Consider the following 72,089-nt stretch of genomic DNA (forward strand, 5'->3'; position numbering starts at 1 on the left):
AGATTTATGCTTACATTGCCTTGTCCCTTGATTGGGATTAGAGGTCTCAAACCTTCCAAGTGCATTTTGACGCATCAAATGACATTTTTAGGGATAAATATTTTTGGCTTTAGAGAATAACATTTTTTTTATGTCCTCCATATAGAGACCTTTCCAACGACATAAGTATTTCCTCAATCAGAGTCTGTATGAAAAAATTTAGCCACTTGGAAGTGAACCTTCCTATTTTCACCACCATAATTCAAGAGGATGTCACGCCAACCCCCATAACTCATGGAAAAGAGGATAACCATGTGATTATGATGAATAAGACTTTAGAATATTCCATATTGTAACTTTGTTTAAGAATTGAGGTAGTCAAACCTAACCATTAGTAGGCTATTAGGTTGTGGTATAGCCTAGGCATTAGAAGGAAAAGGGGTTCCATTATTTTCGAGTGCACTTGTTCCATAGATGAGAAGAGTAGTCAAGATGGATAGAGAGAGAGAACAGAAAGAGGATTTTTGCATTGTGGTAGCTTATGGGTCATAGGCCACACTTCTTTGTACTTGCACCATTTCTATTCAAAGAAACAGAGCGGAGCAACCTCACCTTCTAGTCAGGTTTTCTTCTGAAAGGGTTTCCCACATTATATCTTGTGTCAAATCATGTTTTGTGAGTTTTATTTTGATGTCCTCTAGTTTTTGCACGAATTTTAATTTGCATGCATACACAATAAATATAAACCTACATATCAAGAAACCTAAAGAGAAATAAACCCTAATATTGTATATTTCATATTTTTAAATATAGTTTTCTCTTGTTTATTGTAACTAAATATCCATAGGAATATCCACAGAAATATATCGATCATTCCTTCATCCCCACACAAGATTGTGCTACCTTATGTCATTAAAGGGATGGGCATTGTGTGGTTCTAAAGCCATTGTAGCATTTTAAAAGTCATTTGATAGGTCCTCTATCCATTGCCACCATGTCGAACATTAAAATAAAATATCCAAGTGGGTTCCTTCCTTGGCTTTGATATTAGAATGGGTTAATCTTGTTTTCTTTGAAAATATTCCACTCAAGTTATATTCTTGAAATTTCATGATGAGATGAATTCCATGGAAAAATAGTTAAGTACTACTTTAAAGCAATGGAAGAGTGGTGATCTTTGGCTATTGTAGTAGAACTTCTTAAGTCAAATTCTTGACTTCCTAACATAAAAACGTTTGATGCTAATGTGGACCATGTTATCGAGTATTTGAGTTTTAGGTAGTGAAGGTTTTCCTTTATAGACTTGGTGGGTTTAGATTACATTTTCAATTCAAGAGGATGAATGGGAAAATATGGAATACATAGTCATATTTTACTAGTGGGTATTCTAACAGTAGTCTCCCCTCGAATATATATATATATCTATATTAGCTTCCAAAATTAAGAATATTGGTAACTTGAAAATAGTTTTTTTGTAAGTTTACTAGTTGAATTGCATTATAAATGGGTGCATTTTAGTAGGAACCAATAACCCTGTTCAGTTTGGAAAATTGAGTATTATAGTTTTCTATCGTCATCCTTGTGAGCATTATGGACATATTTTTGTCCTCACTTTATATTTGATGGGGGGGGATAGTACCAATAATTGGCCATTAGGATTCTAGTCCTAAATCCCTATCAATCAATCATGTACAAGTGAGCTTGAGCCACAGCGATAATTAGAGCCCCAAGCTTGAGGCTTCCAAAATTAAGAATATTGGTAACTTGCAGATAGTTTATTTGTAAGTTTACTAGTTGAATTGCATTATAAATGGGTGCATTTTTAGTAGAAACCAATAACCCTTTTCAGTTTGGAAAATTGAGTATTATAGTTTTCTATCGTCATCCTTGTGAGCATTATGGAAATATTTTTGTCCTCGCTTTATATTTGATGGCGGGGGGGGGGGGAGGGGGATAGTACCAATAATTGGCCATTAGGATTCTAGTCCTAAATACCTATCAATCAATCATGTACAAGTGAGCCTGAGCCACAGTGAGGATTAGAGCCCCAAGCTTGAGGCTTGAGCCAAACTCAAAATTGTAGCCATGAGCATGATTCAGTTTGTGATTATATTCAAACCAAAAATAGTTTGCATTCATCTTCCAATCACCATTTGTGAGCACTTCCAATTATAAAAAGACTAACTTCCAACTAAAATCAGGAAATGTTTCGGGACATGTTGAGCCTTAGAGCCAAGTTCCAACAATTTGTGGTCATCTTCAAATCGACGTTTATGAGAACTTCCAATTAGCAAAAGACATCAACTTCTAGCCAAATTTGGAAATGCTATAGGAACTAGTGAGCCTTAAAGACAAGTTCCAACGGTTTGCAATCATCTTCAAATAGCCATTTGAAAGCACTTCCAATTAGCAAAAGGCATCAACTTCTAGCTAAATCAAGAAATGTTCTAGGATTTTTTGAACCTTAGAGTTGAATTACAAAGTTGGTGATCAACCTTAAACCACAACTTAGTAGAAGACTTCGGCTTCTCCTCACCATTGGATTTGTGGTCATCCCAAAATCACCAAATTTAGAGAGCACAATTAGCCATTAGAAATTGTCCTAATCTCTCTACTTGGACTCACATACACCCCTTCAGATTAAGGCAGGGGTAGGGGGATGTTGGATGCCTAATTTGTGATGGTTATGGTGTGGAATGTGAACCATTATAGGGAGTCCAAGATACCTTGGAATACGAAGCCAATGATAATAAAAATGTATTTTATGTGTATTATATGAAAAAAAACCATATTCACCTTTATTCTTTCAATCTTTGGTCTACAACCCAACACTTATAAACATATTTAAATTTCTAGGTTAGAATTGCCATCTAATATATGTCAACAAAGAAAAGTGCTTGATTTTTTAACTAATTTAATGATGTCAATCTAACAAAAAATTCACAAATAGTTTGGGCATACATTATTTGGAGAATCAGCGTAAAGCTCTCAAGTTTTTCTTTCTAAAAATTCAATTCCAATCCTCTTATGGAGTCATATGGGATGTGATGGAGGTGATGCGTGGAGGTGGCATGTTGATCGTCCCTCCTATCACTCATTCGATAGGACTTGTCAGGAAACCCCTCACATGGTGAATCAATGCCACTAAGTGGCGACAAGCTCTTCCTAAGCAACCATTATTATTGTATACCACGTTCCGTCCTGTTTTGTTTTCACAGGGACATGGGTTTACTTGGTGCCTTGGATCCACTCAATCTCATGATATACCTTGGTCCATTTGAATTGCACTCGCTCCTTCTAAGATGTTCTCATGATCATTATAGGTGATCTCCAAGACACACTGATAGTGTAGCCACTTTGTCTTGATGTTTCCTTCCTCTCCCCATCTTGGTATATAGAGTTTTGGTTCTCTCTCTCAATGTGTAAATTTGATATAAATTGCAACTGCTCAAGAATTCTAACTTAAAAACATGAAACACAATTCTACTCTACTGATTTGTGGAATGGAAATCACAATTCAGAACAACATGCATAGACATGCAACAAAAAAAACCACAAGTACACAGTGATTTCTAGGGGAATCCAACTAGGAAAAACCCCTCAAGCCTCTTTGCCTTAATCAGTTGAATAGAGAAACTATTACAATTTCCATCTCCAGCGTTGAGCACAACCTGCAAAAGAATAATTGTTCTCTCTGCTGAATGAGAAACTATGGCCAACACTTAACCAATTATTTGTTCATCTAGCCTCCTATTTCCTTTTGCAATCCTTAGGAAATTAGCTCCTAAAATATAGGAATTTCCTCCTATTTGCTTCTACAATTCCCGAGGATTGATCTCCTGACTTCATGCAACAACTATACACTCAAACTAATATACAACTCATGTTACACTGCCTTGTCATCTCCACTTTAGCTGAGCAATTTGAATTCCATGCATGCATTATATATGTTGGGTTGATTGATCAATTCACTGATAGATCTATGAGTTAGGCTATTGTCCCACTGCACAAATGACCTTCAACTGACTCTATCAAAAATTAGAGGTCAGTTAACGGAATACAACTGAAAATAACTAAACTAGATTGCTAAAATTCGGCAATCACACATGCAAAACCGAACTCCAAGCCCACTAACTCGAATTTACTAAGCTAACTAAGTGACAAGATCCATGTCACCCTAGTTAACTATCTCCAAGTTGTCCCGCTGATGTGGAGATTTGATTTACTCAATTTGACTAAGGCTAAAGTCAAATTGAACCTTTCTTGCTACATTTTTTAACACTCCCTCTTAGCAAGAAAGGGATTTTTCACCACCCTTATCCTACACCTGTGGAATTCGAAGTTACCTCTTGACAATGTCTTTGTCAAGATGTCAACATTTTGCTTCTAAGTTAGAATGTATTATAGCGAGATAACTATCCTTTGCACACAACCCCACAAATGATGGTATTAGATATCAATGTGCTTGGACCTGTCATGAAATACCAGATTCTCAGAGAGCTTAATGCAACTGTGATTATCACAATATATCAATGTTGGATCCATCTCCTGACTGAAAAGACCCACAAGTGTTTTCCTCATCCATATGGCCTCGCATGTTGCTTGACTTGTAGCCATTTATTCACCCTTTGTTGAGTTAAGTGCCACAAACCTCTGTGTCGTGTTGTACCAAGAAATAGGTGCGGACCCAACACTAAAGATAACACATGAAGTACTTTTCATGTCTGATAGACTCCCTGTCCAATCTACATCGGTGAAGCCTTGGAGCTTCAGTCCCTCTGTCCTCTTGTACCATAATATACTCAGCAATGCCTCTAAGGTATCATAACACATGCTATGTTTCCTTCCAATACAGCTTGGTAGGCCTCACCATAGCTTGACTTAGATGGTTTACTGCATAGCACATATCGGGTCTTGTGTTCACAAGATACATCAAGGATCCCACAAACTACCTGTAAATGGTAGCATCAACCTCTTCACCTGAAGTGACATACTCCTTCCTCCGGTTTGTAGCTAGAGGTGTGTCCATGGGCTTACAATTCTCCATGTGAAATCTCTAAAGTATTCCGAAGACACAAACAATTCACCATCTCCTTGCCATACTTCCATCCTGAGGAAGTAATGCATTAAACACATGTCTTTCATATCAAATTACCTTGCAAGATCCTCCTTGCAAGATCCTCTTTGCAAGAGCGGATCAGTGTCTCATCACCCGCCAAAATTAAATCATCAACATACAAAACAAGAATAAGCAACTTACCATCTACCACAATGTGATAGAGGTTCGCATCTACTTCACTTTCGGTGAAGCCCAATCCACTGAGATAACTATAGATTTGAGTGTACCATGCTTGGGGCGCTTGTTTGAAACCATACAATGCTCTCCTGAGTCTGCACACATGTGACACCCGATCATATGTGTCTAATCCTTCTAGTTTTTTTATGTAAATTTCCTCCTCAACACCACCATTGATAAAGGTGGTCTTCATATCCATCTAGTGGATTTTCCACCCCATCTGTGCAACTAATGCAAGAATTGATTTGATGGAGGAATACCTTGCCAAAGGGGAAAACGTTTCCTGATAGATCTCCCTCTATCTGAGAAAATCATTTGGCCACAAATCTGGCCTTGTACTTCTCGATGCTCCCATCCGCTGCATGCTTCACTTTGTAGATCCATATGGAACCAACCATTGATCTATGTTCTGGTCTCAGCACCATCTCTCATACACTGTTCTTCATGATGGATTTGTATTCTCCCACCATGGCATTAACCCAAATAGATTGAGAGACTTTTCTTTAAATGAAGAAGGCTTTGTCTCAATGAAGTCTGTCGTGAGAGCCATGTAACCAATGTACCTCTCAGGTGACCTCCACTACCTGTGTACTAATGTGGGGGCTCCCACATTCTCCCTAGCATCTTGCAACAGTGAATCAACTTCTTGGGTTCTCTTTCTCCCCTCTCTAGAAGATTTTGGTTGAGTGGGTACCTCCACTCTACCTCATGTTTGCTCTGTTGCATGTGGCTTCTCCACAACTTCCTGAGGTTCCTCCTTTGGAGCTAGAAGCTCTAGCTCTAGTGGGATACTCAATTCTCATTCCAGAGAGCATCTCATAGCCTTCTCCTCATCAAACTTGACATCTCTCCTCGTAATTGACATCCTCAGTGAAGTTAAATAAACCGAGTAATTGTGTGGAGTTTCGGTGTATCCTGCAAAAACTCCCAACTATGTTGTAGGCTCAATTTTATTCCTTGAATCCTTGTAGACATGACAATAAATTGAGGCTCTAAAAATTCTGAAATGAGACATATCAGGGTTTCTCCTAGAGAAAGCTTCCTCCGGTGTGATCATGCCAAGTATTCTACGAGAACTTTGATTTTGTAAGTAGACTATTGTGATGCATGATTTTTCCCATAGATGCAATCGCATCCCCTGATCATGCACCATGGCTCGTGTTGCTCCCACTATGCTATGGTTTTTTCTCTCATCTACCCCATTTTGTTGTGGGTTATAGGGTGCGATTAGTTCTCTTCGAATACCTTCTTTGGCACATAAATCCTTGAGGGAATGCGAAACAAATTCACCTCCATTATTGCTCCTAAGAGCCTTCACCTTCTTCCATGTCTCCTCCATAACCAACACTTTGAATTCAATAAATTTTGAGAAAAATTCATCACTTTCGCATGAAGAAGATCCAATATTTTCTAGAGAAATCATCAATAAAAATAGCATAATACTTATGTTTTGTTATGGAGGCTATAAAAAAGGGTCCACAAACATCAGAGTGGAATCGCTTCAATATTGCATCTACTCTACTATTTCAGCCATGGAAAGTGATTTTGACATATTTCCCCAATGTGTAACCCTTGCAGACATCATGTTAGTCAAGGGAGCCTTTAGTGAGATCGATGATCATTTTTTTCATGATTTTTAAGGCACCATGGTGTAGATGACCCAATATCCTATGCCAAAGTTCTCCAACCTCAATTTTATTCCTTGAATCCTTGTAGACATGACAATAAATTGAGGCTCTAAAAATTCTGAAATGAGACACATCAGGGTTTCTCCTAGAGAAAGCTTCCTCCGGTGTGATCATGCCAAGTATTCTACGAGAACTTTGATTTTGTAAGTAGACTATTGTGATGCATGATTTTTCCCATAGATGCAATCGCATCCCCTGATCATGCACCATGGCTCGTGTTGCTCCCACTATGCTATGGTTTTTTCTCTCATCTACCCCATTTTGTTGTGGGTTATAGGGTGCGATTAGTTCTCTTCGAATACCTTCTTTGGCACATAAATCCTTGAGGGAATGCGAAACAAATTCACCTCCATTATTGCTCCTAAGAGCCTTCACCTTCTTCCATGTCTCCTCCATAACCAACACTTTGAATTCAATAAATTTTGAGAAAACTTCATCACTTTCGCATGAAGAAGATCCAATATTTTCTAGAGAAATCATCAATAAAAATAGTATAATACTTATGTTTTGTTATGGAGGCTATAGAAAAGGGTCCACAAACATCAGAGTGGAATCGCTTCAATATTGCATCTACTCTACTATTTCGGCCATGGAAAGTGATTTTGACATATTTCCCCAATGTGTAACCCTTGCAGACATCATGTTAGTCAAGGGAGCCTTTAGTGAGATCGATGATCATTTTTTTCATGATTTTTAAGGCACCATGGTGTAGATGACCCAATATCCTATGCCAAAGTTCTCCAACCTCTCGACTATTCACCTTTTTAGCCTTCTTTCTCAATGTAGCGCAATCTCCCACCTCATGTTATATAGGTTCATGACTCAAACTCTAATATACTTCACTTTCCTCGTAGTTATGTGTCTCAGAAAGTATTTCCCTTTACTGAAAATAACATCATAGCCACGATCCTCCAAAACTGCTATAGTGATCAGGTTCTTCTTTAGCCCATGTACAAACATAACATCTTTGAGGCAAAGAGGAGAGGCTTTCTCCCTCTCAAAAGTGACGGTACCAATATATGTATCATTATACCTCCCATCATCACCCAATTTGATATGCATCTGGAGGTCCTTCTCCTCCGAGATACTGAAATAAGAAGAAAAAAAAAAAAATCCTTGCACCTTTTCATATGGAACGAGGCACCATAATCAAGGTACCACACACTCCCCATAATAGTGTTGGTCATGCATGCTATTAGGGTGAAGTCTAATTCGAATTATGAAGCCAATGCTTCACCTCTTGCTCCTCCTAAGGCTTCTTGGTAGACTTCTTGTGTGAACATTTTGTTGCATAGTGCCCAAATTCGTGGCAGTGGAAACATTTTATCTTGCTCAATTTTTTCTTCTTTCCATTATTTTGACTGAATTCAGGGATTCTCTGGGTCTTCTTTCCTTTTCCCTTGTTCCCCTTTCCAACCAAGGGCAAAATTCTCTTCATCCTCAACGTTGGATGATGTTCCATCTTCAGTATTTTTCCTGAACTCTTCTTGAACCAAGTCCTGGCAGTTGTGTCAGGATTTTGGAAGTCCTAGAAGAGCTAGGCTCACCAGGTCATCTTCTACAACATTCACCACAACCCATCCAACCTCATCTCGAACTCGTGTAAATCTAGAGAGATATTGTTGAATAGTGTCATTTTTTTGCATCCTTATGTTTTGAAGTTTGTCTTTCATGGCTAATTTTCTATGGGCACTACTATTTTTTAATAGCTCAATCAATGTTTTCTACATAGAAAATGGTGTCTCTTTTCCATGGAGATTTGAGACCACGCCATCTCTCACACCTTCCAGAAGAAGTCTCCTGTCCTTTGCAACATCCTTCTTCCATTAGGCTAATTGTTGTGTATCCAACTGTGGAAGTTTTGCAATACGAGTTTTAATATATTCTAACACGTCATTTTCATCAAGCACTGCTTCCATTCAATCCTTCCAGGTTATTAAATTCAAGCTACCCTCGAGGGCATACTCCAATCTCAGTCCGTTGAATGACATTCTCCCAAGTCTGAAGAAAAATTGTTGCATTGAGGCTGTAAATACGAAATTCCTGAGAGACAAGTTCGAAATATTGGTTCTAATGTGATTTCAAAGCTCTGATACCATGTAGAAATTTGATAGAAATTGCAACTTCTCGAGAATTCTAACTTAAAAACACGAGACACAATTCTACTCCATTGATCTGTGGAATGGAAATCACAGTTTATAAAAACTTGCATAGGCATGTAACAAACAAAACCACAAGTACATAGTGATATATAGGGGAACCCAACTAGGAAAAACCCCTCAAGCCTCTTTGCATTAATAAGTTGAATAGAGAACCTATTACATTTCTTGCTCCATCCCTAAGCACAACCTACAAAAGAATAATTGTTCTCTCTGCTGAATAAGAAACTATGGCCAACACTTAACCAATTATTTGTTCATCTAGCCTACTATTTCCTTGCACAATCCTTGAGGAAATTAGCTCCTAAAATATAGGAATTCCCCCCTATTTGCTTGCACAATTCCCAAGGATTGATCTTCTGACTTCACGCAACAACCGTACACTCAAACTAGTATACAACTCATATTACATTGCCTTGTCATCTCCACTTCAGTTGAGCAATTCGAATTCCATGCACGCATTAGCTATTTTGGGTTGATTGATCAGTTAACTGACAGATCTCTGAATTAGATTGTTGTCCCACTGCAAAACTGACCTTCAACTGACTCTATCAAAAGTTAAGAGATAGTTAACTAAATACAATTGAAAATAACTAAACTGGATTGCTAAAATTTAGCAATCACACATGCATAACTAAACTCCAAGCTCACTAACTCAAAGTTACTAAGCTAACTAAGTGACAAGAGCCATGTCACACTAGTTAACTGCCTCCAAGTTGTCATGGTGATATGGAAATTCGATTTACTCAATTTAACTAAAGCTAAATTCAAATTGAGCCTTTCTTGCTAAATTTTTTAACACTCGCACCATAAGCATCCACCCTCTCTCTTGCTTCCTTGTCGTTGTCGTCTTCTCCCCTAATATGTTGTCACTTTCTTATTTTGGCACGTCAACCATGTTTAAAAAAAAACAATGTTAAACTATAACTCTTAAAAACAAATTATAACATAAAAAATAATAGCAATAAATCAAAGAAGCTGCTACTGACCAAATTTTGCTAATGCAAATGCAATTGGATTTCAAGGGTTTCATTTTGTAAGAAAACCAAATTTTGAAACCCTTAGTAATCGAGAGAAGACAAAAATATCCAATCATGTTAATGATTGGTGTAGACCAAGCCACCTACAACTCCAAGTAATTTTAACAGCTTAGGTAGCCTTAAGTCATACTTTCTTAAACCACAAGCTAGTCACACAAGTAACATACACGCTAACAAACCAAAAAAAAATTGAACTGCTATCGCTATAAACACTACTACTAACATAACCCTTCCAAGCCCATGATTACAAAGTTGAATAAACATAAATATAATGAAACTATATTTTAATTAGAACTCTGGAAAATAATTTATAACACACATCACTATCATGCACACTATATTGATACAACAAAAATTATAGTTTCTTAAACCTTGTTTTCCCTTCTTCCAAATTTTAATTTTCCATTTTCATTATTTTCATCATGTTTTACACAATTTACTCTCTTTCCACAAAACGTTCAATCTCCATGCTCCTGATCTTCCTTTACAATTTATTTACACACTTTATTTTCTCTATAATTGTCTTTCCAATTTACTTCTACACTCTTTTCTTTAGAAATTTTTTTACTTGTTCTGTCTTTTAAGAAAATGATAGTAATTTTGCATAACATACCTAATATTAAATACATTTAATTCAATAAAATCTATTTATGATTTTTTTGGCAACTAAACCTCATTTAAAATTTGATTTGCCATGATTACATTTCAATTATGCGTATCATATTTTGGAAGAATAGTTAATTTCATTTTATCTTGTCTTTAAATAATTAGTGCAACCTTGTAAATATGGTTTTTTCACACTCATTTAGAAAATGCGTGTATAAAAACGTTATTTCATGCTTTAATAATTAGCCCAACCTTAAATATTGATTTTCCATGTTCATTTAGTAAACATCCAAAGAAAAATGTTATTCTCTTCATCCACGACTTAATTTACTAATCCACAAGTTATTTCACTATATAAAACATGTCGTTTTGAGGTCTTGACAATTCATTGTGAATGCGTGGAATGAGAAAAAAATGAAAATTAGAGAAATTGATTCTTCCAACCTCAACCTCCTGAAATGTAGATATTTAAAACCAAATTTACAATTTCATGCCCGGATCACTGTTCTTTATTTGACAATATCTGTAGAAGATTCCATATTAAAATGTTGAAATTTGGTTACAACATTGAAGTGGCATAAAATATGGCTGCAACTTGCACTTTACTGACAGCTGCATTAACACTGACAAAGAATGCTCTATACAATCACAAGTATCCATGTGCACTGAAACCAAAAACGGGCAGGATGTTTACACCAGGGATGGAATTTGACGGGCATTTTGCCCGTCATAAGGCTTTTTGAACGTATTTGACGGCTGGAATTTGTCCATACCCGTTTTGAGTGACGTGCCCTGGAGAATAAAAAACGTTTTTTTGACGTTTGGAACTTTTTCCAAAACGTTCTTACGCCCGGCCCAGGGTTAGAATTTTTCGCTATTATTGGCTATTCGAATGATGTCGGCGGGTAATTGCACATGCAGAGCGTCAGAAACTTTTAAAAATAAAATAAAATAACGTTTATAATGATTTAAATTTTTACGACTTAATATTTAAGTCAGAAAGGTTATCGACATATGTAAATATGACGCAACTTCAGAAACTTTTAAAAATAAAATAACGTTTATAATGATTTAAATTTTTACGACTTAATATTTAAGTCAGAAAAGTTATCGACATATCAATATGTAAATAAGTTATGTTGAAATAGACAGCTAGGCATTATAAATCACAGTGACAACCAATGGCATCGTAACAACCAATCTGAAAAGATCAGAGGAAAATTGCCTTTTCCTATGTACTCGCTGCTGCATGAGGCAAGTAGCTCATTGAATTGTGAATCTTGCCCAAATGTTGGAATCTTTCCCTGGACGATTTCGGGGATCTTGCATGCAATTTCCAAGTTCCAACAGTAGCAAACCCAACGCATTGCGCATTGCCCATTCCTGTTTTCTTTGTACAATCCAGACTTCGAGTTCATGATTCACACTCTCTCTCGAGTCTCAACGCATTGCCCATTCAAACTTACGCCTGTCCCCCGGCTCCAGCTCAAGATTGGCTCCAAGGCCCATTCAAACTTACGCCCGTCACCCAGCTCAAGATTGGCTCCAAGGAAACTGGGAGGAAATTACAAATTGGTGCTTCAGGTTAGTGATTGATTTTTTATTCTTCAAACACTGTGGGTTTACCCTCTGATTGTTGCTAGCTTTTAATTTTTTATTTCATAAATTTCATAATAGATTTGGATATGTGTAATTACTCACCGCTCTTTAAACATGGGTTTATCATTATGGAGAATATGGTTTCTTAGAGATTTAAATTCTTTTATGAAATGATTGTCGATTGTTTCACTGTCTACAAGTCTCTCCCAAAATTTACTTAATACACATTATTAATTTACTTTTTTTTCCGAAGAAAAAGAATTACTTTGCATATGCTTCAGCATCTCTGTTTGGACTGTAAGACTGCTTTTGCTATCCAACAAAAACTTCCTACCTTCAACAAAAAACCAGTTGTTCTTTGAATGAACTGTTGTAGACTGTTTTTTCCTTCTAATCTGTTCAGCTATAAACCGTGACATCCCTTTCAAAAAAGGGCAACAGAACCATCATAAAAGACGGGTCCATCAAAGACATAAGCTTGGATCTGTGCTGCCATAATTGGTTTACATGGCAATTTTTTTCCCTTACGAAAGCTGTATTTTGTTATAAGGCTTGATCGCCTCATTAGGAAGTGCAAACAAAAAGACAGCTCGGGTACATATAGCTTGACTGTCTCATTAGAAAGTATGCGAGATACTTTCCCGCGTCATTCTTGCTCTGAGATAAAAATCTATCGTGAATTTACGCATGCGAGATGGCAATACACATAAAAATTTATGTCTGCTATAAATGCCTGCGTCTTTGGATTTAAATGGTTTGAAATGGACCCCCTAGGGAAAAAATAATAAAATTTTAAACCGCTATGCAAAACATATTTCTGCGAATACAAGAAACTCATCGCCAAAACTTTCGAGGACTGGATCTTGCAAAACAGAACTCCCGTGACCTGCCGGCTACGGGCACTCCATGATCTGCTCCCTTGTATTGCTAAGCTTGTAAAAATAATCCATTGCTTTCTGTAAAATGGCATGGTATTGCACAAATGCAATTACAGTCACAAATACATCATCCTAAGACAGTAAAAGTTATTGATACAAAGATCATTTTAAATAAAAATAAAAGAAAGATATTAGTTTCACTCTAGACACTGAAAATGTCTTCTGTGCCTAGTACCTACGAATCACGATCTTTGCATTTTAAGGTATAGTAGTTGTTCACATCATGCAGGTAAGTTAACAATGTGATGCAGCTCCGCCTCCAAGTATTTAGTATCTTGCATGCAAGTTAAGAATGTGATACAGCTCCAAGCATTTACTATTTTAGCTGTATAATAAGCGTAATGTAAACGGGAAAAGAAAATTAACTATCACGGAGATATAAATGATTTCAGGCATGGATTGAAGAAATGGCCGCTTATGTGAAATCTATTGATTCCAAGCATGTGTTGGAGATAGAAATGGCCACTTATTGCTAAGCTTGTATAAATATCGATTTTGCCTCCATACATATTTATACTGTTGGCTGGTACGTAATTAATAACTTCTTCAATCACCAGTTTGGAAATCAAAATTGATGCCCAGGTTGCAATTGAAAATAATTCCTTCATAAGTGCAGCCTTTTCAAAATTTCGATTTTTTCCATGAAAATCATATATTCCATGAAAATCATATAAAGCATAAGATAAAGAATAGAATCATGACAATAAATTAAATAAAGATGTAAATTATTCTAACAGCTATATTGAAACAATTACATTTGTCTAAATTTAAAATCGAATAAAAAAATATTTATATGGTAATACAATTAATCAAATAACATATATTTAATATATTATTTTAATAAATAATTATATTTGACTTAGAGTAAAAGATAGGAAAAAACTAATAATAAAGAATAATAATAAGATATAACAAAAATAAATATATTTAAGATATTATTCTAATATATCAATTATGTTTGACTTAGATTAAAGGATAGGAAAAAACTAATAACCAAATAAATAGAATATAAAAAGACTAAGAACTAAAGATGAGATTTTATCTAATCCTCAAAATAATGCATGGGATAACCTATAAAAGATTAATAAAACAAACTCAAAAAATATATACAATCATAATTCCATCCAAAGGTGAAAGGTTGAAAATAAAAATAAATTAAATTAAAAGAAAAACAATTTAAAAGAAAAAAATTATAATAAAGGAAAAGGATCAAATTCCATCTAAAGGTGAAAGGTTGAAAATAAAAATAAATTAAATTAAAAGAAAAACAATTTAAAAGAAAAAAATTATAATAAAGGAAAAGGATCAAAGATGAGACACTAAATCCTAGCTAGAAATCTAAAAATAGTATTAAAACTCCTCTAACCATTGGTATAGATATGATTAAATGGTAGGTTTCACCATTCAATTATCACACTTGCCAATTATTTTGTTCAATAAGCTTTCTAATAATAAAATTTTAATTGTGTTTCTCATAGGACATCTTTATGTCAATTTTTTATTTCAAAAATATTTGGATAAATATTATCTAAGTTAATTTTTAAGATTGGACTTTACTCATCTCCATGAGATTTCATGCCTATCCGATTTCAAAATACTCCAAAAATTCCCAATCAATATTTTGAATAAATTAACTTCTAAATATATGAAGTAATTTCGTGCCCATTAGATTTCAAAATATTCCCAAAATTAGCAATCAATATTTTGAATAGGTTAACCTCTGAATATATGAATTAAAGTGCTTTGCTTTGGGTATTTGTGGGTACAGGATCAGCCAAAACATCGTACCAAGCAGGGTTGGAATTTCGATTTGAACTTTATATATATTAGTGTTTTATATATTTTTTATATTGACTTTATTGTTTTAATTATTTTTTTAATTTAATAAAAATTGTAATAATTGATTTTTTCTAACTTTAAAAAAATATTAATAATAATAATTATTAAACATATATATATATATTTTGTTTATAAATAGTATATAGAAAATAATATAATCAACCTAAATTATATTTTGCTTTAGAGAAAATAGGGGGGTGGTTAAAAAAATATGGAATTGTTATATATTATGTTTTTTTTTTTTATATATGAGGATCTAATAAAATGTTGATAATTCTATAAAAAAAAAAAAATTCAAATTTAAGGTTACAATTATATGTAAGATTTAACAATATTATTATTAAGATATTATTTATTAGTGAAGGGTTAATTTATTATGAGAACATCATTCTTGAAGGGCAAAATTTTTAATATAACGTTTCTTGACGGGAAGCATAAAGACCCAAAACGTCAAAAAAAAATTGTACGACGGGTAAAGAAAAATCCAAATTCCACCTGGTTTACACGCCCACTGATATGGTGTTCTCACTTAGAAATTATTTTTACAATAAATTTTGGGAAAAAACACTGTTTTCCAAGAGTATTTTATGGTAATAAAACTTATCCAATTCCAGCATTCATCATCTTCCAACCAATGTCAGAAAAGTAAAGACCGTTTACGGTAATAAAACTTATCCAATTCCAGCATTCATCATCTTCCAACCAATGTCAGAAAAGTAAAGACCGTTTACGAAACAAATATCCAAACTAACAATTACAAAAACCACTGCCAAACAATCCAATAAAAACAACGACCACTTTCCAACCATGGCTGAAAAGGGAAAATCCGACACAAACTTTTGTGTTACAGGAAAATGGTATCCACTGACGCTATCACTATCACATGGTTTAAATCCTTTTGACTCAGCTAGACGACAATGGTACAACGTTAGGCATTATAAGCCTCAACAGTACTGAGAATACAAGATCGTCTTATCATTTAAATGATAATGCGCAAATAATTAAAAATAACACAAAGAGAAAAATGAATCACATCCCACTTGCATATTAAAACAAATCAGGACTCAACACACTTTGCAGTAGTATAACACCATCTATGACTAATAACTATCGCACAGATCAGATTTCCACCCAGAGGATCAGTTTGCTTGTGGAACCAATGCCACGCTACCAAAAGCAAAATTACATTGCCTGAAAGCTATCATCGACAACTTTGTAACACTTAATTGCCTCCAAGATATGCTGACCCCTGGTAGAAATCTTCAAGAATTGAATTGTACATATTTCACATTCAACATACTTTCTCCAGTTCATAATGTTCACTACTTCATCCATGTAAAACAGGTGCAAAACCACTTCCAATATAGATTTGCGGTTGTCCACATGATTCCTAAGTTCCTTGATTCTTTGTCCAATGACTATTCCGGGAGATTCTTGTTGTGTAAATATGAATGACAAATACCAGACAACGTTACAAATCCTTCGAAATCATGTCTCCTCTTTCTGTATGTTAGATCTTCATTATAATTTTCTGACAGATTTTCATCATAGCTATGCCATCTTCGTATCTTACATCCAACTTTTCTTCCAACTTTTATGCTTGACTGTGCAGTTACTGGAAAGCTCTGCCATCCATGGTAATCAATTTGAACCCACAATAACATAAAATCATGACTTGTCCAATCACATATGAACATAAAAAAAAAAAAAAAAAAAATACACACCTTTCTAACTAGACGTCATTGAAGCCAGTGTACACGATATATCACTTAAAGCTCAAATGAAATCATTAAGAAACAGAGATTTGGAAATCTGTTCGCAAATACTTTACATCAAGGAATTTTGTGCGCTGCATAATAACAAATGTGAACGCAGACAGCACACACTGCAAGCTAGAATCATGCTAGCGAATCATAGTAGAAAATGAAAGAAGTTTTCCTGATAAAAGTCAAGGAATGAGCGTTGTACATCCATGAATCTTAAACGCATTTCAAAAATCGAATTGCAAATTTGTGTGTAATATTTACAACAAAGAATAAAATCAGTAAACATTTATATCTATAGATTCTGAAAGGCTTGTTTACAATTTGGCACGCTGCCAAACCAGGAAAGACTCTGACGTTGAAGCATCTTATTTTTTGTTGGGGATTGCAAGGTACTCCCTCAAATATTCCATTCTCTCATTCTTCAGTCTTATTAAGCTTTATCTCCATGAGTCGCTCTACTGGTCGGCGACAAATAGGGCAACGATTTGTCTGCAACCGGAGAAGTTTTGCACATTCACTGCACATACACTGAAAGAAAGGACGGTAGGTTAACACTTGCATAACAGTAGAAAGTCAACGGAAACCAAGAAATGACCAAACAAAGGTGACATGGTAAGCACAGCAATCATACCATATGCCGACATGGCAACACTGTGGTGTCTCTTGGTTCTGACATGCAGATAACACACTCTTTTCCTGGATCATTTGCATCAAAGTCGGTCCCTGCAGAACTTCCAATGCCATAAATTTCCTGCAACTCATATCGAACGCCATCAATCCACAGTATCTGTTTAACAACTTTGACCCGATATTCTCCATTATCCTTCTTTTCAAGTACAGCCTGTGTGATTTGAGCATTTACTGATTTAGGTAATGGATTACCAATCTGTTCATCATACGAAGCATCAGTTGTTTCGCCTGTCATACATGCTTCTGCCCTAATCACAAGAGGAAACATTTCATCTGGTCCCTCTTTACTTAGCTCAGCTTCCTCCAAGAAAGACAGATCAATACCTGTTCCTGGAGGCTGACAAAACGGCTGACCAAGCCCTTTTTCAAATGGTACCTTAATCGGTGTAAACATATCTTGCTTTAATGCCGTCAAGCTGCAGTTAGTACCTTCTTTTGCAAAGAAGAAAATGCTTATACTGCAAAAATATCAAACAATCAAGAGTCATAAAGAAATATACCACCATTCCAATAACCATATTGTCAGTACAAAAATGTAAGTTCAACCAGCCATTCCTAATTAAGATTCATGTGTTTATCCCTTTACCATATATGTTGCTACACAGAATATTAGTATGGAACCTAAGGAATAATTTACATGGATGTTTTCCCATGCACGCGCTTTCTTTATTTTGAGGTGAAAATATCATGTACTAATGGTTTAATCTACTCCAACCTTGAATAAATGAGTAGTGCTTTTGCACAACGTATCTAACTATTCTCCAGATAACAATAACTCAAAAGTCTTGCTCCTCTTATAGGCTTGATGTAATTAAATTTTCATTTCTATTGGAAAAAGGTACTAAAACACCAATACAACGTATAAAGATAAGGTCCTCGCAGAGTAGAGCTTCCCCTTACCACCCAATCTAGGAGTGCAAGCATCACCATTTGGGCTCCTTCCTTTCCAAGACAAAATGTGCTTCTTAAGTAACAACTATTAGGCACAAATTTGAATAAATAAGCTATCCAAAAAGACATTAAAAAGTATTCTACTAAATCCTTTTTAGAACACTCAAAGACAGTTTACAGCTCACTTTCTGATATCCACAAATAAGACACAGTAGTGAACTTAAGGGCATTACAAAGCCACAATGCTGGTTTCAGACCTGCCAGGCAACATCAGCATTGATGGCCCTAACAATCCATTTAGTTGCCAATACTAAGACTTGTATATAATATCTACCAGCTCTAGACCACCTATTTTTCTCTCCATAGTACACAACCCCCATGGAAAACTCTCTTACCACCCAGTTTGCCCCATACATAACAATAGAGAATATTTTCCAAGTTGTAATAAGTTGAACCATTGAAGAACCAACATGATGAATAATATATGTGACCCGTTGCCAAAATCCCAGAGAGGACAGTAAGCTGACCAGCTAAAGAGATGTTCCTCTTATCCCAATTCCAATATTCCCTTTAATTTAACCAGTACCACCTATTCCCACATGTCCTTTGTGAATATATTATCTCCAAAAGGAATCCCAAGATAAAACTGTTACCTTCTGGGATACATTTCCAGAATCCAGAATCACATCTGATCAAATAATCCAAAAGCTAAAACTTATGTCTCATGATTACTTACTCACACCAGAGGCTATACAAAGTGTCTGACACAGAATGATGTGACAAATCAATGGATAAGGAAGAATCATCAGGAAAATGTGCACTAAATTTCTCATGACCACCCAAGGAACCAAATGCCATTAATTTGACCCTCGACTCTGGCAACCTATAATTGCCAAAGGCATCTATTGCAATCAAATTAATTACCAACCTACCAGGCCTAGAGAACAACCCCGACAATTCAGTTTCTAAATCTAAATTGAAGATAAAGGTTGGCCACTGAGTCAAACTTAACTGAATCCTTGGAAAAGATAAATTTGACAGCAGATGTCATTAAGTGCAGAATCACCAGCACACATTAAGCATCTCAATGTCTGTTGCCACTCAGGAGACAAGTGATCTTTAATCTGACCCTGAATTATGGCAACCCACAACAAATGACCAAATTGGTCAGATGCTCCAATCTTATAAAGCAGCAGACCTACACAACAACCTTGGCATTTGAAGCCTTGAACTTTAGCTGAAGCTCTGGAAAATAGTATCTTGACAGCAGATCTAAATCTCAGACCAAAACCTAGCCAATCCAACACTTCAAGAATAAAATTCTGCTGGCTTTGTCAAAATCACTCTTCAACAGAAGGCTTTCTTCCCTAATTCCTTGGTCCATTCAATTGCCTCCCAGGAAGCCAGGATGAATCTCTCACTGACAAATTCAATCTGTTCTGCTCTAGAACCTTGCTGGCAGGATCCTCTTCCAGCCTTCATCTGAGGACCTTGCTTATCACATTTTAGACAACAATCAATAGAGTGATAGGATGTCAACCTCCTATTGGATCCCTATCATAACTTTTGAGAATGAGTTTGAGTACTGATTGCTTTGGATGGTATATTCTTTTGTCACTAGGGGCATGAATTCATAGCTGAGATTTAAGGCAAATCATGTTCCTTTCAATTAAAATCCAGGTGTTAATCATTTATGACTTGATTACTTCAGTCAATCAATGCCTTAATCAAACATTTTCATCTCTGGCCGCAGTTTATCTGGTAGGTCTCCATAAGTGCCGAGATTTAATGGAATTCATGCTCCCTTACTTTAAACTTCAGGGCTCAATCATCAATGCCCTAATCATTGGAGTTAATCAGTGCCTTAATTGAATGTTTCTCTCTCTGGTTGTGGTTCATCTGGTGGGCTCTTCATAGGGTCCTTCCACCACTATTGTTTCCCTGCCACTCCACCTAACCAATTTTTTCCATGGGGGGGGGGGGGGGGGGGGGGAGGGGGGGATCTTAAATTTTTTGCTTTCCAAGTAGATTTTGTTAGGAGGCCAAAGGCACCAAACATTCACATCCAACCAGTTAAAATAGCGAACAAAGACCCCAATCAAGAAGCTCGCAATATGATAGTGATAAATTCTACAGACATAGGTAAGATGTGAAACACACATTTTGCAATGGCTCTCAACGTGCATGTTTTTAAAAGTTTATTACTGTAATGGAAGGCCACTCTTCTCTAGCAATAAGGCTTGATTTCTATTGAATGCAGGTGAGGAAGGCTTTATGTGCTTTAAAAAAAGCTTGTGTGACTATGGGTGTTAATACAATGACATAACATAAGAATAGAAAGCAGCAAATATTCCTTTCAGAAGAATGCAAGCACTTGTTCTTGACAGTCAAATTATGCTCATCAATCTGAAGATATTTGAAGCAATGTTGCAAATAACATTTCAGGTATTGGATTCCCGAGGGACCAAAAATAAACTTATTAGAAATGTTGGGGAAAATATTGGAAATTAAAAAAAAAACATTTGCAAGAATAAGCGTGGCTCTGAAAAACTCAGAGAATACTGAAAACATCAACAACCTAAAAACTCATAAGAAAGTGGAAATATCAGGACAGATCGTAGATGTTTGTATGCAAGCATTTATCCTTGATGGTTGAATGATGCTTGTCAATTTCTGAAATGATGCACAGATGCAAGAAATTGGAAGGATTGTTACACGCTTGTCATGGAATAACAACCTTCTTTATGCATCCACCATTTTACAAGTAGTATGACCTCAAATCTGTAGATTTCTTCTAACTAATGTGCTTATTATTAATGTGGGTTTGGTCCAGATTGCCAAAACCCTTTCTGTTAAAGAGGCTTTTCAGTTTAGTGCCAAAGTTCATGGCAGTATCGTTTTTCCACTCAATATTTAATTGAAGATCTTCCACCCTCTCACTGGTCTGGAAAATCCATAAACATCATCACAACAGTGGGATTGTTGCACTTACTGCAATGTGAAACTATTTTGCATGAATCCCTTGAATATTTTTTTGATACATGTATGCATGAAGGTGTGTTGAGGCCCCATACCTGTATCGAGGTGGCTCTGACTTTATCTATTTATGGTAACAGTGTGATTCAATGTGTCTCACTTATCTATTTGTGGTAATCAGAGACAACTTGAGAATGCAACCCAAACTCAAACCTGGCATTTAAAATGAGTTTCACACAAGCAACTTCAAAACAATGTGATATCTGTCCTATGTTATCACCTCCTTGTAAACATTATTAAACTTGGATTCTAAGGTCTCATGACCAAAAAAGACAAATGTTATCAAAACCAGAACCAGAACCAGGACCAGCTGAGGGTCAGGGCAGGTCCTGACTGGAACCAGACCAGAAAACCAATTTGCAGAAATGGTAAGAACCAGCTGGAGGACCGGATGAAGGCTGATCCAAATCAGAAGCAACACGAACCAGCTAGTTCAAGACCAAACAAACCAACCGGTCTGGTTCAGAAACCAGACCCAACCAGCTAGATCCAATAACATTGATATGGTATTAAACACATTCTAATATAAGTCATAGGGTTTGCCGAGCCTGAAACTTCAGGTTTGGAATTCGGTGAACCTGAACAAAAAGTTAAAGTTCATTGAGGTTTGGCAAACCTCAAACACAAACCTAATCAAATTGAACCATGTTTAACCCAAACCAAATCAGATAGAACCACTGTCAAACACAAACCAGAAATCAAATTTAATGGACAAGAATAAGTCTCAGCTTTAGGTGAATTAGACTTTGACTTCCCCAAATAAAATTTAAAAAACATGGACCCATCAAGCGTCTAAATATCCACTCCAATGTGACTGCTATGTGGCATTTTTCTCCATCGTGATTTCCTCCACAGCTTTGCTTGCCTCCCTCTACCCTTGGACCTCAGGCTTCAGCACTGCTCTAAGCCCCCAGGCGTGACGCATCAACTGTTCACAGCCCTCCTCAACCCCCAGTCTTTACTGTTGTCCATCGTCCACCCTCTATAATCCTGATACGAAGGCTGTAGACAGAGCGCTCAACCCTAGTCTTGACTGTCATCCATCATGCACCCTATTCATAAGTTGTCGTCCATCGTACACCCTTATTCTTTTATGTTATATTTCATCTATAGATATATATATATATATATATATATATCAATGTTCCACCAAGACTCTGGTACGGGGAGACGCACAGGGGGCTGTTGGGAGTACCCTCAAATTTTAGGGAAATTTCAAGGGTGCAGAGGGGACATCGGGGTATATATATAATTCAACTTCATATTCAATAATGAAAACATAAATAGACTAATAGTAATAGTAAATACATTGATCCACACAAAATTTGAATTCATAATTGAATTAAATAATGACATACATTGATCCATCCTCATCATTCATTTTGATACATACATCATTTATATGACATACTCATCATTCATCCATACCATGAGATTCAATAATGAAATATTGAAAGACATTCATCCATATTATTCATCATTCTATAATCTACATAGATTTAAAAATTAAATTCATCATTCATCATTCTAGAATCCAAATTAAAAGCAAAACAGACTAGTATATTACTATATACTATATACTAGATACTGAAGTTTGAACACTAAAATAGTAAATTACTAAATTCAAAATTCATATAACTCAAAGTATCAAACTCAAAAATAGTTAAGAGTGAGGAGTCAATAATCAGTTTGAGGTCATCAACATCTAGCGTCACAACTCAAAAGTTAAAAGTGAAAAGTAAAAATGGACATTGAGGAATTTTCAAATTAATACGTGAATTTTCATTTTTTTATATTAAATGTTATTAGACAAATTTGAGGGGGGCGCATCTTCCCTCAGAAGGGGATGCCAAGAAGCACCCCTTTTGAGAGGGGACGCCCAAAAGCACCTCCTTTGGGGAGTCATGTCCCCCACACTGGGGAAACACACCCCCCTGTGTCTCCCCACAACTCCCCTTAAGGGGTACGTGGGGAAACGCACCCCCAGAAGTCCCCCCATCCCAGATGCATGCACCTGGACCTGGGGGACACATCCCCATGGAACACTATTTTATATATATATATACACCCTCAAGCCTCAGGCTTCAGCACTGTGCTAAACCCCTACACGTGACGCATCCACTATTCACAACCCCCCTCGACCCCCAGTCTCGACTGTTGTCCATTGTCCACCCTCTGTAATCCTGATACGAAGGCTGTAGATAGAGCGCTCAACCCCAGTCTTGACTGTCGTCTGTCATGCACCCTATTCATAGGCTGTCATCCGTCATCCACCCTTATTCTTTTATGTTATAGTTCATCTAAAATATATATATATATATTTGAGAAATGTATATAACCAATCTCCATCCAAACCTTATGAGCAAATTTGACCCCAAATCAAACTTAATAGTTACCCGACCCGAACCATGACTTAGATTCTAATGTCCACACTTAAGCTCCAAACAAAAGCACAAACAACTATCACATACAAGTAAACAGATGAAATCCTCACTCTGCGCAAACGTAGAATCTGCATTGCATGTGTGAGGAGAAGCATATTAAACAGACAAAATCCTCACTGCACTAACATAAAATCTGCTTTGCATGTATGACAAGGGCCAAAAATACTCTACATATGGAATTTGCCTATGATTCAAACATTTAATCATTAACTTAAAAATTTTAATTGACTTCAGTGTGCCATCTCTCAAATTAGTCACTTAAAGAGCATTTTTTTATCTCTCTTTTTAATTTCAACAACCGTATTCTTCACTTGGACCATAATAAATAGTAGTATGTATTGAAAACGTACAACTCTATCCAGTTTCTAATATCTTAAGTGACCAATCTCTTAAAGGTAAACAATGAATAAAATACACTACTAAAAAGAAAAGACGCAAGAGTAGTGTAAAATGTAGACTACTTAAAGCCACATGGTTCAATTAGCAAGATATTAATTGCACTCGAGTGAATTGTGATGGCATCTTAAAGAGGATGAGAGAGATCAAGCATTTATCTTGAGATTAGGAATTTTAAATGATTTTGCTATCATCTGTCAAACTAGTCACTTAAACAGCATTTGTTCTTCTCAATTTAATTTAAAACAATTGTATACTCAAAGAGGAACATTCCTTCTTCACTTAGAGCATTATAGTTTATAAATAATTGTACATGTTGAGCATGTACAACTCTATCTGGATTCTAAAACAGTTACTGGCCAATTAAAAGTTAAACAATGATTAAGAGAGATTACTAAACAGGAAAGAATATTGTATTTGTATGCTACTAAAATCCACATGGTTCATACTCTTTGTTGCAAGCCTAAAACTGAAAAGATGAATCTTCTCCCCTTTTTTGTATTTTTATCATTTTTATTATTTATTTTTATTTTTGAAGTAACAGAAAACTGACAGTTGCTACAGTGACGAAACAATAAAAGAGGAAAACCGACAATAAAGATCAAAAGAAATCTGACAGCCATCAGTACAAAAATAACACAGAAAAGTGGTAACTTTTCTTAACAGAATTATATCACTAATAGCAGAAGAGAAAATAGCAACAGTAGTTGATCGCAACAACCCCTGAAAAGCTTGAACTCCTCGGCACATAGAACCCAAAACTTCCTAAGAAGGTATAGATGCCAACTCAGGCATAATTGAATCCAGCATGTATGCTGCTCTTGCCCCAAACATCACTTCAACTACCTCAAATAGATTATAGAACTCTACCAAAAGGACCCCTACTCTAATGCCTAAAGAGTACTTCTATATACAATTTTCCCAAATTATCTCCTTTTCCCTTTGCATATGGGATAAATACACTTTTCCCCTTAAATAACGGAAAAGTATAACTGACTAATATAAACTCAATTTACTAACAGAAAAATACACTAACTGATACAAATCTCCATTATCTAATAAAAGACTATTAAATAGTCCAATGACCCATTCAAAAATCTGTCCCAGCAGTTCAACAGTAGTAATGTAGAAGTATTTTTTCTTCCTTATAACCAAGCACAGAGGAACTCCAGAGACTTCACCATTGCCAATGAGTGGCAACCAAGGTAAACCATCAATGCCGAAGTTTCAAGCAACTTTCCCTTATGGGTATCAAGAGAGTCAAACTCGTGACCTCCCCAACTTTGGGGGAGAGATCTCACATCTGGCTCATGTTCACTTGAGCTAACCCTTGGGACTATTAATATTTAAGTACTTACACCAACTTCGTCCTTTCTATAGGTGAATATAGCTTAATAAAAAATCATGCTTATGTTTGCAAATTAGTCAGTGGGGGTGTTATAACTTATAAGTTGAAATATGTAGGGAAGATGATTGCAGGCAGCTGGGTCCATAAACTAACCTCTATTGTGCTAGCATGGTGGTGATTGCATTGTAAAGTGGCATTACTAGGCCTCTTAAGTTGTTTCAAGGTGAGGACATTTTTAACTTTTAGACCTGAGACACACTGAAATATAAACTTGATAAGCCCCATTTACCCCTAATCAACTTGTATTATTATATAATACATTTTAACCTTGGTTAGCCATGATTGACCTTAAATAACCAGTATTTACTCTGATTTAACCCCAACAGAACTTTAATAAACCCTCTAGTTAGCCTTAAATTGTATGTAATATAACTGTGATATACAGTAAATAATCTTCATTAAACTTAATAAACACTAATTAACAGTAATTAATCCTAATTATGCAATGTCATCCCTAATTAAAGTTACTTCACCCAACTAAAACCTAATTAATAATAAGCAAACCTAACAGATCTGAATAAACCCATCTAACCTTAATTTACCTGAATTAACCTTAAACACCCTATTTAACCTTAATTATGCATGAATTAACCCTGCTTAGCTTTGATTAACCAAATTAATCCTACAAGACCCTAAATATCCCTAACAATGTTATCAGAACCACCAGACTGAACTGAAACCAGCTAGTCAGCACCATTTCACAAAAAAAGGCATCAAACCAATTGCAATTTGGCACTCAAAAAACTAAGTCCCACCCAATGCACCATCATGTGAAAAAAAAAATATCAAAAACTTAAGTGAAAGTCCCATCTTTTTAAATAAGTCAAAAAAGTTCACTAGTCTTCAACCGTACTTTTCAGTGCGTTCCAGTCCAATCTTAGTCTAACCCCTGGCCAATTCTTGTTCTAGTTCTAATAACGTTGATCCCTCATTAACCCTAATTATGAATTAATTGGACGGAATTAATTTTATTAGGCCTAATTATGCAAAAATTAACCATAACTAATTTTTATTAACCCTAATTAGTCTTAATGAACCTTAATTTACCCTAATTAATTCTAACTAGCCCTAACTATGCAGTAATTGATTGTAAACAACCACAATTATGCATTAATTAGCCCTAATTGTCAACAAGGGTTGAACTAGTTGGGAAAGCAGGGCATTGCTGTTCAACCCACCAAGAATCAGCTTCCCAGAGACATGTTCAACCCACAAGGACCAGCTCCCCGACATATTATTATGGTTGGAACCAATGCAATTCCTGGGTGTCTTTAGCAAAACAGATACCCCAATGATGGCAACTTCGTAGAAAGAGAGTTGTCATGATCTTGTCAGAGATATTTGCTTCATATCATAGATTCAAATTCCAAGCAAAAAGTGTTTGTTTACTTGTGTTGACTAAAAATGTATATTAAAAAAGCAATTGACAATTAAGCATTAATTAACATGTATTCCTAAGGTTGACGCTAATCCATACTAGAAAGAGCCTTCAAGCAGTAAAATGGATAATGGGCTATCTATGTTCAGTCTTTTATGCAATATTGATTAACGAATCAGTATCCAGATTCCTTTTTCCAGCTAGGGGGCTAAGGCAGCGATGCCCTTTGTCACCTTTCCTCTTCCTACTAGTCCTTGAAGGTTTAGGCAGGGCTGTAAAAAAATTTAAGAGGAAAGGAACCATAAAAAGGATTAGAGTGAGCAGATCCCTTTATTTGTCCCATATATGATTTGTTGACGATGTTATCTTGTTTGATCTTGGCATTGTGAGAAAAGCAGAAAACTAAGAATAAATTTTACACTTATATTATAGAGCGACGGAGATGGAGGTAAATGCTGAGCAAGAAAGACCAGTACAAACTCTTCCTTTCAATGTATCTTCCTTCCACAATGGGTCAAGTATTTAGGTTTTATGCTGAAACTCATACAGGTTCAAAATTGGAATTAGTTATATGAAAAAAAAATAGAAAATAGTCGATAATTGGTGTATAGATGGGCTGTCAAGAGGAGGAAGACTGACTGGTCAAATCAGTCTTGGAAGCAATCCTAGTCTAGTAGCATTCTCTAGCATATATATCAATAGGTATGCTGGGAAAAATCAAGAAAAAAATGCTTTAATTTCTTATGGACTGAGAAGGGAGAGAGAAAGTATCCTTTGGTTAAATAGAGCAACTTAGTAAAACATAAAGAAACAAAGAAACGAACCGAAAGGATTTGAATAACATACACTTTTTTGGGCATGGGCAGGACAGAGTTTGAGAAGGTTGTTAAAACATGAAGGATTATATGGAAGAAAGTGGTGCTTCAGAAGTATAATGATCCTCTATAATTAGAAGAATGGATTGGCATCCAATTAATTCAATAAAGGGGACCTCCATTATAGAGAGATTTAGTAAAAGGTTACCCTTTGCTTCAGAATTGGTTGGTGGCATAGAGTGGGAAAAAGAGATAGAGAGAGGATAGGAGAGGACCCATGAGTTGGGCATGATGGAAATTATAGGCTATCTGCGACCTCTAATCAACTCTTTAAAGCTACAGGGTATCCACTATCTCACAGAGGTAGCCAACCCAGAATCTCAAGCAATTTGGAATCAAGGGTGGAAAGGGGCATATAGCTTAAGTCTGTAAGGAGAGGAAACAGAATTTCTGCATAAACTACAACAGAGTGCAACAAGGGTTAGAGTGGAAAATGATGAAATGATATGGTCAAAGAATACTTCTTCGGAAAGACACGACACAATTAGGCTGCCAGGCCAGCTGTTGGGAAGAGATACAAGGAGAATGGAGGTGGGCGACGGAAGCCTATTTGGAAAATAAAACCACCCACGAAACAAGATTATTTCTCTTGGTCGCACTACCAAACAGGGTTCTAACATGGGATATTTGCAAGAGAAGGCATTGGCAAGGGCCAGGTAGATGCATCCTTTGCAAAAAATACGATGAAATACTTTATAAACTCCTATCCTTTACTAGGGAGGTTTGGAAGGAGGTTTTAAAGTTGACAGATGGAAAAGGAATTCCTTTGTTATTTGTTTGGAGAATTGGATAAAATACCAGGTGGTGAAAAAACTCAAGGCCCTACCATGATTAGTTGTAGGCCCTTTAGTTGACTAGAAACCAATGTAGATCCATCTTAAATCCAAATCTATAATGCACTGAGGGATCAAATCTCTCAATGTTGCAAACATTTCCTCAACTTTTCTAGCCGATAGGGTTAGCTCAATTGGTCGTGTTCCCATTGCTAAAAGCACCTCGCTAATGTGAGATCACGGGGTAAATAATTTCTTATATTTTTCCATGAGAAATATCTCTATATTCCATATGAATAATACATGTTTCGGTCCTTGGACTACTCAAACAACAAGGCTCAAAGCCATTAAAAGAAATACTCATTATGAGCTCAACACGTCACATGCACGAATTTCTCCCAATCACCCGATTGGAGAGGATAACATTTCTCCTAATCACCCAAGCTAAACCCAATTGACAAATAATTTTATATATATGTGTTATTGGAATATTTTAACTTAAAATGGACATTGAAATAATTTATTTGACCCTTAATGAATATTTTTTGGTAATTTTTTAGATGTCACATGTCAACTCAATATTAAGTATTGAAGGAATTACAAATTTTCTTCATAGTGGGGAGTTGAAAGCACCAATCAGAGATAATAAGAATTTTTTTATGTACAATTTTATAGATATATATTTGTTAGTGGAATATTTTACTTAACATGGACATTGAAATATTTTATTTGACCCTTACTGAATATTTTTTGTTAATTTTTTAGATGTCACATGTCAACTCAATATTAAGTATTGAAGGAATTACAAATTTTCATCATGGTGGGAAGTAGAAAGCACCAATCAAAGATAATAAGAAATTTTTTATGTACAACTCTATAGATATATATATATATATATATAAAATTATTTTACTTATGTTGGACATTGAAATATTTTATTTATGCCTGAGATTGAAAAAAATAATGATTATTAATATCCTTTAAATGCTACATGTCAACCCCATGTTTAGAATAGAAGGAATCACATATCTCTCTCATACTGGACTGTAAAAAGTGCCTTTCAACAGAACTAGATCACCTTTTAGAACAAAGAGATGATGCCATTCAGATTGGTTACCAAATAAGACATGCTTTTGAAGAAACCAGGCAATGTAAAGACTACAAGGATTCTATAAACCGAGCGATAAATAAAACCAATGCTTGGGATATTTTCACAAAGTGCATCAAGGGGATCCAGAGATGTGCAAGTGTGGAGGTGTTTTGTATATTAAAGAAAATCATAGCATCAGCTTCAAATCAGTGTGTGGGGAAAGGTACAAATAATAGAGCACAGTTGTATGCTCTCTGACTATTACTTAGGACAGTTTTTGTAAAGGTCTTGAACAACTCCAAAATCTGGGAGACTCCAAGCTTGTTATCAATTTAGCAAATGGTAACAATAATTTGCAAAATTTGTAACTCCAAAATCTGGGAGACTCCAAGCTTGTTATCAATTTAGCAAATGGTAACAATAATTTGCAAAATTTGTCTCTCTACCCAATAATGTAAATAATTAGAAAGTTAAAAGAAAAAATCATAAAATGTCCCTTCATGATGTTTATAAAGAGCTAACAACCAAGGCAGATGAGCTTTCAAAACAAGCCCTTACTCTCCAAGCTGGTGTTTTCAGATCAGAAGAGAAGGTGGGCAGCAATGTGCAGCTAGCTTTCAAAAGGTCAATTAATGACTAATTTTCCCAATTCGAGGAGAGGAACCACAGAACTTGATTGAAAAGTCAATCAACTCTGTTCCATTTTGGGATGCTTTCTGTTATTCCCAGCAGATAAGAGGAAAAAGTCTTGAAGGGCTAAATCTACTGGAAGAACTGAGACCCTTGTAACATAAAGGATCAGGGGCAAAACTATTCAGTAAGCATTCATTTATAACATGAACTGGATACACCAATTTAATAACAGAGTATCAGGGCCAAACAAATTTAATAATATGATTACACAGCACTAGTTACATGTACAGATATCTTTGCCACGAAGCAGATTTTTAATAATATGAGTTTGATTACAGAGCACCAGAATTTCAAAACACTTACAGACCAACTTTGCCATGGAGCGGAGCTCGGCAAATCTGCATCCAAATCTGTTTCCTATCCGGCGATCCACAGATCCAGCTCCTCCACCCCACAGATCCAATAATGTTAGACATTAAACCTCTGGGATGAAGAGGACGCTTGCTTTTGTTTTTTATTTCCAGAGGAAACCTTGGGTGCAATATAAAGGCTTTTATTTAACCAACAACAATAAAAAATCAAAGGGCACTAAAGATCATTTGAAATTATAGATAATGTATACCTATGAGTCAACCAATTAGCCTATTATCCATACAAAAATTTCTGGGATATTATGGCCATTTCACCATCTGGAAGATAAAAATGAAGTCGCCTACAAAATACAGCTCCCAACAGATATTTAAATGCATAGAATCTTCAATGTAAGTTTTTAAAAAAAACACCTCATCCAACTATCACAGTGTATTATAAAACTGCTAAATGTCGAAGAAACAGATCAAGAATAAAGAAACATGTGACCCACTGAGAGTTTTGGACCAAAGAAACAAGGAATTTACAAACAAAATCAAAGCATAGCCAATAATATCTAATATAATGGTCTAAGAAACCATCTGAACAGGCCACATGGGAATCAAGTTATCAACAGCACCTCCAAGAAACAGATCAATTAAGAGAGATGAATCTTTCAAGGGAAGTAGATTTGCTTACGAACTTATGGCCCAAGATAAATCACTCTATATGAGAACAAAGACTGCCTAAAAAGGAAAACATCACTATCTACAAAAACAAAATAATAAATTAAGAGTATTTGACCCACAATAAATATTGACTGGTATTGACCCAAAATACCAGTGAATTTATTTTCAAGCAGTTTTCAGATTTTGAGTAAATAATTTCTAGGTATAAATTAATTGTTCAGGTATAAATAAATCGGATCTGATATTAAAGATTTAATACCAGCTTAGCCAATGGGGTACCCAATCAACCTCCTTACAACCAAATTTGGGAAAGCTTACATAAGCATTTAACAGCAGAACCTTTGACAGTTTGCTACCAATTCCTTGAAGAGCTAATTAACAAATTAAACAGCATTTTACAAATCTATATACCTACTTAACAGCTAAAAAATAATTGTTACACAAAATTGTGAAACAACACTTAACTTGCTCAAAATCTCGATGTGCAAATGGCTAACATGAACACGACTGTCGAAGGCATCCATTGTGGACACCACACCCGAGTTGCACTAGACGACAATGGTAAGGACAACCAACGAGCTTACTGTCTCAGCAATTTTCTCGAAACCTGCAAACCATTCTGGTGCAATTTCTGACTAACACTACCCAATACCAACACTGAACGAAGCATGGGCAATCCCACACTACGAGTACTCACACTAGCTTGACCATTCCATAGTCAAATTCCTTTTGATTAAAAACAGGTATAAACAGTTCCATTAAATGGGGCTCAACAGAGAGGGGGCAAGATAGAAGAGGGAACAGGCTCGTCTTTCTTTGTCTGAAGTATTCCCTGAGCCACAACCTCACAAGCCAGAAGTTGTTCTATGCAATGGTGAAGCATAGTGATGCATATCTGATCACAGAAATGATAATGCACTTGCCCATCTCATTGCGTTAGACAGGAATTCGCATCATATTGAGAAGAATGGACAGACTCACAGAGGATATCTTGAAGGAATAATTTCATCCATTTCTTCGGATTGGGTGAATCATGAGACGGACGGAAACACCACCCATTTCCATCAGATGTATCACATACAAACCAAGCCATGAAAACTAACTGATTGACCACACCATGAAATGCATTGCTTTATAGCATAAAGTCTAATGCCTGTTTTTCTCTTGAACCAATAAGCTCAGGCAACTTCTAGATTTTTCAAGTTTTTGACTATCTATAAGGGCATCACTTCATGGAAAATCCCAATTCTCCTTCAAAAAGTATGAAAGTCTTGCTCTGTTGAAGGTTTCGACCACAGCCAAGAATGTGGCCAAGAAGATTCCCAAGTTGATCTAAAATTCTAGTAAGGCTTCAAATCTCAAGACAATCTTTGTTAAATTAAGGAATTTACTCATTGCCAACGATAATCTAACTCCTCGAGGATTGAGACCCATAAAGACAAGTGAACATGATGATTTGTGATATACGGAGATAGATTCAAGAGATAAAGGAGAGCTGTGTTATGTTAGAAAATTGGTTTCTCAAATTTTGACCCCACCATAGGAATCATATTTAGGAGAGATGAGCGCTCATCAATCTTATTCATTTATATCTTATGCCAATCACTTTGCAATATAGATGTAAGTCAACATAGACCACCATTCGAGTGTTGTCATCAATCTTATTCATTTATATCTTATCCCAATCACTTTGCAATATAGATGTAAGTCAACATAGACCACCAGTCGAGTGTTGTCATGCAGTACCAGCAACCAAAAATATATCTCTTTTTAGTCCATAACTAACACGAAGTTCCACCAACATATAGGTGCCACAAAAGTAGGAGGAACCCCTCAACATCTCCAAGATATATATGGATAGAGAAACACATGAATTAGAAGGATAGGTGTTCAAATCTGAACTGCACATGGCAATGGTAAAAGCACCACCTTACATTTGCATGGAGTTGAAAGGATGACACTTAATGTTCCACCTATCTCATGGATGGACATGAAGGATGACACACCTCCCATGGTCGACTTTCCCTTTATTGTTGCCACACCCCTTGTCCCATTAATCCCCCTCTTATTCCTTGAGCAAGAGAGGATAATAACTCCCCACATAAAATTTGTATGTTTACTTGTATTAATATGCTTTTCCACATTACAATGTAAAGATAGATAGTTATATTTCACCATTATGCTTAACTTAGGGAAAAAGTAGCTTGTCCTAAGTAATAGACCATAGCATAAACATATTCTAAGTTTCCAACCGCTCCTCGCTACAGAGTTTACAACTTCCACATATGTGTAAAAGATATATACCATGCGGAATCTTTATATGAAATCCATAGGTTTAGCCTCCAAATCAATATTAAAAGCCATTTAGTAGATATTACATATCGAGCTTTGTATGACTAGAAGTATCCCATAATTTGTAAGCATCACGTGAATATTATTTCATTCCACAACAAAATATTTCATAGCAAAAAATAATAAATTATCTAAGTCACCTAACATGATGACACATTATAACTAAATATATATAAACAAACAAATATATATATATATATATATATATATATATATATATATATAACAAATTAGAGAATTACAAATTCACCTAAGTCACCTAACACAATGACACAGGTTATGGAGGACATGAAAAAACAAGCGTCCAACATGAGACATGACAACCTCAAAAACAAGACACTAAGGACACATCATATATATATATATATATATAAGTGAATTACACATAACAAATGAAATAATAACCATAAAAATTAAAGAAAAAAAGAAAAGAAGAAACAAATAATATATATATATAGAAACTAAAACAATTACATGATGATGATACAAATTCAATGATGATCAAATGACAAACACACAAGAAATTAGAACCCTAGTCTAAAGTTTTCTCATTAAGACATCAAAATCAAAATGTATTATATAGATACTAAGTCACTAATACTTTACGTGGGAACAATGTTATCAAAACCAAACCACAACCGGTGGAACCGGCCGGTTCGCCCGTTTTTGGCCCAAAATCAATCCAAACCGGGCCTCTAAACTGGAATAGGCCAGTTCAGTACCAAACCGGCCAATTCTGTAACGGTTCCGTGCGGTTTGTAACTTCCCGAATCAGTTAAAAAGTTTGCCTTTTTTTATTTTTTTATTTTTCCATTTGGTTGGCCCACTTCTAATTCTCCCCTAGGCAAACCTAATAATTCAAGCCTATGGTCCTATTATTGCTATGTGATTCATGGTAATGTTAAATTCTTGAAGTAAAAGTGACATTCTCCTTAATTTTTCATTTCCATGTAGAAAATCCACAAAATTTTGATATGTTGATAAAAACAATATGAAAGACATTTTCTTTTCTTACAAACACAAAGTTTCTCTACTCGATTTGCAGCGGAATTAGGAACATAAATAAAAGCACAGTCACACAATTGAATGGCACAATTTTTATAGGGAACCCAACTGCGAAAACCCTCTACTTGATTATTGAGAATTTATTGAAGAAAATTGAGTATCATATCTCTTACAATACTACTGTCTCAATCTAAAAACAACCTTGTTTTCCCTGCTTAATCCAAGCTTGAAACCTATGCAAGAATTTTGATTTATGCTTCCTTACCCAAGGAATTCGTACTTCTCCAATTCCAACAAGCCTTTCCTAGGCTTGTTCACCTTCTCTCACAAGCTCCATGCACAAACTTGTGCTTCTTATTGTTTGATCTCACCAACTCGTGTTCATCAAAACAATGATTAAATTTGTGCCTTCATTCCTCCTTTTAAAGGCAATTCGAATGGTTAAAATTAGTGAGTTTTATGTTTGTAAAGTCAAACTGGTGCCTTTCTAGTTAACACAATTTGTTAACTAATTCCCCCTAAAATTTAGGAGGCTAACCCCACTTAAGCTTTCATTCCCAATTATGTCACTAGAAAATCAAGAACTTGACTTTTGATTTCAACACATCGGTGATATGCCTCATGAAATCCTAATTTTTAGGGAAACTCCTAAATTTTAGGAACTCAACCATGCACAAAAAGGAACTTGACTTTGACTCCTTGAATTAAGGCACAAAACAAGGAATCACTTTTCTCGCTAATTTCAACACTCCCTCTTAGTGAGGAAGGTATTCCTGGAAGAACCTCGTCCACCTAGATTTGTCCCCAACACTACCAAGTTCTCTGCTACTGCAATTGCTCCCTCTGAACTAGAAGGCTTCCCTTCTTTCTTCTGCAGAACCTACTTTGAAGACCTATGTTTTCCCACCATACTTTGTGAGCTCTGCTCCTCATCATCATCATCCTATTGGTCAGCCCAACTGCCAACTAGCTTAACCTGAAGCTAAGATACTAACTGAGGTTCCATCTTGAGAACCATATCCTGCTCTCGCTCAACCATCACTTCTCTAATCTTTGCACTACCTGCCTTGTTGCTCAAGGCTGCACCTGTCCCTACCTGTAACTTGTAGAGATTCTTCACCCTCACACCTATGTGCTTCTTACATCCAGAAGGTAAGTGTTGGAGGTAAGCCTTACCTCTGCTGAAGATGATATCATATCTCTTATCCTCAAGGATGGCTATCGATACAAGATCTTACCTCAATCATGGAACATAAAGAACATCCTGAGATGAAGGAAATTACATGACTCCCTCTAAATGCTAACAGTACCAACTCCTCTAGCTACATATTGACCATCATCTCTTAGCTCAAACTGTAGTTGCATGTCCTTCTCCTTAAGGTGGCTAAAACTCTTCCTATTCTCGATCATGTGGAAGGAAGCTCCTTAATCAATATACCACATACTGCTATCTACTAAGCTTTCCATGCAAGCTATCAACGAGAAATCCTTCTCGAACTGGGCAGAAAAGTCATCTACCTTTGTTGATGCAGTAGCATGATCCTTCCCGGCCCCCCCTCTTCTTACCAGGACACTTAAAAGCATAGTGTCCAAACTCATGGCAATGGAAGCACATTATCTTACTTAGATCTTTCTTTTTTTCCTTCTCATTGGACCCAGCCTCTCCTTGGCCCTTCTTGCCCTTAGCCTTGCTACCCTTGCCTACCAGGGCACAGTTCTCCTCGTCCTCTATCAGTGATAATTGATCTCCCTTCTATGGTTCCTCTTTGGATCTCTTCCTGTATGCAGTCAATCCAAAACCATTCCCACTTTGAGAAGTTCTCTCTCCCACTAACAGCATATAGGAACCTTTTCCACGACAATTCCAAGTAACCTAGTTCATCTCGTACCTAAGTGAACCTTGACAAATATAGGACAATGGACTCATCCTTGCTCATCTGAATACTCCTTAACTTCTCCTTAAGAGCAAGCTTACTGGTATCACTGGTACTCTGATACAACTTCATGATTGTATCGTACATCGCATACGTTATCTTCTTCTCATGGATGTGAGGCACTATATGATCTTTGACCCCTTCTAGAATGATCCTCTTTGCCTCGATATCATTCATATTATGTTGGGCCAATTGTTGGGGGTTTTGAGGTGGTGCTATCACCTATTAGATGTACTCTCCCGCCCCATTATCTTCCAGCACTATCATGATCCTCCCTTTCCAAGCTATGAAGTTCGATGCTCCTTCTAGATAGTGATTTATTCTCAACCCTTGGTAAGTCGCACCACTTCCCCTGAGAGCTCTCTAAAAACTTACTCACTAACAGTCTTGTAGACCTTCACAGGAACTGTACTTAGGGCCTCTAAAACTGCCTCTCCTAGCATACCAAACATCCTTCTCTAGTCTGCACTTAGGCCTCCTTTTGACAACTACTAGCATCCCTCCTCATTGCTCTTAAGATGCCAAACAAACTGTCCAACCTGAGCAATATCCACTTAGCAACAAAATCAACTTGAACACATCATTCAACATACCTCTAACTGCTTTGCTCCTTCTCAGCCTGTGCAATATTTTTTGTGGCTCTTGGCCCTGGTTAGGATTTCCTATAGCAACTACTACAGCCCTCCAACTCGGCTTCAACCTACTCAGAATGCCTTGTTGTCTCCCTTCCAAGACTCCTCCCTTCCTGTGCAACTACCAACCCTACATGCACTGTTGTTGCAACACTTTTCTTAGCACAAACTAGCACTAAACTAAGGTTAGGTCCCTCCTGTAAAAACACAAAACTTTGGACACCTTGGTCACAGAGAATAGGATCAAAACTTGCACAAAACCAGCCCAAACTGGCTTCTCTAGCTCACAATTTGCACTCCCAATCAAACTCAACCCCAAACCAATCACAAGAAGACACAAAAAATTCCTTATCTTCGATTAGGGCTCCTTCTAATTTGTGGCCTATTTCAGATGATGTTTTCTATGAATCGTTGCACTTGGATGTGTTATTTTATTATGCTCCAGGCTTTGATACTATGTAGAAAATCCATGAAATTTGGATCTACTGATAAGAACAATCTAAAAAATATTTTATTTTCTTACGAACACAGAATTTCTCCACTCGATTTGCAGTGGAATTAGGGATAGAGATAAAAGCACAGTCACACAATTGAACATCACAATTTTTACAGGGAACCCAACTGGAAAAACCCTCTGCTTGATTATTGAGAATTTATTGAAGAAAATTGAGCATCATATCTCTTACAATACAACGGTTTCAATCGGAAAACAATGTTGTTTTCCCTAGTTAATCTAAGCTTGAAACCTATGCAAGAATTATGATCTCTACTTCCTTACCCAAGGAGTTCGTCCTTTTCCAATTCCAACAAGCCTTTCCTAGGCTTTTTCGCCTTCTCTCACAAGCTCCATCCACAAACTTGTGCTTCCTATTGTTTGGTCTCACCAAAACAATGATTAAACTTGTGCCTTCGTTCCTCCTTTAAAAGGTAATTCAAATGGTTAAAATTAGTGATTTCCATGTTTGGAAAGTCGAACTAGTGCTTTTCTAGTTAATAACAGTTAACGTAACTTGTTAACTAGTTCCTCCTAAAATTCGGGAGGCTAACTACACTTAAGCTTTCAGTTCCCAATTTAACTCACACTAGAAAATCAAGAACTTGACTTCCAATTTCAACACATCAATTAACTGCCTCATGCACTCCAATTTTAAGGGGAACTCCTAAATTTAGGAACTCGACTTTGACTCCTTGAATTAAGGCACAAATCAAGGAATCACTTTTATCACTAATTTCACATTCCATCCTTTTACTTAAATTTTGAACATTACCACGAAATGACACAGGATGTTTGAGAGTGGTTCCAACCTCATTGGATTTCATACGAAGAAAGTAGAATTTTAGATTTCACTCAAAGTCCAGCAGACTAAACAACTTTTCAAGATTTCAAGATTGTGGGGATTGCAACGTTTCCATTGGATTTTGTCATCTATAAGGGTAAGGAACTAGTATTTAATAAAGGGCACCGATCCCTCTATGTACTTTGATGTTAGTGGCATTGGTTGTCGAACTCATCTATCATGACTACTAAAAATGCACCCATCACTCGAACAAAATCTTGACTTGACATGCTATGTTTTTTCTATCTTATTCTAATGCTTAGAGGGTTATATTTATGACGAAGATCCCAATATAGGCAATGATTTTGATAATTTGTAGGTATTTGTTGTAGCATGATTTTTTTTGGATGCTAGAGGCCATCTAGAGCCTATTTGTTGATGTATTTTTGGTTCAAGTGTGGATTGCACTCAATGCTATTTTAGTTCTGTGCACCCTTACACGCTATATAAATGAGAACTTTTGCTTATTTGTGTATAAATGGTTTGGATTCATATGGATTCATATGTGTGTGTGTGTGTGTGCGTGTGTGCGGGTGTGTGTTTTTAAATTTGAATATTTTGTGTTTTTAATCAACCGGTCTTTTGGTCTAGTTTTTTTACTGGTTCCCAGTCCACAAGATTTGTCAGTTCGATCACCAGTTCGGTTCTTATAACATTGGGTATGAATGCCCATGACACATACAAAATAGGGTATATACTAGAACCATAGATATATAGAAGAATCTCATAGCTTGTGACTATCAATAGTCCTCCTCCGTGTCATTGTCATCAAAAATAACATCAACATCACTTACACATGTACAAATCGCAGGACGCTGAGGTCATGTGTCTTTACAAATCTGTATCTATCAAATTCATGACACATGACCCTTTTGGATGTGCTAGGCAACTTAGAAAATCAAATATAAGCTTTCCATTAAAAAATTCTAATTTAAGGAAGTTTCATTCCACTTATTTGTGATTGAGGTTTTCATCCAAGTCTTCAACACTTTGAAATATTCAAATAGTCTAGCATACTAACAATAAGGTCCTAATCAAGTCCTGGTTGATCTTCTGCCTTAAACTTTCTCCTAACAAAGAAGGATGAATCCATGAAGCCATATCTCTCTTTTTACTATTTTAGCAAGTGGGGCAAGTGAAAATGGTCTCCACAAGCCCTCTACAAATGAATAATCTCAAACTAGGTTTTTAAGCCCTCAAACAATATTTTAAACCTTAATTGAAAGCTTAAAACCTTGATTGGGAATCTAAAACAATAATTGATGTTTTAAGTAAAATAGGACCTTGATCAAAGGCCTATAAAATCCCTTAATCGAGGTATTTTATAAACCCTTGATCAAGGGTTTACAAGTCAAGAAACTTTTCTATTTTTGGAAGTTTTAATGGAGCTTCAATTTCCAAGAGGTGAAATACCTTCATCTCTTCCACGGAAGATCACAAACTTGGTATCTAGAGATTTACCATTGATCCTCTATCCAATGATTAAAGTCGTTCAAGTCACTCAGACACAAATGACCTAAAAACCAGGTCAAGTCAAGACATATGTGGTCTGACCCACAGACCACTGTCAACTGGACACTCTCCAGTAGAATGCCAAAGTTGTCCATTTCAGCTCTTTTTCTGTTTTTGTGAAGGGATTTTTGATTGGTGAGACCAAACTCCAACAAGCAGCTAGGACACAACTACAACATACCTCTACTATTTTTAGGGTAAACTAAATACTGCAGATTTTCAACAGCAATAGCATCTCAGGCACATTTTGTGATTTTTGTTGAACTAATTTGGGGAGCTAGGGCACAAATTTGCACTTCTCAGGCTGTTTTCACCAGCTAGCTGTTAAGGCAAAACTTTATGATCTGATTTTCAAAGAATCAAGCTTCATCTTGTCACTTCTATGGCAGCTAGAGCACACTTTCAGACCTGATTTTTCACCAGAAAGCACAGCTATAGAACACTTTAAGCATATTTTCAGTGTTGGTTTCTTCACAACCAAGTTTTTCATTGCTAGGGCAGTATTTTTGTTAAGTTTCCGAGATCATTTTCTGAGTTGAAATAACTCATTTTCAGATCCGATATTCTGAGCAGGAGAAGGGCATTCAGCTGGCCCTCAATCCTGATATATTTCGAAAATATCAACTTCAGATTTGACATTTCTCAGACATGGCTCGTAAGATTTATAATTATCATTTTCTCATTATTGCTTCATACCATGGTTCATGGCATACTTTATGCATTGTGTACTTCATAATAAAATTACAGACACCCAAACAGATTAATTTCACATCATATACAGTGTAAACTTTCATATCAAATTTCAACAATATATTTGTGTAAGTTTTATATTTTGTACTTGCCTAGGCTTTTCTGGGATGAGTCCTGAGTCCTGAGTCTTTGCCAAGTCCCAGATCAACTTTGACCCTTTAGCAAAAACAGATCTGGCAACTTTGCTTCAGACCTTTCTACAAAGATGCAAGACAAGAAAGGTGAAGATTGAAGGTAAGATCTTAGCCGTAATTCAGTGAGCAAGTCAGAACTCTTAAAATTCTTACATCCTTCCAAGGTGCATGTATGTGTGCATGCAGTCCTCTCAATATGATTCAGCTTGAGTGATTACGAAGAGAAGCTGTTATCCTCACCATCTAAGTTCATATCTAACTTTTAAAATTTTTGCCCAACATGGAAATTCATGGGGTTAGCAAGGCACCAGTAATCTCATTCTTGCTTAAGTGCTTTGAGACGGTACAAGATGTTCAAAACATTTTTTCAAGTCCAGTGGGCTAGCACAAGTGGATAAGTGCCTCGGGCTTCATGGAGGAAGTCTTGGAATCAATCCCCTGAGCTGGCTGCCTCTGTTGCATGTCTAACTCAACATCCCTACCAGGTCAGATGCTTTAATCAGCACCTGACAGGTTCACACTGTGTACCACCCATGGAATACAAATGCCAGAGGTTTTCCCTTTGTTTTCCCTGGGGGAAAAAAGGAAACATATGCCATTCATTCCTAAAATTATTCAGCAAAATCAAGCATAAACAGAAATCACAGATCAAACACAACTATTTATACAATGCCAAGAAAGAGTTCTTAACTAGAAAAATCCTTGTCATTAAGCCATTAAATCTGTAATAAATGGGGAATAAATTCCAGATTGTCATTAAGTCTGCAAAATTAAAATTCTTTCATGAAGCTGCCCCTTTAAGCTTCTGTCAAGATTTGCTGACTTGCAGAAACCTTATGACAGCATTCACATTCAACCATAGTTGGCCTTGGAGCCTTTCTATACATAAGCCCTCTCTCTATCCAATCCGTTTGCAGACCCCTTTTTATGAACTCATTGCTGTTCCTCCTAGCTTCCAGTCGATTCCTCTCTGCCCCTTCACCCAACTGCCCCTTTTTTTCCCCTAATTGTTTCATCAATGAGCTTGGTAGTTACCACCCAAGAAGGTTGTTGAACCATCTCTTTGTTGTCCCCGTGTTTTCTTTGAAATGATCCAAGCTTACAGCTTCGCAGGTGCCAAATTTCACAATGCCTATGTGGTTGCCAACACATCAGCTGCCTCACTATCTTGATGCATGTCACACTACCTCTTTGGGGTCCTTGTATTTTCTTTTTTTCTTGTTTGCTAGCAAGGCTGGCACTGGCACACCTGGGATGCATTGATCTACCTCATCAACCAAACCTCGTCATATTACCTCGTAGATGAGTTTCTCTCATGCACTAGATCCCGCTCCTTGGATAAAGGTAGAGGGATGTGGACGAAGGTGGACTTATTTGAGCCTTCCCGCCACCCCAACAAATCTCCTCCCTTAGATGGATCCCACCACTCAATAAAGAGGATGTGAGGGATGTAACTCGCTTCCCTCCACCCAAATGGATCTCATTCCCCAAATGGGTCCCACCATCTAAGATTCTAAATAAAGAATACGAGTGATGCAAGAGGATGTAAGTCTCTTTTCTCCTAGATGGATCTACTCCCCAAGATGGGTACCACCATCTAGATAAGTATTAAGGATTATAGCGGAATGTACGATGTAACTCCCCCTTCACACACAGATGGAGAGCTTCGTGATAACAAGTCTCACATTTTTATCCAAATGGGGAAGTACTCCTCTGCATCACTTTATAAAAAAAGACTTCATCAAGAAACTTAAAAGGGACAAAAGGTGGATCTAGATTGCTACATTCACAAATACATAAAATGGGATCAAGCCCACTAACCCAAATGACATGACCTCAAATCATATGTGTGGATCCCCTAGCCTCATACCAACTTAAAATGCACGCATGACTTGTCAATGATTTCCACTTTTGACATTTTCCTACAGAAACACTTGGTCATACTTCAACATACTTAGCCAATTTTGCTTATTTGGCCTTAACTGAAATTACAATCTATTTTTGAATCACACCTCTCCCTTTTGGGGGATGTGTGTGAGAGGACTTCGCACATTTTCCTATAGAAGCACATATAAACATTTTACCACATACTTAACCATTTTTTTCTTATTTGGCCTTACAGTCCAAATTCCGATCTGATTTCAAATCTGACCTCTCCCTTTGGAGGAGTTTTGGTCGCCAGAAACTTAATCAATTTTGAAGTAGGTGAAGAAACTTAACTTCTTCAATTGTGTACCACATAGCCTTTGAAGAATCTTGACCTTAAAAACCAACTTACAACAACACTTGATTACTTCTACTAGTCTCCCAAAGTTTTTGTTGCAGAATGGTGTCTTCATCCAGCTCAACCTAAGCTTCTAGCACTAAGTCTTCAAATGAATGCAACTCTGCCAATGCCTTTTCATCCTCATCAAGCATAAGAGTCTTACATAACTCTAAATTGTATGCATTAATGATAGAATAAGTGCCCATGTATGGCAGCAAATCCAATCGAAAAGCATTCTCATTCACCTACAACACAATTTTTAAAGGAGCGTGCCTAATGGGCTTAAGCATCTTTTGTTGACCCTATAGCCATTTCTTACTTAGCTGCAACCGTAGTGCCCCCCCACACTGAATGTATAAGAAACTGTGTTGCTCATGTCAATCTCCATACTTTGTTGAACCATTTATAGTTCCTCTTCCACTAACCTGTGAATATGTTGAATCCACACCATAAACTTGAAGGGTTTATGTTGTTCACTGCCACGTGCATTAGACTTGTCTTCAATAACCTTGGGAAATAAATATCAAGTGGGGTTCAGGGAAAAGATTCCAAACGAGTCTCAAATGGTGACTTGTTGCTCAAACAACAAACAGCTTGATACAGCAATGTTGAATATATGTTAGATTTTCATCTCAAGTCTTAGGGTCATAGTTAAATCCCCTAAACAAATGAACAAGGGTCCTATTAAAAATCTGTGTCTACCCATTCATTTGGGGGTGAAAAGGAATGCATTGATTTTGCTTAATATCCATCACATTGCAAAAGACCTTCCAAAAATGGCTACCGTCTCTATCTAAGATTATGGACTCTAGAAGCTCAAAATACATCCCATGCATTCTGGAGAAATAGCATCATTGCCTCTTGGCCAATGATGATCTACTTGCAAGAAATCAATAAAGCCATCTTGTTGAACCAGTCCACTACCACATATTACTCATCGCGACTATGCCAAGATCCATGGATTCATCAAAAAACGGAATGAACGATCCACCTTAGAGGAAATACTAGCATACCACAGTCTGCATAATTAACAGTTCTCACGCTGCAACATGTGCCAAAATGCCATCACGGGGATATATGTGCACCTATGTGGAAATAATGGAAAGAACAACACACCTTCATGGGAATACTTACATACCAAGGTCTACATAGTCATAATCATACAGTTATCTACATATTCCAGGTGGCTTCTCAAATACAACGGCAAGTTTTAATGTCATAAATCTCAACTTCTATTATCTCCACCTTACCAATTTTAGTATTTATAAAAATAAAGTTTAACTCGCAATGTTATATCTTATCTCATATTCTAAAGTCACTAAATTTATATATAATAATATTATATTATATATCCTATATAAATATTTATATCTAATTAGTATATATGTTATTTTATACAAGTTAACATTATATATGAAATATATATTTAAATTATATAGTTTAAAAATAAATTTGTATCATTGAATATATATATATATATATATATATATATATAGATGTGTTCTAGCTGTTGATTCAAGTGTTGCCAAGCAAAAGATCCAGGTTCAAGCCTTGAAGGGCTTAGAGCCCCTAACGGTACCTGAGTTGAAGAAAAGTGAAGAGACATCTTGCTTGGCACCAAGGAATAATGCAAGAGTGATACTAATTTGCGGAGGATCTTTAGTGGAGCTCAATTTTTTCATGATTTTCCCTAGCTAGGGTTTTGGAGAGCTAGATGCTTGTACTAACCTTCGGATCAAGCTACAGCATATACATGTACTTCATCTTTATACACGTGTAGTTTTCAGCTGTCCCAAGCTGTCTCTATTGCATATTTGATTTTCAGCATTCATTATCTTCTGGTTTGGGTCATTCCTCGCACTAGTTTTGGGATCAAGCTACAGTATATACATGTACATCTTTATACACATGAAGTTTTCAGCTGTCCAAAATTGTCTCTATTGCATATTTGATTTTCAGCATTCATTAGCTTCTGGTTTGGTCATTCCTCACACTAGTTTTTCATGCTAATTTGAGAAGGTTGAAATTGTTAAGTTATTTAACATTAATATAGAACTTTAGAAGATAATAAGACAGATTCACTGTTGTAAATCTGGATTAATTGCAGTGATTTAGATCTGAATCATCTGATTTTATGCTTGGAAAGTGTGCCCTAAGGGCTAAAACTTGTTGGCATATGTTTGGTATCCTTACACTTTGTGGATTGAGGTTGAAGTGGATTGAAATAATATCTGCTGTTAGCTGCTATATTATATTTCAGATTAGCATTAAGGCTGAATATTCATAGGGTTTGGAACCAGGAAACCTTCGGTGTGAGGTGAAATTTCAAAATTGCACTAAAAGTCAAAATTCCAAAATTTCTACAGGGGCATCGCCTGCCATAGGGGATGCATCCCAGTGATGGGGGCACATATCCCATCCTGAAAATAGGGTCTGATACATCACCCATATGATAAGGACACACCCCAACCTATGTGGGACATCCCCAGCAGACTTTTCAAAAATCAAGGAACACATCCTGAAGTAGAGGGCATCCAGATTCCAAACTGAATTTATTTAAAAAATAAAATAAAAAAATCTCAGTTACTTTAAAAGGCAGAAAATAGAAGGAAATGCATGTGCCCAGCAAGAAACCCTAGGGCATAACTGTTAGGCATATTACATTTGCGCAAAAACCCTTAACATCTCTCATAAGAGAAATTAGGGTTTAGCGTAATGGTTTTCTTGCAGGGAAGTGGTGGCTAGCATTAGTTATCGAAGGGCAGAACCCCTGGGCCCTCACTTTAAAACTTCATTCTTCACTACTCAGGTTTCTGGCTTTATCATTGTTCAGTTTTTCCCCAAGGAAATATCCAGTCAGATCCACCCGAAGGAATCACTTTCTGCCAGCCTATTAGCAGAGCCTAACCCCAAAGGCGTCGAGAAGAATTGACCTGGTGACCTCCCATAAGCGAGGTACTTTAGCAACGAGAACTCCACCAATTGAGCTAACCCTTGGGGCTTAACCATCAGCGTTCAATTTCAGCTTCACCCTTCAGATTTTCATAATTCAAATTATCTGTTTCACTTTCAGATTAATTCTTCACTCAATTTCCACATCATAGCTTCAATTATTGCTTCCCGATCCACCTTTTTTCTACTGAGCAATTTTTTAGTGTAGTTGGTTAAACATTTTGAATCTTGATGAATGATTTTCAAGTCTCACTATGGTATCATTGACAATCGATGAATCTGAAATTTGAAGTTAAGTTTCTTTACTATTCAGATTTTCAGCTTTCTCACTGTTCAGTTTCAGTTTCACCATTCAGATTTTCTGTTTCACTTTCACATTTATTCTTCACTCCTATTTTCCACATAATGTCTTCAATTTTAGCTTCCCCAATCCATCATTTAAACAGCTTGAAACCGAGCTCACCAAACATAAAAAAAAACATATCAACCCATATTAATCATGTGTTGCAAAAAACTGCAAATGACAAATTAGAATTAAAACTCAAAACAAATTTCACAAAACCTCATTCCATATCGCAAACATAAAGATAGACCCTATATGGCATTCTAAAAAAAAACCATAAATTGACAACCCAAAATAAAATTTAAATCCCACCAATCTATAATCCAACATTCAGATCACATGTAACTGCACAAGTATCCACACCAAAAAAATCAGTGAATCTATTAGTTATCACTGAATGAAAGGAGAATTATCTGTTCACAGTATCACAGAACAAACAGCCCTATAGGTTAGCTAAATCAGTCGAACCATCCATCCAAGGCATGTTGCCAACAGGAAGGCCATAGGTCAGGTTCAAATCCAGTCAGGTCCCTCAGTGTTATCAGCCACTATTGTGGCTGGTGGTTGAAGCACCCTCCATTCAAATATTCCGGGGAAAATGGGGAGATCCACAAGGTTTTCCTTATAAAAAGGGGAGTGTCACAGAACAAACACAGACAATCAAAATCCTAGCTTTAGAATGCAAATAATATTAATGTTTCATCATTGCAAAACACAAGCATCAACCATAACAAAATCCAATCAACCATAGCTGGGTAACAATGGAAATACATGAGGATCAACCATGTTTGGGACCTGGGTACACTAGAAACATCCAACCATATTTAGGTACCTTGCAATCACAAATACCACTCCAATTCCTTCATGGGTACCATAAGGAGAAAAGTGGGCAAGGAGCTGGTGAGGACATATGAATATCCCGTTTCTTCGTGGGATAACAGCAAGAAAATGGACCACGCCTACAGTATCAGAAGAAAACAGATAAATAGGAAATCATACCCAAAATTCAGAGAAAAGTTCAACGCTGTGTTTCAGAATCAAAATCACAAAGCATAATACATAAATTGAAAGCATTTATGTATCCTAGAGGGGAAGAGAATCTGTATTTCACTCTTCAAACCCATATCCATGTCTCAACACGTGTATCAGCCCTATTTCAGTATATTGCTAAAACACCAGATCACCCCTATTTCTACATGCATACCTTAATAAAGAACCAAACTTTTTTGAAACAAACCCATTGTATTATGATCATTCCTAAATCTTCATGAATATCAAAAAAAAAGTTAAAACCAATAACTAAAGACTGCAAACCCAAAATTATGTCTGCAAGCTATATTCCATAGTTGCAAATATAAAGATCAGCTCTAACTGGCATTCTCTAAAGACTAAAACCAAAAAACTTCACACCTCAAATCTGTAACTTAGAATGGAGATCAACCCTACAGTATATTGGATATGACACAAAAGAAAAAAAAAGAGCGAGAGCGAGAGAGAGAGAAGCCAGAGTTCATGCTCAAACCAAACTCCATACTCCTTTACCACAAAGATAAGCACCTGCCACCAGCCTTATATGGGTATCGAAGAACCTTTAGATGAAACCCCTTCCACACAACCCCAATCCATAGTCTTAACCATCGGCCCTAATTCCAATATTCATCAAAAGGGCAGAAACGAAGTTAATATTGTAAACCTAGAAATCAGTGTGCAAACCCACAATCCATATCTTGCAAACAGAAGAATCATCTTGTGTGGCTATCGAGGACACCAAAAACTTACAATAAAACCTCTCCCACCGAACCACAATCCATAGTATTAACATCGGCTGTAATTCCAATGTTTATCGAGGGGGGAAAGAAAATGTAGTTAATAATGTAAACCTAGAACTCCATCTACAAACCCTCGATCCATATTTTGCAGAGACAATAATCGTCTTATGTCTGTATCGAAGAAACCACAAATTTACAAGGAAACCCCTCTCCCACAACCTCAACCCATGGTATTAGTTTCGACCCTCATTAAGTCATTCATCAACAGGGGTAAGCAAACGCAATTAATAATGTAAACCTAGAATTCAGTCTGCCAACCCACAATCCATATTTTGCAAAGATAATAATCATCCTATGTGGGTATCAGGGAAACCAAAAATTTACAATAAAACCCCTTCCCCATAACCACAATCCATCGTATTAACATCGGTCCTAATTCTAATGTCTATCAATAGTGGGGGAGAAAATGTAATTAATAACGAAAACCTGGAATTCAGTCTGCAAACATATAATTCATATTTTGCAGAGACAAAAATCGTCCTATGTGGGCATCGTAGTTAGTCATAAATTTACAATAAGACACAAAAACAATTTCCCCAATACATAGTTCTGGGATCAGTTCTAAGTTCTCATAGATATTACGATCGGCCCAAATTCAAAAACTAAAAAAATAAATCAGAGATTAACCCAACTGTGAGAAAAATAAATACAAAATTCCTACCTTCCAGAAACCATGGAATCATATGTGAAAGCAACCAAAAACTGATCTGGGTTCTCCTTGTCCCGCTCCAGCCTCAGCGTCTCCTTCTTCAAATTCACATCGTTCCTGATGGTGGTGGTCTTATTATGTTCCACATAGGGAGGGGGCGGGGGTTGAGTGGGCGGTGGGGGGGCAGTGAGCGCTGGCGGAGGAGCCATTGACCAGGGCGGAGGAAGAGGGCGCATGCTATATGACCAGGGGCCAGCGCCACCTCCATTACTCTGCGGCGGGGGATAGTTCTGGCGACCCATCATAGAACCGCCACCACCGCTGGCGTTGTAATGGTGGTAATAAGGCTGGTGGGAGTGATAGGCATGGTGGGGAGGTGGATATGGATCCGCGTGGGCATATGGGACATGGTAGGGGGCGTTGGCTGCAAACATGTAGGGGCCATTCTGGGTCTGATACGGTGCTGCAGGAGGAGGAGGGGGCGGAGGGGGAGGTGGAGGATTCTGTTGGTGTCTTCTTCGGCTGCTGGAAACGTTCCCCATTGAATGAACAAAACGAACTTGGGCGCCTTAATAGACTTCAGTTCATCAGAGTTTGCATTTGTTTGAGACTGAATTGCGTGGTACTAGGCAATTGTCAGTAATGGTCACAGATTGGAACAAGAAGCTAAAATGAATGAATCCACAACATTTGCAAAATATATAGCGAGACAATTGAAAGATATATATATATAGACGTGTTACAGTGGGAACTCTTTCCATTAACGGGGCTTCTATTTTGTTCCCGAGGGAATTATTAATACAAATTTTATATACATCTTATTTTACAGGAGTAAGACTTGCGTTTAGCCTTAACATTAATGCTACCCAAACTTGGCATCAAACATAGGGGACCTTCTCTCATTGGTCATATGAGCTCTTTACTATTCTGGAATCTTGTGACCTTTCACTTTTTATTTAATTAACCGTATTTGCATTTTTTAAATGGGTAGTTGTAATTCTCTACCCTCAACCTGAGGCAGAGAATAGAGCATATAGCCTTGTGAAAGCAAGCACATCTACTTCCATTTGTATTCAAGAAAAGCATTATGGTGAGTGGACCCTCGTCGTTGAAAGTACTCATGGCAATGGTGAATCTGATGTCATGTTTTCTGTTTCCACCAAGGCACTATCAAAAGCATGGTCACCAAATCAGAGGCAATCTCAAACTTATGTCTCCTTTCCCTTAGTGCAGTATTTGTTTAATCCAATAATGTATTCCCTTGTGCTTTATTGGAACTACTCTATTCTCACAATGCATATCGCTTAGAAAGATACTTCACTATATTTTTTTCCCATGGCGTTGCATAACCGTTGATATCACTTTATTATGGAAATGGTACTTCTAGTATCTTAAAAAGGCCCTAACGGTGGTGGCACATATTTTAATAGACCTTCTATTTTCTAAGATACCATAATTTCATAGGAATGGGTTTTGACTTAAACATGTACAAATATATATTGACCTTTATGCTATTCCCTTACAAAATGATTACATGTAAGACACAAAAGTACGTCTACATTGATTCCTTTATAAGGACACCATTAAAGTGGATTGAAATTGATAAAATTGGTAGTTTTTTTAATGTTGATTGCTTTACAAGTTCTTTTTTAGTTTTTCTTCCTCTGTAAAGGAAAGCAGGAAAGCACTGGACTTGAAGTAAACTAGAAGTATAGCTTCTTAATCACTTTTTAATCACTTCTTTGTAATTAGGAGTTGGGTTTAATGGTTGTGTTAACTTAATAAAATATCATTTCAAGATTTTGTAATGGATTTTGTTTTAGTTGTTGTTGTTTGACTTTTCATTTTATGTGGATTTTTTATTATAGCTTCTCATTGTCCTCTTAAACAATTAGTATGATCCATCTTAATTATGGATCTAGCAAGCACTAAGAGGGATCAAATATCTTAAGGTGCAAACCTTTTTTAGAGAGAAAAACTTGAAAAAGGTTTGCACCTCGAGAGAGTTGATCCCACTGGGAACTTTTAGATTCCTATGGTGTGTTTTTGCATATAACGAGGTCATATTCTCTGCAATGGTACTTGAACGTTGTTGATGTTTCGAATCCATAAGAGGATCCACCTTCAAGACAATGGTAAAAAGAAAGAGGAGGCAAAAAGAAATTTGTAACTCTTTGATCTAAAATGGGGCACTAAAGGCTTCTTGTCAGCTTATAAGAACCTCTCCCACTCCAAAGCTTAAACAATTTCCAAGATCTATTCTTATGATTGATAATTTGTGGAAATAAGCACTTGAAATAGGTGTATGCTTGTGTTTGCCTTTGACTGCTTAATTGCCTTAAGTTTATTTGCTTAAACTAATATATAAACACACATAACAGTAAAATGCAGCAAATAAACAAACACATAAGACAACAATATAATATGGAGTTCACCCTGATATCTTGGGCTACGTCTCGTTGAGCTCTAATCAACTCGACTAGGCTCTTTGGGATTATGGTAATGCTTTTTTTACAAGTTCCACACTTAACTCCATTGGTTTACAACTGCACCTATGGATTTAGAATACCATCTTATCCCGTTGGTTGTCCATACTTTGCAAACAGATATAGGCTTCTCTAGACTAGATTCCTTCAATCAACACTCCGGGCTATCTTGAGCTCCTGGCTTGCACCAACTCCCTCTGAATTCTTTTACTATCTCTGGAATTCCTTCTTCTGTCTTCAGCACACATGAGACACCAGCAACAGCTTGATCATTTGATCTCTTTGTTGTTCTGAAACTTCATTACGGCCTCATGGCTCTTAGAAGTCTGTTTTGAGCTCTTTGGCTCTGCGGCTTTGCCTCCAACCTCTAGTAGCTCTGCCTCTATCAAGCCTCCAACCTCTGGTGGCTCTCCGCGAATCCTCGGCTCTACGACTCTCTAGCCTTGCAACTATGATGCGCTCAAGCTCTCTGGCCCTGCAGCTCTACTACGCTCAACTCTCTGAGGAATCACCCCTTTGTCATCGCCCCCAACCTCTGGTGGCTTCTCTGGCTTTCTCTGGAACTGCGGCTCTACAGGTTTGTGGCTCTCGGCTCTATCAGCTCTCGGCTCTGTGGCTCTTTGCCCAGCTGTGAGCTCCCTGAAGGGAGACTTGCTCTCTCAAGGGAAAACTTTTGAAGGGATCCCCCCTTCTTCGCTTGGCTCTCTAGCCTTTGAAGAATCCTCCGACTCTGCGGCTTCCATCTGTTCCTCTGTGTGCAATCATGAGGAATCATTCCTTTGTGGCTATGTGTCCGGCCCTTTGGCTCTCTGGATCTGTGGCACTATGTCTGGCCCTCTGGCTCTGCATGCTTCATAACGCATTCCTGTTACAGAAACGCCCACTTATAGCATGGCATAGGTGCAATGGACTGTTTCCAATGGGAATGACACAGTCGGCCGTTCTTCTGCCTACATTCCGAAAATGGCAACATAATGGAAACACACAGGAAAACTCACGAAAAACACATCATGAACCTTTAGGCGGGACTCAAATAACATTCAATCGCCCCTATAATCCTTTCGAGTTCGCAAAATAGCTTGTTCATCGTCCACCATCCGATTGGTGATCGATAATCAACGGTTGACGATCATTTCGGGTGGCCCACTTGCACGAAGATTACCCACTCGAAAAAGCAATTCTCTCTCTTCTGCAGCGTGCTACGTGTCGGCTGGTGTATGGAATCGGGTGAAGCCCTTCCAATACCACTTACCGCCTGAAGCTTGCCCGCAATACCGTTTATAGCCTTCCTTCCGGAACTCAAAATATATACAATTGCACCTATAGACCCGTCAGGTCTGTCCTGTCATCGCAAATCACAATTGCACAGGCCGGAGGTCCAAGTCCATGGACTTAACACAACAGCGATGTGATATTCTCCATTAAATCTCCATCGTCTGATCAAGCTCGCAATCCAACGGTCAGGATGCGATCGCGTCATCGCTCATCGCACTATCGCAAGTTTCTTGTCGCATGTATAAACGACCCTTTGTATTTGTTGCGATCCTAATTGCCAATCCGCCGATCCGACTCACCGCCATTGCAAGTCGCTCTGTCTGGGGCTTCGATATCGCGTGAAGGCCTACCTCCGTTGCAATGTGTCAGAGGTCGCAATCGGGGAGTCCTTCCATCTTCGCTTAAGTCCTCCCTTTAACCTCTTCTGATGTGATTTCTCTTAAAGAGCCTTTTAGTTCATATTTATAAGAAATTGCCTCATTTTCTAAAGATAATAGGCAATCTTCTTTTTACAATAACTCCTTCATCCGAAGTCCATTTTGGTCCATTCAAATTGCCTTAGATTCAGAATGAAGAGATCTATGCAATGAGACTATTTCCAAGAGCATCCTTTGACTTTCATTTTCCTCTGTGAGGAATATTTTTAGACTTAGAGTTTATATTAGATCCATTTTGGATCACTCTTCTTTCGATTTTAATCCTTAATCTCTCGAGTGAACAAATCTCATTCATCCCCTCTAAATAATGGTGGATTTTAGGTTTCTATGGTGTGTTTTTGCAAATAAAGAGCTCAGATTCTCCACATCGGTGTTTGAACGTTGTTGGTGTTTCGAATCCATAAGAAGATCCATTTGTTGGACAATGGTCGAAAAAAAAAGAGGAGGCAACAAGAAATGTGTTGTTCTTCTTTCGATTTTAATCCTTAACCTCTCGAGTAAATAGATATCATTCCATGAATCACCTCTAAATAATGGTGGATTTAGGTTCATGTGGTGTTTTTTTGCAGATAAAGAGCTTGGCTTCTCCATAGTGATGTTTGAACATTGTCGACATTTTGAATCCATAAGAGGAACCATCTTCGAGACAATGGTCAAAAGAAAGAGGAGGCAAAGAGACTTCTTCCAATTTTAATCCTTAATCTCTTGAGTAAACAGATCTCATTCCATGAATATCCTCTGAATAATGGTGGATTTTAGGTTTGTGTGTATGTTTTTGCAGATAAATAACTCAAATCCTCCATAGTGGTGTTTGAATGCTATTGACATTTCGAATCCATAAGAGGATCCATCTTCGAGACAACGGTTGAAAGAAAGAGGAGACAAAGAGAATCTTGTCACTCTTCTTTCAATTTTAATCCTTAATCTCTCAAGTAAACAAATATCATTCCATGAATCCCCTCCACCATTCATGTGATGTGTTTTTGCAGATAAAGGAAAACACTTACTCGTAAATAACCATTTTGAAATATTTTAATTGTACAAATTTATTTTTTTTCAATTGTTTATATATGTATATGTATATGTATATGTATATGACAATGAACATTTTTAGCCCCGAGTGTTAGCTCAATTGGCTGAGTCCCCATAATTAAAGCACCTCTACTATTGAGAAGTCACGAGTTTAATTCTCTCAACACTCTCGAGGTCAAGCTCTGTGATTGAGCAGGTAGGAAGTGATCCTTTCAAGTATATATGCTTGGTATAATCATTCCATGGATGTAATGGCCATTAATCTTCGAAGACCGTGAACCACATAGAGAAAATATATATGTAACATTGAAAGATTTTATAAAAAATGAGCATTGAAATATTTTATTTATAAACAACATAAGTATTTTATTTATGAACCATATTTGTCACATTCAAATATATATGTGTGGGGGGAGAGAGAATATACAACAATATTACTTAATCCTACCTATTGAAATATTTTATTTATCACCAACATTTTAACTTTAATATTATTATTAATATTCTTCAAATGCCATATATTAATTTTTATATTAAGAAATAATGAATTGACTGTTATTATTTTTATGAAGAAGTAGTTGAATATTTTTATTTTGATAACTATTTCTTTGGATATTGAAATATTTTTATTATGATCAACAATCATTTTTTTCTTTTTTTAACTCCTCATATACATACAAATATAAAAAGATAGATTAATTAACATAGGTATTCAAATAATTTATTTAAGTCATGTATTGAAACATTTTTTTGAAAAATATGAAAATCATTTATCTTCCTCACACACTCAAAAGTGAAAATATAATGTTTTCTTCACTTTTAATTATTTTATTTCTTTTTAAAAGTGATATAGAATTATGTTCACATGTAATCTAACTAATAGACGAAATGGTTTTTTTGGGACATTTTTCTGGTTAATTTTAACCAAAATCCAGCAGATATTTTAAGAAACTTGAGTTTAAGTTGTTTAATATGTATAATTTGAATGCCCCAGGGGTTTTACAAGGTGTTGAATCCATTTAAGCATTCAAAAATGTATTTTAAACACCGAAAACTCACAATCTCCTTTGAAATTGTATCATTGGATTATAGTGAAAAGGGTTATTTTGTTTATACGTTAAATTATGTCTTTTATTTATGGCTGAGAGTGACAGTAAAATATTTTTATCACATCTCCTTCGATTGTGTTGTAATATAGCAAGCACAATGAGAATGAGATTATTGATGTTTTATAAGCATTTTAATTAAAACTAACCAAATATGTATATTCATTTTTGTCTTTTATTGTAGTTGACATTGCTTTTTATTTGGAGACTATTTTATTTTTATTTTAAAAGGGACACATGTCAACTCCATGTTGAGCACAGAAAAAATCGTGCATCACCCTCATACTAGGTTGTAGAATGCGTCTCAGCGCAATAAGACGTTTTCCTGCTAGAATTTCCCTTTAAGGATATCCAAAGAAAGCCATCCATACTTTGTCATTTGCAATGCCTTCCACGCCTGCCTTCAATGCCTCTTCCTTAATTGTCGATTCCTAATGTTGCTCCTCTTCTTTTTGAAAACCTTTAGGTAGTAATGTTTTTTCTTCGTGCGTAGGAATATTTTGTTCTTGTTTAGATGGGGGAGTGGGGTGGATTTCTTCTTTTATGTTGGGAGAATTTATTTCTCAAACTATTTTTTAAAGCAAAAATATGTTCGTCTTAAATAAGATTTTTTTTTCATTTATAGGTTGAGAGGTGACCTAAGATTCTCCTATTCTTTAGCATGAGGGCTTGACTTTTTTAAATTCAGCTCCTATATCTTAGTGGGGTAGAGATCTTCATATCATTTTTAGTGAAGTAGCCATATCCATGTAACCAATTATCCATTTAAATTCATCCCTTGATATCATTAGGAAATTTGTGTAGACTTTAACACCTTAGGAGTTATGTTTCTAAGGGTGGCAATTAGGGAGGCCTAGATATCATGTCCTAACTCCAACTTTTTTTGGATAGCTAAATGGGCAATGAAATTATGATAATGTGACTTTCTAGGTTACAATGACTCACATTTCTTATAATAGTTTGATTCAATAATGAAATTGAATAAAAATGTAATATAACAATGTAGAAATGTACAAGAAAAGGGGACTGTCTATTTTATTTTTTATTTTAAACAAATTTATGCATACAAACAAATGTCACATGAGAGTTGTGGTGCATCTTGAACTTTGATTATATTGATGGTAATTTGGTTGTCAAATGGCCAAGATAGTATGTTGGTCAAACATAATTAGAGTTGAGGTTGTAGGTATTACAGGTCATTTTGTCACATCCAATCAAATGGCCTAGGAACCGATTAATCATCATCCTTTAACACTTTGCATTCATCCCCTGCAAAGCCTAGAGCATCCTCTCTCCAAAAATTCCAAGAATTCTGGGTTAAATAACTCAAAATCCTAATTTTTAGCCCCATCGCACTTTCCCTTCATGCAACCTGCATTATTACAAGTTGCACTTTCCCTTTGTTACAAGTGTGATGGTCTTTAGAATTCGGTAAAAAATAAAAATAATTTTGAATCTTCTCTTTCCAGAAGCTTCCCAAGTGGTTTTAACTATTTACTGTTAGATCATGTTTTCAAACTCCCATACTTGAGGTCTTGTCTCTTATCCCTAGAGCCTATCCTCCCTCATATGTGGATCTAAGTCCTAGACCACTCCATTTACCTATAAATTTACTTTCTCCTGATGCAGGAGCATCCTGCTCAAAATATTAATGTACATTTGGTTGATTTAGGGGGTGATGTTTTTAATTATTTTTAGGAATATTGTATAGATTGAGTGGAAATCTATGTGTGAGGCTTTCAATTGTGAAATATTCTCAACTATGTGAGAATATCAGGGATAATTAATGTGTGTAGATCTCGTAGAAATCTTAGGGATTATGAGATCCTTAAATAAGAATTAGTTGAGTGAATTATGGATAAAATCATGGATTTAGTATAATCCATAATTATGTAATTATGCTATAAATGTAAGCCTGCAAGAACAGTGTTAGGGAATAGTTTTTAGAAGATTAGAGAGGGTTAGAGAAAGCTAAGTAGTGGAGTGAATAGATCAAAGCACGAGATGTTCTGTACATATATGTAAATATTGTTATGAATGAAAGGAGTGTTGTGTACAAAGCTCGTTTTTGCGTGATTTTATTATGTGATTGGATCCTTTAATCGTAGGCTTAATCCTTTGTTAAATACTAGTTTTTGTTGATCGTCGATTGAATGTAGACAAAGACTGAATGAAGAAATGAATCATCATTGATCACAGGATGGATCAATGATGATCTATTACGAGAAGATCGACAGTGTTCGTTGGTGAATGTGCACGCAACTTAACACAGGTAACGGACCCAAAACATTATAAGATCGAGTTAGTTGAAAAGTTCGTGGAAAAACATCGAAGAAGATCTGAGACGTCCGATCAACAGATCCATAGATCTAACGGATATCGTGCGCTAACAAGCGTTGAAGTTTAACTCTGAAATAGGACGCGACCGTTTATATAATTGGGTTAATAACTAAGTTAATCTGGGCCATTCGTTTAAAGGAGTCAGATCCGACGGTAGTCACGTTGAAAAATGCACGTGGGTTAATATAAATTTTGGACCCAATGAGTTATCCACTGTGGTTTAATCTAGTTGGAGTACGGGTTGATCGTAACCATTCGTTGTGAAGGGACGCAATCCGACAGTGATCGCGTGGTGAAGACAGGCACGAGTTAATTCAAGAATTGGACCTGAGAAAGTTATAAACGGGGTTTTATTTCTTTTCGATTCCGTGGGTATTGAAGTTTTGGCCATATTTCGGCTAAATTGAATAGTTCGGCTATTGTAACAGAAGAACGAAATTTGAAGGTTTAAATGAGAATTTATATTGTTTTGGGTTCCGATTAAGTGACCTGGGTTAATAGTTTAATTAAATAGAGGTTTAATTAATTTAATTCTGAATTTATGTGTTAGCGCAGTTACACCCCATCATATTGGTATCAGAGCAGAAGAAGATTCTATGTGAAGTATGATAATATTGCAGAATTGTCAATGTTAGTCTTTATAATTTTTGTGCAGAGTACCATCAGAGAAAGGTGAGAAGAATTACAGCAGCCTAGCGCAAGGAGTACTCATAAGGTTCCAGAGGAGAGAACTAGAGAAATGCCGAAAGAATAAGCTCAAAGGAGAAAAGCTTAGTGAGGCATGTGTAGCAAGAAGGAGACTTGTTACTACAGAGGTTGATTGCAGCTCACAAGTTGAAGCTGTTAGAAAGACAAGAAAGCATATGACAAGGAAAATCAGAGGCGCAGCGGAAGCAAAGGAAAAAACAAAGGAGTCAGTTTTAGAATTTGATTGAGGTAAATATTTTCTTTTATTGAATTGAGTTTGAAGAATTAGTGGAAATGAACATGGAGAAACTTAGGAAAGGTTCAAATAAATGTCAGATGAGTGATGAAGAGCGTAGGAAAAGTATTGCAGAGATGAAAGCAGAGTTGAATATACTACAGGAATGGTTTCAAGAGAAAGAGAATGAAGACCAAAGACATGGATGGAGAATAAGGAAACAGGTCAAGTGGAATCTATTGCAACAGAAATGGAATGCTATGTTGATGAACAAACTTGAGCAAATACATATTGCTTTGTTGGACAAGGAGAGACTCATAGGAATTGAGTCACAACAAAGAGGATTTGCTAAAAACCAGAAATTCCATGGTGGGAATTTGGCTCTTGAAGCATCAAAAGAGACCAAAACGTCTGATATTTTTAAAATTGACAGTTTGTCTGTGAATGCAGGTATGGAATTTGTTGCTATAGAGACAACCAATGACCATTGTTCTGATCAAGAAGTCTTTTGTGAACCTAAAGGAAATTGGGGTGATTGCTTTTCATTCTATGAAGTTGAGTTTGCAGCTCAATTGGAGGAAGAAACAGTAGCTGAAGAGATAAAAGCCAAAGAATTTGAAACCAGAGAAACTGTAACAAAAGAAGGAAAGGACACCATAGAGAACATCAACTGTGTTGATGTGATTAACAAATAGGAATTACTCTTAGAGCATAATATTCAGAATTTGGTTGACAGTTTGAGTGATGATAATGGTGAACTTTCAGGTTTAGTTCTTACTAATCTTGGCATGATAGAGTTACCTCGTAAAGCTATAGGTGCAGATGGTGAACCAGTTCGAGACTCGTTCAAAATTTGGAGACCAGGAGAAAGAAGGATGACAGGAACAAAAACAAAGCAGCATGGAAAAGAAAGATTGAAAGACCATCAGCAAAACAGAGTTTGGAACCTGGAGGTAGCAAGTCATTCAGACTTGTAGCTATCACATTACTACAGAAAAGTGACAAATCTCATAGACAAGAGTCTATGAATTTTTTCTACATCAGGAGTTTGATGGAGGAGCATCCTGCTCAGAATATTAATGTACATTTGATTGATTTAGGGGGTGATGTTTTTAATTATTTTTAGGAATATTGTATTAGATTGAGTGGAAATCTATGTGTGAGGCTTTCAATTGAGAAATATTCTCAACTATGTGAGAATATTAGGGACAATTAATGTGTGTAGATCTCGTAGAAATCTTAGGGATTACAAGATCCTTAAATAAGAATTAGTTGAGTGAATTATGGAGAAAATCATGGATTTAGTATAATCCATAATTATGTAATTATGCTATGAATGTAAGCCTGTGAGAAAAGTGTTAGGGAATAGTTTTTAGAAGACTAGAGAGGGTTATAGAAAGCTAAGTAGTGGAGTGAATATATCAGAGCACGAGATGTTCTGTACATATATGTAAATACTGTTATGAATGAAAGGAGTGTTGTGTACAAAGATCGTTTTTGCGTGATTTTATTATGTGATTGGATCCTTTAATCATAGGCTAAATACTAGTTTTTATTAATCGTCGATTGAATGCAGACAGAGATTGAATGAAGAAATGAATCATCATTGATCACAGGATGGATCAATGATGATCTATTATGAGAAGATCGACAGTGTTCGCTAGTGAATTCTCACGCAGCTTAACACAGGAAACAGACCCAAAACGTTATAAGATCGAGGTAGTTGATAAATTCGTGGAGAAACACCGAATAAGATCTGAGACGTCCAATCAACAGATCCATAGATCTAACAGATATTACGCGCTAACAAGCGCTGAAGTTTAACTCTGAAATCAGATGCAAGCGTTTATATAATTGAGTTAATAAATCATTTAATCTGGGCCATTCGTTTAAAGGAGTCAGATCCAATGGTAGTCGTGTCGAAAAATGCACGCTGGTTAATATAAATTTCGGACCCGATGAGTTATCGACTATGGTTTAATCTAGTTGGAGTCCGAGTTGATCGTAGTCGTTCATTGTGAAGGGACATGATCCGACGATGATCACATGGTGAAGATAGGCGCGAGTTAATTCAAGAATCGGACCCGAGAAAGTTATAAACTAGGGTTTTATTTCTTTTCGGTTCCATGGGTATTGAAGTTTTGGCCATATTTAAGGTAAATTGAATAGTTCAGTTATTTAATAGAAGAACGAAATTTGAAGGTTTAAACGAGAATTTATATTGTTTTGAGTTCTGATTAAGAGATCGGGGTTAATAGTTTTATTTAATAGAGGTTTAATTAATTTAATTCTGAATTTATGTGTCAACGCGTTACACCCCATCATATCCGTATCAAAGCAGAAGAAGATTTTGCGTGAAGTATGATAATATTGTAGAATTGTCAATGTTAGTCTTTATAATTTTTGCGCAGATTAACAACAAAGAAAGGTGAGAAGAATTACAACAACCTAGAGCAAGGAGTGCTCATAAGGTTCCAGAGGAGAGAACCAGAGAAATGCCGAAAGACTAAGCTCAGAGGAGAAAAGCTTAGTGAGGCATGTGTAGCAAGAAGGAGACTTGTTACTACAAAGGCTAATTGTAGCTCACAAGTTGAAGCTGTTAGAAAGACAAGAAAGCATATGACAAGGAAAATTAGAGGCGCAACAGAAGCAAAGGAAAAAACAGAGGAGTCTGTTTTAGAATTTTATTAAGGTAAGTATTTTCTTTTATTGAATTGAGTTTGAAGAATTAGTGGAAATGAACATGGAGAAACTTAGGAAAGTTTCAAATAAATGTGAGATGAGTGATGAAGAGCGTAGGAAAAGTATTGCAGAGATGAAATCAAAGTTGAATTTACTACAAGAATGGTTTCAAGAGAAAGAGAATAAAGACCGAAGACATGGATGGAGAATAAGGAAACGGGTCAAGTGGAATCTATTGCAACATAAATGGAATGCTATGTTGATGAACAAACTTGAACAAATACATATTGCTTTGTTGGAGGAGGAGAGACTCATAGGAATTCACAGCAAAGAGGATTTGCTGAAAACCAGAAATTCCATGGTGGGAATTTGGTGCTTGAAGCATCAAAAGAGACCAAAAGGTATGATATTTTTAAAACTGATAGTTTGTCTATGAATGCGGGTATGGAAATTGTTTCTATAGAGACAGCTAATGACCATTGTTCTAATCAAGAAGTTTTTTATGAACCTGAAAGGAAATTGGGATGATTGCTTTTCATTCTATGAAGTTGAGTTTGCAACTCAATTGGAGGAAGAAACAATAGTTGAAGACACAGAAGCCAAAGAAGTTGAAACTAGAGAAACTATAACAAAAGAAGGAAAAGACACCATAGAGAACATCAGCTGTGTTGATGTGATTAACAAAGAGGAATTACTCTTAGAGCATAATATGCAGATTTTGGTTGACAGTTCGAGTGATGATAATGGTGAACTTTCAAGTTTAGTTCTTACTAATCTCAGCATGACAGAGTTACCTCGTAAAGCTATAGGTGCAGATGGTGAACTAGTTCGAGACTCGTTCAAAATTTGGAGACTAGGAGAAAGAAGGATGACAAGAACAAAAACACAACAGCATGGAAAAGAAAGACTGAAGGACCATCAACAAAACAAAGTTTGGAATCCTGGAGATAGCAAGTCATTCAGACTCGTAGCTTTCACATTACTACAAAAAAGTGACAGACCTCATAGACAGGAGTCTATGAATTGTTTCTAAATCGGGATTCTAATGCAGGAGCATCCTGCTTAGAATATTAATGTACATTTGGTTGATTTAGGGGGTGATGTCTTTAATTATTTTTAGGAATATTGTATAGATTGAGTGGAAATCTATGTGTCAGGCTTTCAATTGTGAAATATTCTCAACTATGTGAGAATATCAGGGATAATTAATGTGTGTAGATCTCGTAGAAATCTTAGGGATTACGAGATCCTTAAATAAGAATTAGTTCAGTGAATTACGGAGAAAATCATGGATTTAGTATAATCCATAATTATGTAATTATGCTATAAATGTAAGTCTGCGAGAACAGTGTTAGGGAATAGTTTTTAGAAGATTAGAGAGGGTTAGAGAAAGCTAAGTAGTGGAGTGAATAGATTAGAGCATGAGATGTTCTGTACATATATGTAAATATTGCTATGAATGAAAGGAGTGTTGTGTACAAAGCTCGTTTTTGCGTGATTTTATTATGTGATTGGATCCTTTAATCGTAGGTTGAATCCTGTGTTAAATACTAGTTTTTGTTGATCGTCGATTGAACGCAGACAGAGATTGAATGAAGAAATGAATCATCATTGATCACAGGATGGATCAATGATGATCTATTACGAGAAGATCGACAGTGTTCGCTAGTGAATGCACACGCAGCTAAACACAGGAAATGAACCCAAAAAGTTATAAGATCGAGTTAGTTGATAAATTCACAGAGAAACATCGAATAAGATCTAAGTCGTCCGATCAATAGATCCATAGATCTAACGGATATCACACGCTAACAAGCACTGAAGTTTAACTCTGAAATTGGACGCGATCATTTATATAACTGAGTTAATAATTCAGTTAATCTGGGCTGTTCGTTTAAAGGAGTTAGATCTGACGGTAGTCACGTTGAAAAATGCACGCAGGTTAATATAAATTTCGGACCCGAAGAGTTATCGACTGTGGTTTAATCCAATTGGAGTCCGGGTTGATCGTAGTCGTTCGTTGTGAAGGGACGCGATCGGATGGTGATCACGTGGTGAAGACAGGCGCGAGTTAATTCAAGAATCAGACCTGAGAAAGTTATAAATTGGGGCTTTATTTCTTTTTGGTTCCGTGGGTTTGAAGTTTTGGCCATATTTCGACTAAATTGAATAGTTCGGCTATTTTAACAGAAGAACGAAATTTGAAGTTTTAAACGAGAATTTATATTGTTTTGAGTTCTGATTAAGCGACCGGGGTTAATAGTTTAATTAAACAGAGGTTTAATTAATTTAATTCCGACTTTATGTGTTAGCGCAGTTACACCCCATCACCTCCCATGGAGTCTGGGTTGGCTTTTGGAGACTCTTAGTTATGCCCTCATGTTGTTGCTTTATGCCTAAGGATCCATTATCCATCCATGCACTTGAGTTGTGATTGAAGGCTTGCTTTGTGGCAAGGGAAGGACAAGATAGTTGGGAGACATCTACAAGGTCAAGATCTGTAAAGGGTTGTAATTTCTCCTACATTCATTAATACAAAAAGTGTTTTGTTTTCCTATACTTATGTCTCATTAATGCATATGTATTACAATGCCTTCTTGACTCATTATTTAGAGATGTTAGTACATGTTATTTGTATGTTGTAGTGTTCTTGCTTGTTTTAGTTGTTTTGTAGGTTCCATTTATAACATTTGGATTTGGAGCTAAAGCTTACAAGCAAGGAGAAGAGGAGAACTTGTGTTGGATTCCAGGTAGGTCTTTCCTCCATGTTCTAATTTCTCTAAGGAAAGCATAAGTCTTTTTTTCTCTGTTGTTTCTAGATCAAGCCACTAGATCTAGGGAGTTCGCTTATGTCCGCAGAAGAGAATTATCTGTCAAACAACTTGGCGACCATATTGGGGAGCGAGAGGTTCCTTTAGTGGTTTCCTTTGCCTAATATTTTTAGACCTTTGAAAGCAACTCAATTTGACTTGTTCAGATAGTAATCAGTCTTAGGAATGTATACTTTTGTTCTTGGTAGGGTTTGTGTTTCGTTTTTCGAGCTAAATCAACCCCAACGCACTTTATGGATTGAGACAAAGCAACCAAACGCACTAGTCTCTCTTTGTAATTGCTATGACTCGCATTGGTTGTCATATATAGCCCATGATGGCCCTTGTAGGATGAAAATTTTGCATTTTTATGCCTTGCTCTGAGTTTTGTTTTGATTTAGTGTATTTTCCCGAGTCTCTAAACTAGTCTATGTCTTTGTAAAGCCATCGATGTGTTTAAATTTTAGTGTCATTGCCTTTTGATGAGAGTTTGTTTGTTTTTTCTTTCTTCTTGTCAATTAGGGTTTGTGAACACTTAGCTTCATTGTTGATTTGATAAAAGGAATTTTCATATTAGAGTTCCAATTCGTGTGAGTTATTTTGATTAATGATCTAGCTGCATTTCATTTTTCATTGCATTTGAAAATTGAAAAGAAAAGAAAAGAAAATGTTCATTTCTTGCATTACATTTAGGGCTTTGAATTGAATTGGAATAGTGAAATTGAAATATCTAGTTAGGAATTTCTTGCTTCTTGCATCATTGCTTGTTTCTTCCTTCCCATAGATAAATCTTCATTGAAAGAAAAAGAGTTATTTTAATCGTGCTAGTTGCATTATAGGAATTTCAAGTGAATTCATTTCGCGAGCCTTGAAACTGAAACTTAAATTAAGATCAACTTTAAAATCTATTCAATTAACTTAAGCAACATTTGGAACATCAATGACACACATAGTCGTCTAGGTTAGAAGACATTTTATGGTGTCGTTAAAAGTAGGATTTGACGTTACTTGTCTCTGTTACATTTTGGAGGTAGTCGGTATTCCACATACCTCAGAGTATATAGTATCTTTCTTCCACGTACCTTCTAGTATATCAGAACGGTGCTCCATGTATGAGGAGTATATAGGAATGCTTCCCATCATACAAGACACATTAGACATCACTACTACGGACTGCACTTCCACGTAACTCCGGGTATATTTTGGAAGTCCCCACTAGGTTGCATTACTGCCATAGTTAACCGAGTCAGTCGCCTTGTTCACTGTGATACACCAAACACAACATTCAGGGAGATAGCCTACACGTACCGACAACGATATTCACAGTGAGTTGGTAAACCATTTTTCTTAGTTAGCCATTTTTATTTTATATGTTTTTTTTATTTCTAAAATTAAGTAAATTCACCATGGAAGAACACCATGAACACCCCCGTCGTTTGCATAGAATAAAAATATTGCCTCCTCTTCCTCCACAGGTAACACCTAGTCATCGTAAGAACAGGAAAACACAAACTATTGAAGAAGTTACCCCTTATAGAACCATATCTAAAGTTAATCAACCAGAATCGTCACTTCCTATTAGTACCGAACCTGAAATTACATCTTTTACCAACTAGTAAGTCTAAAGCAGTTGAATCTAAAGCCCTTAAAATATTAGAACTTGAGGTCATAAAACTTGAATTTCCATATTCCAACATTTTACAACTTAAGGTTATACAACCCGAGGAACCACAAATAACTTAACCAACTACTTCAGGAACTTCTTCTTTTCTTTCTTTTCCTTTATCTCAACCACAACATGTGCTTTTGGGTCCTGATGGAGAACAACTTCTACTTGGTCTTTTGAGCGTAGAAGAGATTACTAAAGAGGATTATCTAGCCCTCAAACTCTTATTTTCATGCCATTACGATGAGATTTTCCTCCTCTGTACCAAAATTTTCATATCTTTACGTCTAATACTTAAACACAAACTCCTCATTTTAATTCACCTTTGAACTTCCCTTAGCAAACTCCTTTAAGAAGTCTGACCATGATTGAGTCAGTGATAGTTTATCAACCTGGCTTTGCTATCATGAGTGAATCCACTGAAGTTGCGGCATTCTCTATGTTTGTAAATTCACTGGAAGCTCACCTGTATGGTGGTCTGTCAGTGCCACCTAGCTACTAGTCTTTGTTTGGAACCTTTTATAGTGCATTGACTAGTTCTTGGACTTCTCCTTTACCATATTCATTTGGAATACCATCTAGTCCCTCATTAATGAGTGCCTTACATCCCATTCAACCTATTTCACCCCAAACTCCTTTGGAGTAGCAATATGGTGTGCTTCTCAGTGGATTAAGACACCTACAACAACCTACTCTGTCCTATACTGGGTAGCCTCCTACTGGAGGGGCAGTTGCCTTCATTTACTCCTTATCCCTCAGTTGGAGGGAAACCTGTTGTTGGAATTTTTTTGTCTGTTGATCAAAAGCAACAAGTTGGCGCTCCACCCTATTCGAGTCATCTTCCTATGAGTGCTCCATTTCCAGGAATGGTTGCTCGTCCTTGGAATCCTACATTTCCTATTCACCCTGGTTTGGTCTTAACTCAAATCCTAACCTCTCAACTTGTTTCGACTATGCCTCGAGTTCCTACTTGTCAATTTGTTCAATCCATACCTCAACCTACCTAAACTACACTTCTAATGAGTCAACTTGTTCAGGTTGTATCCCAAATACAAACTAATCAAACAGTAATAGGGATTTCTCAAATCCCATCTACCCGACCTATTCAAGGTGCATTAAAAACTCCAATTAACCCACTTGATTAGACTATTACATAGATGCAAGTTAACCAACATGTTCAAAGCATACCGCAAGTGCCAACTAATCAGCCTAATATTGGAATGATGTGAATTCCATTTGGGCAACCATTCCAAGGCATCCCACAAATGCCTATTCGCCAAACAACCATACCACAAATGCCTTGTCAAGGCCAATAGATTTAAATTCAATCTTTCCAACCTTACCAAGGTTTTCATGGAATTGGGAAACCTGGTTTTGGTTATTCTGGTTATCAAAATCCTCCATATCTCGGTGGAATGCCTCATCATACCCAGGATACCCTCCACCACCGGTTAACCTTTATCCACAAGGTCAACCTCCTCAAACGGACTTTAATAGGAATTTATCATTCATTGTAATGCTTGAGTTACCATATTTATCCCGGATAACGAAGGATTTGATTCCACGTTCTCTTTAGTGGTCATTAATGTCTACAAATTTGTCGAGTGACATTCCGAAATTTAACAGAAACCTTGGATAAGATCCATCAAATCATGTCATGACTTATCATTTATGGTGTTCGTTGAACTCCTTGAATGACGAATTAAATCCCCTCTAATCATTATCCTATGAGTACTTCTGAGATTAGCGTCATTCAATATACGAAAGGAAAATCTTAGCAACCTGGAAGTAAGAAAAAAGGTAAAAGTAAGAACAAATAGGAAAACCCTCCACAGGATAAGCAGAAGAATCAATTTCCTGATGAGAAGCGTAAGCCTCGTTACCCTTGTCTTATCTTTAATGACGAACATTTTACTAGGGATTGTCCACATCGCTTAGAAATAAATTGATTTTTGAAAGTTGCATCCACTGCACCTGTCGTGTTGACATATTATTTCCCAAACTAGGAGGCGAAAACGATTGCGCAAGATCCAACTCCCTCTTTTCAAAACACTATATTTATGTGTTAAAAATATGTCTCAGTGGCCATTGGAAACAAAAATTATGGTAATCTAAATCCTTCAATTGGAAAGGATATTGTTCAACCTTCCAGTTCTACTCCACCCACATTTGGTCCTCTCCAAATCGAGAAATTACTCATGAGCTGAAAATTAAACCTCCCAGAGTGGTGATTTTTAAATCATCATTTAACCCCCATGCGAGAGCTGTGCAAAATTATGATATAGTTGAAGATTTAGCCCAAGATCATTCAGCTATGTCTACTCTTGAGTTTTTGCAGAATTGTCTTGCTTAGAATAAGTTTCCATTAGCAGCCATTGGAGGAGTAAATCCCTCAGATTCAGGTCTCATTGTATTCAATCATGAAAAATATACACCTAAACTTCCACCCCAACTTGCACTTACGATTCAAGTTGTGGTTAGAGGTAAAAATCTATTTTGTATCATTGTGAACAAAGGTGCCTTTACCTGCATCTTGTTGATGTCATGTTGGAAAGCTTTAGGTTCTCCTTCCCTCTGTCACCGATGACACTCAAAGCCTTCAGTGGAAGAGGATTTAATCCTTACGAAATTATCAATTCCTTGCCAGTGGAATTAGCTGGAAAGATGGTCTCAGTAGAGGTCGAAGTGATTAATGGACCTTTAGATTACAACCTCTTACTGGGATGCACTTGGGTTTATGCTGCGACAATTGTAGTCTCATCATATTTCTAGATGATTGATTTCCCTCACCAGGGGGGAATTATGGCTATTGATTAGCTTGACTTTTTCACCGCTAATTCCCAGATTATTGGAAGCATCCATCTTATGGGAAAGACGCCACTACATTTTGAAAATGTCAGAGTAGGATTATTAAAAGACTCGTCCTTAATGGGAACTTTCACACTTAATCCCCCTGACATTCCCTCTACGGTTGCCCTAATCAAAATGATTGCATCTAGTACTATTCCATATGATCCTTGGATAGTGCCTAGCAGTTCTAATATTGACTCTTTTGGTGACTGTATGTCACTTAGTCCTGTTGAGTTAGCTAATGAGTCTATTCACCTGGCCTTTTTGGAGAATTCTAAAAAAGATAAGTTAGTGAATTTGGTTGATGATTCCTCTCAAGATTCAGGTTTAGTTTCGCAATCTGATCCTTTTGACAACATCTTTCCCATCGATCAAAGCATCATGGAGATCATGATGTTAGATGAGAAACCCTGGGACGATAATCATCATCGTTTGTCTCTCTTGACTCAACCTAACACTCTTGAGCACAATTTTGAAGAAATTGTCTCTCCCAAGTTTATTGAGGAACCTCAAAACCCCATCTCCATTTGTGAGGTCATTTTTGAAAAAAAACAAAAAAAAACAACAACAACAACAAAAGAAAAAAAACAACAACTAGAAAATATTAAGGACATTATTCCCCTCGACATTTCAGTTAAGCCCAGGATTATTGAAAATATCCATGTCGGTGCATCTTGTTCTCCATATGAGATTAAGATTTATAAGGAACTTTTTCAATAATTTCATGACATGTTCGTTTGGACATACAAAGAGATGTCAGGCATTGATCCAAATATTTGTTTAGTCAATTTAGTGTGTCCTGATTGCTACATTAATTATCAATCCGGGAGTCATAGACTGATGAAGTGTGGCGCATTATATGTGCAAGATAGCCTCTTTCTTATCTTTTTGTCGTTTTCAATTTTTATTTTGTTTTGGGGGTTTTTATCTTCGTTTATCTCCTAATATGAATGGAAATCCTATTCCTGAGTTTTAAGAATACTCTAGAAGGCAAGTATGGATATAGATTTTAAGGAAATTATGTCCTCTATAATGATTTCCAGAACTTAATACTTCAGAGGGTCTTAGAACATACTAGTGATGAAATTAATACTTGAACAAAAATATGTTGCTAGTCAAATTAAGCAAATAATGAATATTGATCATGAAACTATTATCTCTGCTGCTGTCTAAATACAGAAAAATGAATTAAGCTACTGCACTCAAATAAATCAATAATTGCAAAAAGTAAAACTAAAATCAAATCACTCATTCATAATCCGATTCCTCGCCAGTTAGTCTAAGCTATGGCTTTTGGAGATAATCGTCAATGATATGAGCAAGTTGATGTCTAATTGCAAAAAGTAAAACTAAAATCAAATCACATCATTCATAATCTGATTCCTCGCCAGTTAATCTAAGCTATGGCTTTTGGAGATAATCATTAATGATATGAGCAAGTTGATGTCTAATTGCAGAAAAGTAAAACTAAAATCAAATCACATCATTCATAATCCGATTCCTCGCCAGGTAGTCTAAGCTATGGATTTCGAAGATAATCGTCAATGATATGAGCAAGTTGATATTTAAACTAACTAACAAAGCAAGTGAACAAGACTGAAATCAACAAAACATAACTGGAATTAAAAAAAAAACTAAGAAAAGCAAAGTCAGCAGAGAGGTTAATCCCATGTCACTAGTTAGTGCGAAAATTATATGAAAATGCCCGGGCCTATTCTATCCTGAAACATACACACACTGATCAGCGTTAACAGCAATATACAAAGCTTGTAAAATCATAAACAAGAATGAAATGTTAGTACCATAACAGATGAAATATATACACAGGTGAATAACTATGAAACATGTGTAGTGAAAATAAGGAAACGATACATAAAAACTGTACAGCAACAAGGAAAACGAAACCTCAGCATATAGGGGCCCTCTGCATAGCCTCGGTCAACAGGCTATCAATCCAAAATTATGTTCACGCAATCATATAGAAACAGAGTCTTCTTTATATATCAAAACAGAGGAAGAATCCTCTTGTTACCACAGTGGAAATAGTGTCACGGCACAGTAAATTTAACATCAAAATTACATTAACAAAGACTAACTCTATGCGTATAGAAATGCGTTATTTATAACAAAAAATTCATAACTGTTTTCTTGTGAAACTACGTCAACAGAGGACACGTAAAAGAAAACGTCCATGGATTTAGCATAATGGTTGCCAAGATGATTAAATCTATCAACTGTGGCTGTTGGATTCGTATCGTGGGGCAGTCTACAGCTGTCAGCATGTCCCCAGGGATTCCAAGTTTAAAGATGGTTACATCCATACCTGGATTTCATAGGATAACCCTCCATGCTCTCTCGTTAAAGCTTTTATTTTTGAGCCAGTGTTCTCCCTCCTGTGGGAGTTCTGTTGCAGCTGCTATGGATGCCTTTGTGATTGAGAATTTAAGGTCTCCAACCTCAGCTTCCACGCCATCAAAAGACCTCGCAAAAGTCTTCGTAACTTCCTTGTTGTAGCCTCTGAATTTCTGAAGGAATTGTAGCCACCGTGCCTTCCTTAGCATGCTTTTCAATTGCGGATACCCTTCCATAAATTTGGGCCCTTCCGGCTCTGCCCTCAACAAAAGACCCATTCCTTCCTCCTGTCTTAAACACGTCTGCGTGGGTATTGGATGAACGGAGGTGAGACAACTGGGTTAGCGGGGAATGGACAAGATTTATGGAGAAAAACCAGTGACTGTAAATGGAAAATAGAGAACAGGTAGCGGGAGTGAGTTCATGGAGCGGAGCGGAGGCTTATGTGAACAGGGTAGGAATGCAAACGTGACTTCAATAGAATAGTAGGGGAGTAAAGTGAGCCCGACAGAGTTTTAAACTGGATGGCTACGAAGTAGACGTAAACATGCTCACGAAATGGCTGCGGAATTTGTGCGGTGGAGAAGAGCCGTGATCAAATCGACCACGTCCCCATAATTACAGGTGGAGTGTCAAAGTACAGCCAAACACGAGTTAAATCCGGAGGCTTGATCATGAGGCCGTTTGAAAAATAAATGCAAGGTTCGTGGAGGAATCATATAAAGGTCATGGAATGGTTATGGACGCTATCAATGCCAATCATTGCATATAATGGAGCCGTGGTTTCATAACTATATAAAATGTGCTCTAAATGCTATTTGAAATAAATCTTACTCATACCTTGGAAATTTTTTCACTTTTCGTCCATTAACCTT

General features: G+C 36.6%; 1 protein-coding gene across 1 annotated transcript; it reads right to left on the bottom strand.

The window, feature by feature from the left end:
* Positions 1 to 16,909: 16,909 nt before the first annotated feature.
* On the bottom strand, positions 16,910 to 49,977 carry LOC149179160 (putative E3 ubiquitin-protein ligase LUL2). The gene is made up of 3 exons (XM_089420545.1): positions 49,269 to 49,977; positions 17,542 to 18,058; positions 16,910 to 17,438 (listed from the first exon to the last, which is right to left on the bottom strand). The coding sequence occupies exons 1-3, from the start codon at positions 49,796 to 49,798 to the stop codon at positions 17,325 to 17,327; spliced, it is 1,161 nt and encodes a 386-aa protein (XP_089276671.1). The 5' UTR covers positions 49,799 to 49,977; the 3' UTR covers positions 16,910 to 17,324.
* Between the last annotated feature and the right edge of the window lie 22,112 nt (positions 49,978 to 72,089).

The sequence above is a fragment of the Pinus tabuliformis genome, chromosome 4_1 (assembly GCF_031772625.1).
Source record: "Pinus tabuliformis cultivar Carrire ecotype Pingquan chromosome 4_1, CPIR1, whole genome shotgun sequence".
Classification (NCBI taxonomy): Eukaryota; Viridiplantae; Streptophyta; class Pinopsida; order Pinales; family Pinaceae; genus Pinus; species Pinus tabuliformis.

What these genes read in the sequence shown, in the direction of transcription:
- LOC149179160 (XM_089420545.1), bottom strand. Translation starts at nt 49,798, where the DNA reads ATGGGGAACGTTTCCAGCAGCCGAAGAAGACACCAACAGAATCCTCCA. An exon ending in GATTCCATGGTTTCTGGAAG is followed by an intron (nt 18,059 to 49,268) that starts GTAGGAATTTTG and finishes ATATTTTTGCAG; the next exon opens with TATAAGCATTTTCTTCTTTG. An exon ending in TGTTGCCATGTCGGCATATG is followed by an intron (nt 17,439 to 17,541) that starts GTATGATTGCTG and finishes CCTTTCTTTCAG; the next exon opens with TGTATGTGCAGTGAATGTGC.